The 72,089-nt window shown below is 42.6% G+C and overlaps 2 protein-coding genes across 2 annotated transcripts in view; both read left to right on the top strand.

Annotated features, from left to right (window-relative positions):
- The first annotated feature begins 26,646 nt into the window (after positions 1-26,646).
- On the top strand, positions 26,647-33,592 carry LOC131706703 (resistin-like). Its single transcript, XM_059008312.1, has 4 exons — positions 26,647-26,776; positions 32,235-32,362; positions 32,711-32,788; positions 33,122-33,592. The coding sequence occupies exons 2-4, from the start codon at positions 32,254-32,256 to the stop codon at positions 33,253-33,255; spliced, it is 321 nt and encodes a 106-aa protein (XP_058864295.1). The 5' UTR covers positions 26,647-26,776; positions 32,235-32,253; the 3' UTR covers positions 33,256-33,592.
- A 37,468-nt stretch (positions 33,593-71,060) lies between these two features.
- Positions 71,061-72,089, top strand: part of LOC131706707 (resistin-like) — a 6,956-nt gene continuing 5,927 nt past the window's right edge. Inside the window, exon 1 of the mRNA XM_059008315.1 lies at positions 71,061-71,190. The gene's annotated coding sequence lies outside the window, so the exon portion shown is untranslated. The remainder of the gene's footprint in view (positions 71,191-72,089) is intronic.

The raw sequence follows: 72,089 nt of genomic DNA, 5'->3' as shown, positions 1-72,089 counted from the left end.
CCACCTACCCCTTCTACCAAAATATGTTCGGAGGTAGTGGGCAAAGGGAGATCTGTGAGGGAGACGGTCGCTCCGGTATCTATCAACATGTTGCACAACCGGCCCCCTAATTGCGCTTGTAAAACCCATCGACCCTCCCTCAGCTGGGCCCATCCCAGCAGCTACGGGGGCTGAACACCTCTGTTCCGTTTTCATTTGCTTCATCATAGATATTACTTGTTCCATAGTAAATACTGGACCAGGATTCCCTGCCCCATCTGGAGGCAGCGGGTGTGCTGAGGAAACCGCACTATGTTGTACCTGAGCGGGCCATTGCCCCTCTTTGCCTCTGTCGCTATCCCTGTGTCCCGTCTTACCACAATTCAAACACTTGGGCTTGCTGGTACACTCAAACCTCCGATGCCCTGGTTTGCCACACTGATGACAGTTACCGGGGAATCTATTTACTGCACTTACACTCACTTTCCTCACATTCCCTTTCCCTTCTTTATTCTCCTTCCTTTGGTTCTCAACCATTCCTCCCCACGCCATTACTGCGTCATATGAATTCCCAGCATTAACTCCCAGCTCAATTGACTTCTGCAGATGTGGACTGAGGCCACTTATTAACACTTGCACAAACACCTGATCTCACTCCCATTATGAGGGCCCAGTCGATACGTGCACCCTCGGTGGCGTTCTCCACAGCCGCCTTTAGGTGTGCTAGTTTGTCAGGCACAGCATTATCAGCAAGATAACCACCATTCCTAGTGGCTGGGGGTATTTTAGCTAATACTCCAGCATCGCATGCTGCCATAGTCAAAGTCCATACATGAGTTTCAGTTAAACCATGGGAGAGGACACGCTGCAATTGTCCTTAACCTTTTAGATATCACATCACATATTTGCTGCCTCTTCAGTTGCATTGTGACGGGCTGGTTGAGTTCATTGCTCTTCCCTGCTGGCAGTTGCATTGTGACTTGCATTGTGACAGGCTGCTGCACAACCACCCTGGGGCGTGTATCTGGGGATCTTCGGTACTTCCGGAATTGTACCCTGTGCGTTTCCCCCGTGATGTTGAGCCGGCGTAGGATGGCTGGCTTTACCAGGTCGTAGTCGGTGGCTTCGGTGTCCGTCATGGCCTGATATGCTGCCTGAGCCTCCCCGATCAGGCAGGATCCCAGCTGGCTTGCCCAGTACATCCTGGGCCATGACGCAGTGGTAGCCAGCCGCTCGAAAGCGACCAGGTAAGCCTTGGTGTCGTCATCCGCCGTCATTTTCAGTGCCCTCGCCTTCGGGGCCATCATCACGGGTGCCGTTGGTACTGTGGTCTGGATTGCCAGACTGATTTTCTCCACCAACGCTGTGTACCGCTCCTCTCTCTGTCTCTCTGTAGCCTCGCATCTGCTGTCCAGTGCTTCCAGCAGTGCTGTAAGTGCTGCGTGATCCATAATCCCGTGTTCTGACACCACATGTGGCAAAGCGGTAAGTGGTACGTGCAGGTGCAGGGGTGATGCAGTGCAGTAATGAAACACAGAGAGTTATAATCCAGTTTGGAACAGTTTTTAATTGTATCCAGGTCTGGTGACCAAACAATAATCCCCCGGCAATACACACCAATGTGTAGAGCACGGTAGGAAACAATAATAACTGGTTTTGCAAACCAAATAATAGTACACGTTATCCGTTCCACAATACAATACAATACACCAGTCCAGGTGCGTGCAGTAGTGTTGGTTTAAACAGTGACTGTAGTGCCGTGTTGTTCCGGGTAGTGCTGGCCCAAGGCGACAGCTCCGGAGACGTGTTAGCCATCTAGTGAATTTACAAAACAAAAGACAATTACTAACAGTGACAAAAACAAACAAAACACTCACGAATACTGCTCACAAACATACACAGGGGATCTCTCCCAGTCCTTCCAGTTTTGTCTTTGTTCTGAAACCCAAGCGAAGGAAAAGATTTACAATTCTCCGGCCCCCTTTATGCGATCATGCACAACCCCTTGGTAAACGATTACAGCTGACTCTATTGCCTGCAGCTACTACCTCGTTTACCTTCCGGGCCAATACATTCCTGCAACGGAGTCTTGCCTTTTTCCAGGCTGACTGACTTTCCGACACAGGAAATGAACTGTCAGGCCAACCCGTCCAAAGCCTTTCCCTTTCGCTAATTAGCGCCCTCACAGGTCAGGAGAGAGATATGCAACCAGAACTCATTATATTTCCGTCATAGGGCTATATTCAATAATAATCGCAGCATTGAGACTGGCTTGTTCTTTTTGGGTGCCTCAGCTTCGTCCAGTAGGCCAGGCAGCGAGCCCTCAAACCCAGTGCTTAATTTGAGCCGGATCCTGCCGGAACAGGATCCGGCACCTCTCAGATTTTACTTTTTTTGTTCCGGCACCTATTTTGTCCGGATCCGGTACCTCTCGCGGCATGATTTATTATTTTTTCCACTGTTTGCACTGTAAACATTCTAATAAAAGCGATCAGAGTTAAAGTTGCCTCTGCCTCCTCGTTATTTCTCCCGTCCCCCAGTAAAAGCGCATCCTATCCTGCCACACCGATTCCAGACCTGCTCTCTTATTTGTACAGAGAGGTTATGGGGCGGGCCGGCGAGATAAGTAACTGATCTTGAAACAGTGTGGTGAGCTAGTGAGAGGTCCCTGCGTAATCACGTCACGTAGCCTAGGCTAGTCGTCGCTACTGAATTTGAAACGTGTCGTGGGAAAGGAAAGCCAAATCAAAAATGAGGGGGAAACTGCTCCTGATGGCGATGCCTTAGCTAGCCGCGCTGTCTGCGCTGCTAATCCCGCCAGTTCAGCATCACCACCGGCACGTCCTCCACTAGCTAGCAGGCCACTAGTGAGTCAGACTCGGCGGGAGAGGGGGACGGGGTCGGGGAGGACTAGTGATGGGCAGTTTGATTCTTTTTAGTGACTCGATTCATTTGATTCAGTTCAGGTTTGGTGAATCGATTCATTTCGTTCATTTGATTCACTGATTCAATGACACAAAACCAATCAATGTAGACCGCATTAAGATTGTTTACGTTAGTTTATTTGAACCGGAAAGAACGAGTCGTTCACAAACTGCACATCACAAAAGCTAGGGAGAATCTATATTTGGTTGACTGGTTTCATAAACATTAAATTAAATATAGTGTGACAAAGCACAACTCACTCGGGTTCGTGCCCCTTTAAAAATACGACCCAGAACAATGAAATGGAGTTTTAAGCGCTGGTGCGCTATTTTTAATAAACACAAAAATCAAACAAAATAAACACCTAACTCCTCTTGGAGCACTAACTCAACTCTCAGGAACACCCTGACTAACGCGGGACAGCTACGCTATTTTCCCGTCCTTCCCAAAACCACAAACTTCAACACACAGGTTTGACACCGCACTTACTTTTTCTCTCTGGCTACTCGGAGACAGAGCACCTCTTCTGCCTCCTTCTACTCAGCAGCGTAGAGCAGACTGACTGCTCTCCTTATAAACCCTGCACCTGGCTCTAATTTACAATCATAGCCAGGTGCAGGTGATAATTAACAATACAACAATTAACAGAAAACAATTAACCCAGACAAATGTGCATTCCGCACATGTTTTTACTGCAGAGAGGTTTTAACCCCCTCCCTGCTGTCTCACAATAGTTTAACAAAAAAATAATAATATATATTTAGAATACTGGAGATAACATAACAGTTTGAACCATTAGCATTGTTTAGCCATCAGTATCAATCTAATATAATCTAATTTAATTTAATCTTTAAAAAAAAATAGTCAATTGCATTTCTTATGTGTTTTTTTCTATACATTTGGAGTCACCCATTGTTTTTTACAACAACAAAAAATAGAGGCTCGAACGAGTGGTATTTGTGGAACTAATCTGTGGTATTTATTCAAAACATAGCAAAACGCTGTTTGCCCAATTCATCTTCTATCCAGTAAATCTTTGGGATTAGTCATGTGATCAATCACACGTTGAAGCACACCAATAACCGCAACACGTATATTTTATAAAAACAAAGTTTAAACGTGTATATATTTAGTATTTTTTTGTGTTTAACACAGTAAAATAACATTTAGAAAATGTATATTTAATGTGCGTGTAAAATATAATAGACGTTTAAGAACGTCATCCATTAGAATGTGCAATATCCTCCTAAAAGGTTGTTGTATCGGAGCTGATACGTATCACCTTGTGGACTAAGGTGAATCGCTGTCATTATTAAATTATAAAATATTTAACCGTAGTTTTAAATCGTCATGTATAAAATACATTCATTCCTCAAGGTCAAATATGTAATCACAAGTTATATAATTAAGCCTTTGGTACAATAACGTTACAATACCAGTAGATGTTTGTATATATTTATTTTGAAAATGAGGTGTATATCTCAATTATTATTATTATTATTATTATTATTAATAATATTATTTAGTAATTTGGCTGACTTTACTCAAGATGACTTAGAAGTATTAATCATAGGGAGGGATGAAACTAGCGAAAGAGTGGGTGGAATGTACAGTAACGTCCTCTGCCTCCGACGTGAAAAAACAACAAAGAGCCCTCAGAAAAAAGGTTTTTGAACATGCCCGAACCAAGGCCCATTTAGCGGCAGCAAGCATTGTAGCCAAGGCTAAAGATGACACCTTAACACAGGTTATAGTTACATTGTCTGGCTACATTGTGTTTGTCACTTTTTTCTCATGTGTTCCGGTACCTCAGAGCCCCCCGGAACACCCCCCCCCGCGCGCTCACTATGTGTTCCGGGACCTCCCGATTTACAAATTAAGCACTGCTCAAACCAAGTTAGGTTTGATGCCAAATTAATGTGTATATACAACATACTTCGCCATAAAATAGCATACTCCGCATTCTCCACAATAAATATTTGTACTAAAACATTTTGTGATTGGTGTTTGTCCCGAACTACTGAACGAAGATTTGTTCAAAACTTTGCCCTCAAAGCAGCACCTCTGCATTTACTTACCCAGAAGGGAGTTGTTTAAGTGGACGTCTGAATGTGAGGATGCTTTCTACTCTCTGAAGTTTGCTTTAACTGAACCCCCAGCAGTGGCCTATCCAAACTTTACTTTGCCATTCCTGCTTTACACAGATGCCTCTCAGAATGCTATTGGCTCTGTGCTTGCGCAGGTTCAAGAAAGAAAAGAAAGTGTAATTGCATATGCAAGCCACACACTCACTCCTTCAAAGAAAAAGTGGTCTACAGACGATCATGAACTCTGGGCAGTAGTCTAGTCGGTACGGCATTTTAAGCACTTTCTGTCTGGCAGCTCATTTAAAATTGTCACGGACCACAAACCTTTGCTGAGTCTTAAGAAATGTCCTGTTGATGGTGATCCCACAGGAAGAAGAGGATGTTGGATTTTAGAGCTGGACATGTATGATTGTGTCATGATACACAGAGAAGGAGCACAGCATGCCAACGCTGATGCTTTATCAAGGAGACCGGACAACTCTCAGAGTAGTAAGGGAGTGCAGTGTTTATTTGTCATCTGTCAGAATCAGAATCTGTCACCCAAAGCAATTTGTGCCCTGAATCACTGCCTAAACAATATGTTCCTTTAAGACAAACTTGTGAAGACCTAGCAATAGACATAGAACTGAATGTTAAAACTTTACAATGCATTGGTAAGACCTCATCTAGAATATTGTGTTCAGTTCTGGTCGCCTCGTTACAAAAAGGATATTGCTGCTCTAGAAAGAGTGCAAAGAAGAGCAACCATAATACCCCGGGTTTAAAAGGCATGTCGTATGCAGACAAAAAGAATTGAATCTGTTCAGACTTGAACAAAGAAGACTACACGGCGATCTGATTCAAGCAAACTGAACACAGTAGGGATTCAAGGAAATGCATGCACATGGATTAGGGAGTGGTTAACATGTAGAAAACAGAAAGTACTGATTAGAGGAGAAACCTCAAAATGGAGCGAGGTAACCAGTGGTGTACCACAGGGATCAGTATTAGGTCCTCTGCTCTTCCTAATCTACATTAATGATTTAGATTCTGGTATAGTAAGCAAACTTGTTAAATTTGTAGACGACACAAAAATAGGAGGAGTGGCAAACACTGTTGCAGCAGCAAAGGCCATTCAAAATGATCTAGACAGCATTCAGAACTGGGCAGACACATGGCAAATTACATTTAATATAGAAAAGTGTAAAGCATTGCACGCAAGCAATAAAAATGTGCATTATAAATATCATATGAGAGATACTGAAATTGAAGAAGGGATCTATGAAAAAGACCTAGGAGTTTATGTTGACTCAAAAATGTCTTCATCTAGACAATGTGGGGAAGCTATAAAAAAAGGCCAACAAGATGCTCGGATATATTGTGAAAAGTGTTGAATTTAAATCAAGGGAAGTAATGTTAAAACTTTATAATGCATTAGTAAGACCTCACCTAGAATATTGTGTTCAGTTCTGGTCACCTCGTTACAAAAAGGATATTGCTACTCTAGAAAGAGTTCAAAGAAGAGCAACCTTAATATCCTGGGTTTAAAAAGCATGTCATATACAGACAGGCTAAAAGAATTGAATCTGTTCAGTCTTGAACAAAGAAGACTACGCAGTGATCTGATTCAAGCATTCAAAATCCTAAAAGGTATTGACAATGTCGACCCAGGGGACTTTTTTGACCTGAAAAAAGAAAGAAGGACCAGGGGTCACAAATGGAGATTAGATAAAGGGGCATTCAGAACAGAAAATAGGAGGCAATTTTTCATACAGAGAATTGTGAGGGTCTGGAACCAACTCCCCAGTAATGTTGTTGAAGCTGACACTCTGGGATCCTTCAAGAAGCTGCTTGATGAGATTCTGGGATCAATAAGCTACTAACAACCAAACGAGCAAGATGGGCCGAATAGCCTCCTCTCGTTTGTAAACGTTATTATGTTCTTATGTTCTTGACTGAAGCAGAAACAACAAGCAGATGTCATCCTGAGAACTGTAATGAGATGGAAACAAGTTGACCATCGAAGACCTACTGCACGACAAATGAAAAACTCTCCTTCAGCTCTGAAAAAGCTCTGGCACTTCCTGAATCACTTATTCAAACAGCTCTCAAATACTTGCATGGAAATGTCTTCAGTGGACATTTAGGGACTGAATGAACTTGAAGGGCTAGAAAAGTTTGCTTATGGCCTTATATGTCATGTGACATTTATAAGTTCTGTACAGAGTGTTTACCATGTCAGACTTGCAGCTCTCCAATACCAAAAGCTAGAGCACCTCTACAGTCTATTGTGGTGGATTGTCCATTCCAGAAAATCTCTGCAGACCTCACAGAGCTGCCAGTTACTTCTGAAGGCAACAGGTATGTTCTTGTGGTAATAGATTATTTTACACGCTATGTGAATCTCTTCCCTCTAAAAGATCAGTGTGCAACAAGTGTAGCTCAATGTTTATTTCAAGACTACATTGGTCAGCATGGCATACCTGAGTCCATCCACACTGACCAGGGCAGAGTTTGAGTCTGATCTAGTGAAGCAGCTGTGTAGCCAGTTAGGATTTGAAAAGGCACACACGTCTCCATACCATGCACAGTCAGATGGCATGGTAGAAAGACTGAACAGAACACTGAAATATCAGTTGGCTAAATGCATATACCAGAATCGAGGAGAGTGGGATAAATACCTCCCACAAGTGGAGCTTGCGTACAATTCAAGTGTACTTTCAAGTACTGGCTATACTCAATTATTCCTTGTTCGCCTGTGGATGATTTGTTGCATTGCAGTCCATTCAATACTCAAGCAGCGCCTGGCACACCTGCAGCGTATGCTCAGAATGTCATTAACAGCCTACCACATGCTTTTAACAGCTCGGCAGTCTAAAGAATGTAAACTGCAACAAAAGGCTCACTACGATCAGAAGCTTGTGTTTCATCCGTATGCTGAAGTGCGCTTGTTTTCCTTGATGATCCTGCCAATCAGAGAAACAAACTTGCTCCTAAATGGAAAAGGCTGTATAAAGTTCTGAAGAGATTGGACAAAGAAGGTTATCCAGGCATGATCTATGAAATCACCGACCCAAGAGACCCACGATCAAAGTCATGGATTGTCCATTACAATTGGCTGAAGGCATACAAAGGTCCTTGGTCTGACTTACCTGCATGTTCAGAACTGTCTCCACAGCTGTCCTGATGATGTACCTGTCAGACAGCCAGCTACACTCACTGCTTTGTCTGGAGCCTTGCCTTACCAAGCTCCAACTCCAATAGGCTCCAGGCATCACTCGATGCTCTCTCTGTCTTCTTCTTTTGCATCTCCTGACCAGAGTGGTGTGCTACCTGTTCCAGTTGTTTCAGAACCTGTTCACTTACCTCAGCGACCTCCGACCCCTGTGGCGCGACCTGTTGGACATACTCATAGTGGCCGTCAAGTTAAGAAACCTGACAAGTTTAAAGATGCTTTTCTTTCATAGTACTTACTGTTTTCATGTTACAGCACAGTAACAGTTCTGAATTGTAGTTTAAAAAAATCCAATTGCACTGCCTTAATTATATATATATATATATATATATATATATATATATATATATATATATATATATATATATATATATATATATATATATATATATAGTGTGTGTAAATAAATCATATTATTTATATATATATATATATATATATATATATATATATATATATATATATATATATATATATAGTAACAAGATTGCATTCACTTGGGTTCGTGCCCCTTTAAAAATACGACCCAGCACACACAGAAATTGATTTTTCAGCGCGGTTGCGCTATATTTAATAAAGACAAAATAAAACAAAATACAAAATAAACACCTAGCTCCTCTTGGAGCGCTAACTATACAGGTTATTCCCTGACTAACTTGCAAGACGGCTAAGCCGTTTACCTGACACCACAAACACAAACAAACTTCACAGGTCTCCAGCACTTACTTATCAGGACTGCTCGGAAGCAGAGCACCTTCCTTCTGCCTCCTTCTACTCAGCAGCCTTGAGCAGACTGCCTGCTCATCTTTTAAACCCCGCACCTGGACCTAATTTTTAATAATGTCCAGGTGCGGATGATAATTAACAATAAAACAATTAAACTAAACAATAAGCAAATCAAATGAAACAATAAAGCAATCCATCAAAACAATTAACAAAAAGGTGCATTTCTCTCGCAGGGAGGTTTTAACCCCCTCCCTGCTGTCTCTCACAACCCGCTATCTTACACATCCCCCCCCTTGTCTTTACAAGACACAGGCCACGAGACGGCCACCTCCTCCCCTGAAACACAACCACCCACCCTCGAGTCCACAAATGTCAATTTTCGCCCTCTTCCACGGGCAAACTCGAGGGTGGATCGGTCCACATCCCGGCTCAGCCAGGTAGGGACCGCACACCGGCGACGAGGGACCCCACCGGTTTGTCAGGGGCGACCGGAACGACAACCGGAGCACTGGAGGCTGCAGCAGCGGGCAGAGGTCTGCAGCTGGGACCCAGTGCAGCGACATCCGGTCAGCAAGGGGGAGCGAAGCAGTGACCAGGGGTAGCGTAAGCGACGTCTGGGAGCAGCGCAGCGACGTCTTAGTGTCCGGGAGGAGCGGAGCAGGGGACCAGGTGGAGAACTGTGCCCGATTCTGCCGACTCCTGGGCTCCAGGTCAAGTGAAGGGAGGTCCAGGCTAACCGACAGGGTGTCCAGGAGCAAGGGGTGAGGGACTGGACGCAGCGACGCCGGACTGAACCGTAGGGGTGGTGGTCGGGGCTGTGGTGGAGGTACGCTTTTCACCTCCTCCCTAGGCTCCGGAAGCGGCAGCTCCTCCCCTCTGGGCTCTGGCAGCGACGGCTCCTCCCCTCTGGGCTCTGGCAGCGGCGGCTCCTCCCCTCTGGGCTCCGGCAGCGGCGGCTCCTCCCCTCTGGGCTCCGGCAGCGGCGGCTCCTCCCCTCTGGGCTCCGGAAGCGGCGGCTCCTCCCCTCTGGGCTCCGGCAGCGGCGGCTCCTCCCCTCTGGGCTCCGGCAGCGGCGGCTCCTCCCCTCTGGGCTCCGGCAGCGGCGGCTCCTCCCCTCTGGGCTCTGGCAGCGGCGGCTCCTCCCCTCTGGGCTCTGGCAGCGGCGGCTCCTCCCCTCTGGGCTCTGGCAGCGGCGGCTCCTCCCCTCTGGGCTCCGGCAGCGGCGGCTCCTCCCCTCTGGGCTCTGGCAGCGGCGGCTCCTCCCCTCTGGGCTCTGGCAGCGGCGGCTCCTCCCCTCTGGGCTCTGGCAGCGGCAGCTCCTCCCCTCTGGGCTCTCTGTTGGCTCCCTTTTCTTCAGTGGTGCCAACCCCCACTCGCTCATCTGTCTCTCCATTCTTTCAATCTGCTCTCTTTGAGCAGCAGTATTGCGATTGATTCGCGCAAATAACTCCTTGATGCTCTCCATTTCTCGGGTCGTAGGGGCGCCCACACACTCTGACACCATATGTAACAAGATTGCACTCACTCGGGTTCGTGCCCCTTTAAAAATACGACCCAGCACACACAGAAATGGATTTTTCAGCGCGGTTGCGCTATATTTTTAATAAAGACAAAATAAAACAAAATACAAAATAAACACCTAGCTCCTCTTGGAGTGCTAACTATACAGGTTATTCCCTGACTAACTTGCAGGACGGCTAAGCCGTTTACCTGACACCACAAACACAAACAAACTTCACAGGTCTCCAGCACTTACTTATCAGGACTGCTCGGAAGCAGAGCACCTTCCTTCTGCCTCCTTCTACTCAGCAGCCTTGAGCAGACTACCTGCTCATCTTTTAAACCCCGCACCTGGACCTAATTTTTAATAACGTCCAGGTGCGGATGATAATTAACAATAAAACAATTAAACTAAACAATAAGCAAATTAAATGAAACAATAAAGCAATCCATCAAAACAATTAACAAAAAGGTGCATTTCTCTCACAGGGAGGTTTTAACCCCCTCCCTGCTGTCTCTCACAACCCGCTATCTTACAATATATATATATATATATATATATATATATATATATATATATATATATATACAGTACTGTGCAAAAGTTTTAGGCAGGTGTGAAAAAATGCTGTAAAGTAAGAATGCTTTCAAAAATAGACATGTTAATAGATTATATTTATCAATTAACTAAATGCAAAGTGAGTGAACAGAAGAAAAATCTAAATCAAATCCATATTTGGTGTGACCACCCTTTGCCTTCAAAACAGCATCAATTCTTCTAGGTACACTTGCACAAAGTCAGGGATTTTGTAGGCATATAGTCAGGTGTATGATTAAACAATTATTCCAAACAGGTGCTAATGATCATCAATTCAATATGTAGGTTGAAACACAATCATTAACTGAAACAGAAACAGCTGTGTAGGAGGAATAAAACTGGATGAGGAACAGCCAAACTCAGCTAACAAGGTGAGGTTGCTGAAGACAGTTTACTGTCAAAAGTCATACACCATGGCAAGACTGAGCACAGCAACAAGACACAAGGTAGTTATACTGCTTCAGCAAGGTCTCTCCCAGGCAGAAATTTCAAGGCAGACAGGAGTTTCCAGATGTGCTGTCCAAGCTCTTTTGAAGAAGCACAAAGAAACGGGCAACGTTGAGGACCGTAGACGCAGTGGTCGGCCAAGGAAACTTACTGCAGCAGATGAAAGACACATCATGCTTAGTTCCCTTCGCAATCGGAAGATGTCCAGCAGTGCCATCAGCTCAGAATTGGCAGAAAACAGTGGGACCCTGGTACACCCATCTACTGTCCGGAGAAGTCTGGTCAGAAGTGGCCTTCATGGAAGACTTGCGGCCAAAAAGCCATACCTCCGACGTGGAAACAAGGCCAAGCGACTCAACTATGCACGAAAACACAGGAACTGGGGTGCAGAAAAATGGCAGCAGGTGCTCAGGACTGATGAGTCAAAATTTGAAATATTTGGCTGTAGCAGAAGGCAGTTTGTTCGCCGAAGGGCTGGAGAGCGGTACACGAATGAGTGTCTGCAGGCAACAGTGAAGCATGGTGGAGGTTCCTTGCAAGTTTGGGGCTGCATTTCTGCAAATGGAGTTGGGGATTTGGTCAGAATTAATGGTCTCCTCAATGCTGAGAAGTACAGGCAGATACTTATCCATCATGCAATACCATCAGGGAGGCATCTGATTGGCCCCAAATTTATTCTGCAGCATGACAACGACCCCAAACATACAGCAAAAGTCATTAAGAACTATCTTCAGCGTAAAGAAGAACAAGGAGTCCTGGAAGTGATGGTATGGCCCCCACAGAGCCCCGATCTCAACATCATTGAGTCTGCCTGGGATTACATTAAGAGAGAGAAGCAACTGAGGCTGCCTAAATCCACAGAACTGAGGTTAGTTCTCCAAGATGTTTGGGCCATCCTACCTGCCGAGTTCCTTCAAAAACTGTGTGCAAGTGTACCTAGAAGAATTGATGCTGTTTTGAAGGCAAAGGGTGGTCACACCAAATATTGATTTGATGTAGATTTTTCTTCTGTTCACTCACTTTGCATTTTGTTAATTGATAAATATAAACTATTAACATGTCTATTTTTGAAAGCATTCTTACTTTACAGCATTTTTTCACACCTGCCTAAAACTTTTGCACAGTACTGTATATATAAAGAAAGGAGGACGTTTCAAATAAAGCAGGGGAAGACTGTGACATTGATTATATTTAGGGCTTCTGTTTTTCGGGTTTTATTAATTGTATTTTTCGGTGCTTATTGTTAGCTATTTTTGAGTTTTATGTAAATCGTTTTTTTCGGGGCTTTCGTTTTTGATATACTGTATGAAATTAGTGTTTTTGGTTACTTTCCAAAATGCTTGAGTGTTTTCTTTTTTTTTCTGTCAAAATCTGTATAGTAGTAACTCGACAGTACTTGCACACTTGAGTTGTACCTTCTTTCCTTTGCTGTCTTTCACAACGAAATCCTTATGGTCACAGGCACATTCTTCTGAGGTTTTTGTGTGTAGACATTTTTTTACATTTTGCCACAATTTGCAATTCTATTTTAAATCCTCCGTATCTTAACTGTACTACAGCTTTAAATCCTGTGAACAAGCCTCCATCCTGATTGTAATCTTGTTTTAAATCTCGCAAGCGGTGTCTCCAATAGAAATGCAGGAATGTGCTGTCACTCAGTAGTTGGGGCGGGTTTAAAGCATTCAGAACGAATCAATGATAGATACAAGTCAGGAAGGAGGGACATTGCCCAGCTGCACTGGGAAAGGTAGTTGTTGTTTTAATGGGAAAGGGGTGGTCATCGTGAATTGAGTAACCATTTCCTCTGTTTTTTTGGTGTTTTTTGGTGTTTAATGGCTATACACAAATTTCATTTTTTTGTATTGTGGGTGTTTTATCATGTTTTATTGGTTTAAACTGAAAATCAGAAGCCCTAATTATAATAAGGTTTTGGTCTCAAAAGTATAGTTTCTGGACAAGAACTGACACTAAAGTTTAGATGGTATAGTCATCAGAACTAGAGTTAACAGAAGTGAAGTTATCTAACTAGAAGAAACTAAAGTTCACCGTCTTTAAAATATTCCTCTGGGTCAACATTCAAGCTGCCAGCCCTGAACATGCTGTGTGTTACCTGTGAGGACAGGTTTAGCTGGCTTTTGTATACAAAATACCTCTCAAACTAGAAGAACTATTGTTGTCCTTTCTTTCTTTCTTTCTTTCTTTCTTTCTTTCTTTCTTTCTTTCTTTCTTTCTGTTTGTTTAGCTATGTGTCCCTGCCATGAGGAGCCCTGCACATGAAAAGGGGGCGGGGCAAAGCCCGCCCATAAATGTGCTATTTATTTTTAGAACGGGGTACCCCTCCGCCCCGGTGCAATTTATTATTTTGTATTTGTTATGTTTTATTATTAATTTATGAATTTATGAATTTATAAATATGATGGCGTAGCTGTGTTTTGTTATTGTTTTATAAATGTGACAGCAAAGCCGTGTATTTTGTATGGTCTTATACTGTCGATGGGAAGCCCCATTCGCATTTAAAAAAAAAACAAAAAAACCTCATGCAGAAGGTGACCATCTCCCGAGTTAATTCATTGTTGCTAATCAGGAGATGGTCACCTGCATATAAGCCTGCAGTTCTCCCTGCTCTGGGTGGGTGTTCGAGAGGAGGAACAGAGCGGAGAAAGAAACAGTGATTAAAATAGCCATAGGATCAGTGAAAGCAATCTCCTCAGCCTGACCTGTGTTTTGTGTTGGTGATTTTTTTTTTTTTATCTTTTTAATTTGCTCTGTGAGCTCTGTTTTTGTTTAAATATTCAATTCATTTTTGTGTTTAATATAAAGGGCAGCGCCGCAGTGTATTTTTGCACCGCAGTATTTTGAGTGTGTTTTCTTTCCTGCTTCTAGGCTGACGTCACCACTCACTATCCTGTCACAGGCTGTTGGTTAGTTGGTGTGTGATGTGGGTATTATCACTGCCAGGGGTCTTGAAGGACTTCAGGCTTCTAAACTGCACAAAGACTGAAGACCATTGAAATACTATTCTGTTCTGTTGTGAGATTGCACTGCAGGTGATCACTCAGAAAGAGCTGATGTTATTTATATAGCACCTTTCATACATAAAGTATCTCAAAGCATCCTATCATTATTGACAGACAATATAGATAACAGATCACCAAATTTAGTCAAAAATAGTGAGTTTGACTTAGGTGGACAATAACTACAATAAGCACAGGGCAATTGGTTATTTAAAGTTGAAGTTAACAATTCAAAAGCTGAATAACCTTTAACAAGTTTGATTCTATGCTCAGTGTGGAAGAGTGCCAAGTCCTCCTCCCCTCCCAGTAGAGCGTGCTTTCTGGTAAAAAAGAAAATTGGAGGAGAAGCTTCAATCCTTACGTCACAAATGTACAAAAAAAACTGAAACTAAAATTATTTTTAAAACGTGGCAAACCATAGTAAACTATGGTAAATGGATAGTATATCCACGGGAAAATTATGGGTGGGGTTCTACATTTACTGCAGTAAGCGTTTATGAGGGTCCCAGCAGTGCTGCAATTGTATCCTGGTGGCGATGGCTGCTTTCAAGATGATACTGCAGAGAGGTGTGACACAGACTCAGGCATCTTCACTAGTAAAACGAGTAACTCCAGAGACACGGACAATGGGACTTGCAAGAATGCTAGTCTGCTAATGAGAGGTTGTAAACGGCGCCTCTGACCCTACACTGACCCCTCCAGTTACACCTCTGCTCCGCCTGGAGAGAACAGAGTTGATCAGGGCAGCAGCGCAGAACCACCAGCATTGCAGAGCTCTGGAAGCAGCTACTTGCTTCTTTGCTTTTTTTATTGTTAATTTTTTATCAATACATGAAACTCGTTCTTATTGTATCAGCACCTCGATCTCTCTCTTTTCACACATGAATCTTCTGTTGGCGAGTTGGCTTGTTGATCAGGTGTACCAGCCCTGAGGAGCTGAAAGCCTGAAGGAGGAATTTGAAAGCCATCCCAAGTGAATGAGCCTGTTTCTCTGCTCTGTGCCCCAGCCCCTGGGCATGTGGGAGGTTTGTGACTATGAAATCTGCAGAGGCCTCGGTGTACAGTACAGAGAATTCAAAAATAGGAAACAGCTCTGGGCGCAGTAACCATTAGGCAAAGTAAGCAGTTGGCTAGGGGCCCACAGCTCTCAGTTGGCACGTCCGATGTTCAAGCTGCCCTTGCTTTTTTCTCCATAGGTTGCTTAAACACACTAATACAATCCCTTTGCTTGTGTGGCAAAGATTTCTGTATGAGTGATATTGGTTAATATGGAACTAATGGAACTAAAAATCAATTTTCAGAAATAAATATACTATTTGTATGTGTTACGCTTGCAATTTATTTGAGTATGACTGGTTTGTGTGTATGTATATATATAAAAAGTATGTTTTTGAACACTGAATCATCACAAATCATGTGGAAATCCAAATGACATGAATGGATATTCCACAACTGCATAAGTATTGTCCTTTCTCGTACTATCTATATCTATATATACAGTCACCTCCAAAATTATTGGCACTCTTGATAAAGATGAGCAAAAAAGACGGCCGTTTATGATTAGTACAGTTTTTATTTGTATGTTGGAACTACTGCACTAAAGTAAAGGACCCCAGAGTCACAGTTCAAACATCTCTTTACAATGTAATGTAAAGTTGTCTGGTTATGTGAATTTGAATACTTTACGTTATTTAGTAATACTTGACCATATACAATTAACAGCACATGAAGGAAAACATTATATAAATTACTTAATATATTACTTAATTGTGTGTTAATTTGGCATTTAAAATAGGACTTGTGGCAGTGTTTGGGAGGTTTATGTACACTAGTGCAGTATGTAGAGGAGAGTGGCGTTTGATTCGAGTACTCGGAAATGTAATGCTCAAGTACTCGTCTCGAGCAACAGTAGATCTCAAAAATCCCACCGCTACTATCAAAGACCGGAAACTTTTATATCTCTGAGGCAGACTTTTTAATATCAGTCACAGTGCTCTTTACAATTCCAAAATATCGTGCTATTTTATCCCTGGTAATTACCTTTTCCAGAAGCGGAAGTATTTCCAACTTTTTTTCAATTGTAAGCACAACTCGCTTTCGCGCTGTACAGTGAGTGATATTCATCTCTTTAATTTTTTTTTAAAACCATATAATTTGGGGCAAAGTTACTTACAAAAAAACCTAATGGGTTCCTGTTTTTTGTTGTTAAATGAACCTTTAAGAAACACACTATTCTATGAACATTATATTATCCGAAATTGTGTTCAATTTAAGCACTAGAGCCCGTCGATGCAGGCTCTACTGTGTGGTAGATCAAGGGTTCCCAAAGTGGGATCCGCAGCAAATATGTAAAATTACTGAACAAAAGAAAATTATGTGTGAGATATTTAAAAGCAAATCATAAAAGTTAAATAAACAATTCTTAAAACTTATACCCTCGCGCCCCCTGCCCTGCATATGTACTTTGAATGTCCCTGGTTGCTTGTTTCACATTTAGAGTATGTACCATTATCATAAAAGCGGGGTGAATTACAATTACAATTTAAATTACAACTATAGACGCAACTCTCACCAGGAGAAGCGGATCCATAATGGATGGATGGATGGATAAACAGCTATATTAATGCAATTTACATGAGACTACAATGAAATATAAATTTCAAGCAATATGATTTAAAAAAAAAACAACAATTTTATATTTTTTCGTTCAACTTCTAGATATATTTTGTCCCCGCGTTGTTAATAAAATAAAACATTCCACTTCTGCACATGTACAGTGGGAACTCGACAGAGTATAACAGTCAAAATGGAGCTGTTTCTGAAACGCCAACGAAAGGAGCCTGAAGAAGAAAATTAATGTAGTGATGCTTCCACGAGTACCAGTGCCACAAGAACCACCTGAACAAACGAGCAGCCATCCTCAGTGAAGACATCCACAAGAACCACCTGAACAAACGAGCAGCCATCCTCAGTGAAGACATCCACAAGAACCACCTGAACAAACGAGCAGCCATCCTCAGTGAAGACATCCACAAGAACCACCTGAACAAATGAGCAGCCATCCTCAGTGAAGACATCCACAAGAACCACCTGAACAAACGAGCAGCCATCCTCAGTGAAGACATCCACAAGAACCACCTGAACAAACGAGCAGCCATCCTCAGTGAAGACATCCACAAGAACCACCTGAACAAACGAGCAGCCATCCTCAGTGAAGACATCCACAAGAACCACCTGAACAAACGAGCAGCCATCCTCAGTGAAGACATCCACAAGAACCACCTGAACAAACGAGCAGCCATCCTCAGTGAAGACATCCACAAGAACCACCTGAACAAACGAGCAGCCATCCTCAGTGAAGACATCCACAAGAACCACCTGAACAAACGAGCAGCCATCCTCAGTGAAGACATCCACAAGAACCACCTGAACAAACGAGCAGCCATCCTCGGTGAAGACATCCACAAGAACCACCTGAACAAATGAGCAGCCATCCTCAGTGAAGACATCCACAAGAACCACCTGAACAAACGAGCAGCCATCCTCAGTGAAGACATCCACAAGAACCACCTGAACAAACGAGCAGCCATCCTCGGTGAAGACATCCACAAGAACCACCTGTACAAACGAGCAGCCATCCTCGGTGAAGACATCCACAAGAACCACCTGAACAAACGAGCAGCCATCCTCAGTGAAGACATCCACAAGAACCACCTGAACAAACGAGCAGCCATCCTCAGTGAAGACATCCACAAGAACCACCTGAACAAACGAGCAGCCATCCTCAGTGAAGACATCCTCAAGAACCACCTGAACAAACGAGCAGCCATCCTCAGTGAAGACATCCACAAGAACCACCTGAACAAACGAGCAGCCATCCTCAGTGAAGACATCCACAAGAACCACCTGTGCAAACGAGCAGCCATCCTCAATAAAGGCATCAAAATCAAAACCTCGAAAATATGATGCTGAGTACATTCAGTTCAGGTTTTCTTGCATTATGAAGAAAGACGGCCTTGATTACCCAAAATGTGTGATGTGCTTCGAAATCCTATCTAATGAATGCCTCAAGACATCAAACGGCATTTACAACAAAAACACCCAAATGAAGCTGGGAAATCTATAGATTTTTTTAAAAGAAAGGAATCCCAAATTTTAAAACTTTTAAGCAGCACGTTACTGTTCCAGAGAGAGCCTTAAAGGCGTCTTTTCCAGCCTCATACCACATTGCTCGCACAAAAAAATGCATATAATTGGGAAGAGTCAATGTTGCCAGCAACTGTAGATATTGTTCATGAAATACTGGGTGAGGAAGCAGCCAAAAAAATTGAAGTGGTGCCTTTGTCAAACAACACTGTGTCCTGAAGGATATGTGACATGGCAGAAGATGTTTTTGTTTAGCTTTTGGATAGGTTGCGTGCTAGCCTGTACTTTGCCTTGAAGTTAGATGAAAGTACAGACGTTGCAAATGCTGCACAGCTACTCATATATGTTAGGTTTATAGAAGGGGGGGGGGGGGGGGGGGATTTGAAGAATAATTTTCTGTAAAGAATTACCAAGGAGAACAACTGGTGAGGAAATATCCAGAGTGCTAGATGGATATATTCAAGAAAATTCAATAGACTGGTCTCGATGTGTGGGAGTGTGCACTGACGATGCGGCTGCTATGACCGGAAAACGTAATGGTGTTGTAGCTTTTATAAAGACAAACTCTCCAAATGCCATTGCAAGTCATTGCATGCTTCACCGTGAAGCACTTGTTGCCAAACGTATGGATGATGATTTTAACCAGCTGCTGCAATATGATAAAAGTTAGGCCCCTGAAACACAGAATGTTTGCTGTGCTTTGTAGTGAAATGGGTGCAAGCCACAAGCACTTACTGCTCCACTATGAAGTACTCTGGCTGTCAAGGGGGGTAGTCATGCAACAAGTGTTTGAACTTCGACATGAGCTGAAGCAGTTCTTATCTCCAGAGAATAGCCAACTCGCAAGTTGTTTTGAAAATCCTACATGGATTCTGAAACTAGCGTACGTGTTGTATATATTTGGATAGTTAAATGCTTTGAATCAAAGCATCCAAGACCGTGACGTAACCGTATTAAATATGCAAGACAAAGTTATAGCAGTCACTAAACAAATTGCTCTCTAGGAAAATAAACTTAATAAAGGAGTGACAGAAATGTTTCCACTTTTACATGAAGAACTTAAATCTTCCAGCATGAGTACTAGCAGCATTCTGCCACTCATCGTGCCTCATTTGATTCATCTGCAACATTAGATTCTGAAATCGATACAAACCTGGACCTGAAATCCCAAGAGGAGTTGATTGAACTGTCAAACGATGGGACTTTAAAGATGAAATTCTCTGCTGTTCCGGTACCACAGTTCTGGATACACATTATGGATGAGTACCCTGTTGTTAGCGAAAAAGCTCTAAGAACTATAGTACACTTTGCTACAACATAGACTGGGTGAGACTGGGTTTTCCGCACTGACAGCACTGAAGACAAAGCACAGAGCACGTCTGCATGTGGAGATTGACATGCCGATATCATTGCCTGGAATGAAACAGCGATTTTATGACCTGTGCAGGAATTACCAAGCACACCCATCCCATTAGGCATGCTGAACCCAGAGTACTTTGTAAGTCGTATTATTTACTTACATTTATTGGTATCCTTGTACCTTTTTGTTTTATCATTTAATTTGTTGTTTGCAATAAGAGTAAGGTGATCTGCTCAGTATCTACAAGAAAAAACGTTCGCACTACCACTGGTCTGCCTTTATGCTCTTTTTCTAGAGGTATGCGTCGTGAGCCGTAGGCGAGGGCACTAACGAAAGTCAAGGTCATCTACCACACGGTAGCGTCTGCATCGAGAGGGCTCTGTCGCTATTAGAAAACTATGCATTTCTTCATTATTTTTTCAAAAAAAAAAAATTTAAAACCTATATTTACCTTGAACTTCTGATATTTTGCTGTGTAACCTTCCTCTGAGGAATAGTCCCTAACATAAATAGCAGTGAAGATGAAGATCTGGATGCAACGGAAAGGAAGGCAGCAGAGGTGTTAGATCTCCTGCGTTGCTTGTAAGAAATCCATTTTGCTGACTGTACATCCCGTTTCTGAGCCCATGGTTCCTCCTGTGACTGTTGGTGGCATTCTGAACAATCTTTACACTCGCACTGTGCTTTCCTCAGACGTGGCTGTGCTGTATGAGCTCAAGTCCCTTGACCTCCTGCAGGATATTGAAATGCTAAAGAGCGTGCTGGAAGAATTCCAAGACAATTCAATGATGCCTCCCGAGGAGGCCACTGCAATGTGTTCCTTATTTAGATACTGGATTACACACATCTTGCCTATGCGCAAACAGGAACTAAAGTAATCTCAAGGGTACAGCAGCAGTGTCCCCCACCTGGGATTGAACCCACGACCCTCTGATCAAGAGTCCAGAGCCCTAACCACTACTCCACACTGCTGCACTGCTGCCACTGTATCTGAGGTCAGCTGAATGTATTGAATTCGGGGATGCCATGTTATGTGATCATGCCGGTAGCACAAACCTGTCAGCACAGGTGATGGATGCCACTGTACACCCGAAGCTGGGGTACGAGCACGGTGCCCAGATGCAGAATGGAACCTGGTGTATCACAACCTCAATGGCAAGTATGACAGTGGGTGGTGGCGACCAGGTATGCCCAATGCCCCCTACCGTGTGTTTTGACCCACGTGGGGTGGTGACTGTGGGCCACCTGAGCCTGCACCCGACCCCTCCAATAAATATCAATTCAATTCAATTCAAAGTGCTTTATTGGCATGACTTATTTTCCACAGTGTTGCCAAAGCAATTACATACATATTACGAACAGATGCATATATATATATATATATATATATATATATATATATATATATATATATATATATTGTAAGACAGCAGGGAGGGGGTTAAAGCCTCCCTGAAGAAAAAACATGTGCAGAATGCACATTTGTGTAATTTAATTGTTTAATTGTTTTGCTTTATTGTTTTATTTAATTTATTAATTGTTTTATTATTAATTATCCCCTGCACCTGGTAATTATTGTTAAATTAGAACCAGGTGCAGGGTATTTAAAGAAGGCAGTCAGTTTGCTCAGGGCTGCTAAGGAGAAGGAGGCAGAAAGGAGTGCTCTGCTTCCTGGCAGTCATGAGGTAAAAAAGTATGTGGTATTAAACCTGTGTGTTTTTTGTTTAAGGTGTTTGGCAGGTAAACGGTTTAGCCGTCCTGCGAGTGAGTCAGGGACCTGCCTGTCTAGTTACTGCTCGTAAAGAGCTAGGTGTTTATTTTGTGTGTTTTGTTTTGTTTGGTGTTCATTAAAAAAAATAGCGCCAACGCGCTTGAAAAATCAATTTCTGGTGTCTGGGTCAAGTTTTTAAAGGGGCAACGAACCCGTGTGAGGTGCAATCTTATTACAATATATATATATATATATATATATATATATATATATATATATATATATATATATATATATATTGTATGTACAAACAAGGAACCATGGTAACAAAATAATAATAAATAAAATAGAAGATAAATAATAATAATACAGAAATTAAAATAAATATTGAAATAATAATATTGAAACTATTAAATTGTTAAATTGTGCCGTGTCACTGCGTGCCCTTCAGGTTGTGGCAGGTGGCTACATATTTGGCAGCCAGTGGAGCTGTGTGTCCCTCCCCTAGGAGGACAGCAAGTTTCTCTGCGTCTGCCATTTGTCTGAAAACAGGATATTTTTGTTGAATTTTATTGAAGAATGACTCTCTGATTTGGCTGTATTTTATACAGTGTAGGAGAAAGTGCATCTCAGTTTCCACCTCTCCTGTCTCGCAATGACCACAGAGCCGATCTTCTTTAGGCAGCCGGGTCTGCCTGTGTCTGCCTGTCTCTATGGCCAGGCTGTGGTCACTGAGTCTGTACTTGGTCAGGATCTGTTTCTGCTTCGTATCTCTGACAGTGGAGAGATACTCTGCTAGGCTGTAGTTTCTTTTTAGGGCCCGATAGCAATCAAGTTTATTTTGGGATTTTCTTTCTGTGTCCCAGTGTTCCAGATAGGAGTTTTTGGTTTGTTTTATAATTTGGTTTACTCTGATTTGGTGCTGGTAAGCAGTGCTGACCTGAAGCTGGTTGGAGTTAGTATTGAAGGGGGTCAGTGTGATGAGCTTCAGAGCCAGCTGGCATAGTGGACTCTTTTCAGGGCTGAGCTCTTGGGTCTGGAGGACCTTGTCAGGTTCACTTTTTTCAAGGTGCAACCAGAATTTGAGTGCTCTTTTCTTTATATTAATAAGAGCTGGGTATCGGCCTAATTCTGTCCTGCATGTGTGGTTTGGTGTATTTCTTTGCACCTGCAGTGTATTCTTGTATAGTTCAGCATGCAGGGTTTCGATTGGGTGTTTGTCCCATTTAGTGTAGTCTTGTTGACTGAGTGGACCCCATACCTCACTACCATACAGCGCAATGGGCTGGATAACACTGTCAATTAATTTTAGCCAGATTTTGACAGGTATATTGATTTTATTGAATCTTCTTTTGATGGCATAAAAAGCTCTGAGTGCTTTTTCTTTTAGTGCATTCACTGCCAGGTTAAAACTGCCTGACGCACTGATGGTCAGACCCAGGTAAGTGTAGCTGGTGGTGTGCTCTAGGGTGGTGTTGCCAAGTGTAAAGTGATATCTGTTTCCCTGAGATCTGGCCTTTTTTTGAAAAATCATTATATTGGTCTTTTTGAGTTTTACTGCCAGGGTCCCGGACTGACAGTACTGCTCCAGCAATGACAGGCTCTGCTGCAGCCCCTGTTCTGTGGGCGTTGGGCCTGGCAGGTGCGGGGGGCTGGGGGGGGTGCTGAATGGAGGGTGTGCGGCACGGGGGGGTGTGCTGTGGCACCTGGGGGTTTCTTGCTCCACTGAGCTCTGCTGGGGGTGTTCAGACAGGGGCTGGTTGGACCACAGCCGAGGGCTGCATCCTTCAGGGTCCTGGTGAATACCCCTACCCCCTTCTTGTTGAGGTGCACCTTGTCGTACAGGTGCCAGGGGCCCACAGCAGGATGGTGTGCCAGGTGCACATTGGGCAGGGTGGCACAGCCCCTGGCTAGCTCTGTGTTGATGGCATTGATGATGTGTGGGGGGATGTCGGCTCGTGGTAGCAGTGTGGAGATCACCACTCTGGAGTCGGGTAACTCCAACGAGGCTCTCTTTGCCACCCTCTTCATGGCTCTGCCAGTGTGCTGGTGTAGGGAGCCCAGGTTGTTGGTGCCGGTGTGGATGATGATGCAGGCTGGGCTCCCCAGTGTGTGGCGGTCCAGCAGCTGCAGGGCTCGCTCTGTGTTCACACAACGGATCTTGTTCACCTGACGGCCGGGGAACAGCCTTTGTTGCAGGTTGTTTAGTAGCTCACAGCATTATTTGACTTCAGCAGGGTTTAGAGCATGGCGTGACATCATATAAGGGGGATGGAGGATCGTAAGCGGTTCCTTTGCTTTGGTTTGAATATTAAACCTGTAAGGACCCGTGAGAGACCCAGTGATAAAAGTACCGTGAGTGTTTTGTTTTGTTTGTCTATAATTGTTCTTGTTTGTAATTATTAGACGGCTAACACGTTCCGGAGCTGTCGCCAAGGGCCAGCACCAAACCCTGAACAGCACTTCACTACTGTCACTGATAAACCTGTATCACCCACCACGAGCACTACAGCACTGCACTACTGTCACTTATAAACCTGTATCACCCACCACGAGCACTACAGCACTGCACTACTGTCACTGTTATAAACCTGTATCACCCACCACGAGCACTACAGCACTGCACTACTGTCACTGTTATAAACCTGTATCACCCACCACGAGCACTACAGCACTGCACTACTGTCACTGATGAACCTGTATCACCCACCACGAGCACTACAGCACTGCACTACTGTCACTTATAAACCTGTATCACCCACCACGAGCACTACAGCACTGCACTACTGTCACTGTTATAAACCTGTATCACCCACCACGAGCACTACAGCACTGCACTACTGTCACTGTTATAAACCTGTATCACCCACCACGAGCACTACAGCACTGCACTACTGTCACTTATAAACCTGTATCACCCACCACGAGCACTACAGCACTGCACTACTGTCACTTATAAACCTGTATCACCCACCACGAGCACTACAGCACGCACCCAGGACTGGTGACCGTGTTTGTATATTGTAGGAGGGATATCTGTGTTTATTGTTTGGGACTGCAACCCTTTATTATTTAACCCTGTGCATTACACATTGCTATGTATTGCCAGAGATCATTGTTTTGGTCACCAGACCTGGATTATAAAAAAATAAACATACCCTTTTCCATACCATATCTCTCTCTGTCTGTGTTATTCCTGCACTGCATCACCTCTGCACCTGTTCACAATCACCCACTTTGCCACAGGGCCCCAAAATTGCTAGAACCGGTCCTGTCCAGAGGTTTTCCCTTTTACCTAACGTTAGGTTTTATATCTTCGAATCTTCATATCAGCAAGGCTATGGTTTTGAGAGCCGAAGTGCTTTCCAACAGGTTGATCCAGCTTTTTGGTACTTGTGGCAGACTTAATGATATACACATTAAGTTGCAACAGGTTGATCCAGTTTTTGGTACTTGTGGCAGACTTAATGATATACATATTAAGTTGCAACAGGTTGATCTAGCTTTTTGGTACTTGTGGCAGACTAATTCATTGTGTTTAATGTGGGGATACAATAACAGGACTATTATTTCGGGACCAGCTTGGAGATTATAAATGTAAGTAATACACGCCGCTGTATTACTTACCATCATTATTATTTACAGTTTGTTTTGCCGTCACACACTGGACAAAACAACTAATAAAAACAAACCTTTTCACCTGGATTACAATTGCCTGTCTGTTCTTTAATCACCTGCACCTGCACACTATCAACCACTTTGCCCCACGTGGTGTCAGAACACAGACACTGTGAATATACTGTTATCAGTTCACGTGAATCCAGGCACTCTAAGTGTGAGTAATTCATTTAGGTTGATATGACATTTCTGAAACTATCCATCTGCTTTAACCGTCCCCCAACAAAAGTTTTATTTACATACATTAATTGTATAGAATGTTTTTATAATGTAACACTTTTTTTTTTAAAGAAAAGGAGAAAAAAAACGAGAACATGCGTTCAGAATCCTTAAGTGAAGCTTGTGGTTTATTTCACACAGGGTTTGTAACATTGCCAGTTGTATTATAGTAAATAATACTTTGGTAAACTTTGGTAAATTGTGCACAAGAAGAAAGAAATGGGTAATCTGGAGCCTGTGGGATGGTACAGGTCGCGGTACTTTTCCCACTCGCTAGGTTGCCTGCCACTAGTTAGTAAATATAGCAGGTGTACAAAGCATGCAGTAAAGGGGCTTCCTGCCTGCAAAACACATTACCACTGTGTAGTGAATGAGGCCCTAATGCAGTCCATTTTTGTTTATTCAATATAATCAAACTAGCTTACTCACACCTTGAAGTCTTTGAAGCTAAGACCACAGCGGGGGTCTTTTGGTTTAGGAGGAGATGACAGTCTAAGAACAGACAAGCAGAATTCTCCAGTACAATGGTTACATTTAGATTTGGTCAAATTCTTGTAACCTATACAATACATTTAACCCTTAATGAATTGTATCTGAATTAAATCATTTATCTGTCAAATTAAAGATTGTATTTAGTGAAAATGACTTGCGGTGATTGGGAACGAGGTCACCTCGGTTTAGGCAATAAAAACGCTCTGGGAACTACTGCTAGATACGGGCAGTCAATAGCACTGTCAACACTTGTATTTGTTTAATTGAGACACAGTATTTTCAAATGAACAGAGATTGCCTTTCAGAGCAAGACTGGTCTGCGTAGCACAGGGCAGTGATTAAGTGGTTGCATGATTATGCTGTGATCTGTGTAAGTTGTGTAAACCAGTGTTGTTTGGTGAGTTGTCATCATGGCTGTTGAGTTTCAATTTCTCAGGTTGCTGGTAAACCCAAAACAGAACTCTCATGGCTCATGTTTTATGACTCCAATTAGAAATAACAACTAGTTCAGCAGGTTTGGCCAGAATAAGTATTAGGTGTGGTGTACACGGGGGGACATCTCCACCCAGGATAAGCTGTATTTGACAAACTGTATACAGGCAGTCAATAGGACTGTCAACGCTATATAAGCTGACCTTTACCACTGTGCTGAAAGAAGAAAGCCACCCGCCCCTGCACCGGTAAGTGTGATCTGTTCAGCTATACTAGTGTAGAACAGTGTGACAGTTTTAGGACTCTACTGCAAAGTGCAATTTGATATTTTCTGTTGTTGCTGTTCATGTTACAAAACTGTGATTATTATTATTATTAATACAAAAAATATGTATTATACATTATATGGACACAGTGGATAACTGCATACTCCATTTAAATGCATAGCAATTTCTGGGTAGCCAACCATAAATTCTCTATTTGTTTACGCCGCTCAAATGTATATCTGATAATTGCATAATTTGCTTAATTGCGTGAACGATCGTGCTTGTATAATTAGGTCTGATAATTGCATTGGTTGAGGAGTTAACCACGTGACCACAAACAACTTGACTTGCAGTTATGGAGGAGGCATACCACACTTCCTTGAGCTCAACGAGCTTAAGTTTTTGTTGTTATGTTGTTGATTGTCATGGAAAAGGTGGTTAAAAAGTCCAAACCAGGGGATTATTATCAGATTTATACATGAGGAACGCATGCTCCCTTCAGTCTCTGTCCTGTCTAGTGCTAACTAAACCATACTGGATAATAAAGGGACATAGAAAGCATTTGTACAGTATGCCATGATCAGATTGATGGGTGTATCAACCAGCCAATAAACTGTGCAGACTATAGGGAAGGACAAGGAGAGATTGTATTGCAATACAGGGTGAAGCACAGGAGAACTCCAAATACTTGTGATGCTGGGAATTGGATCCAGGAGGAATCCCACTTGATTCTGAAGTAGCTGGCATCCTACTTGATGCAGAAAAAATAAAAGCATAATGTGTTCTCTGCTTCTCTGTGTCTGCAGCTTCAAGGCAGGATGTGTCAGCAAGCTTCTGTCTGTGTAAAAAGGATAAAGATAAATTGTTGTTAAAAAGTACCCTTACAGTTTTAAATAAACTCACTGACCTAGATTACTTTCTTAAGAATGCTGAGCTAATAGACTAACAGGTGCATGAGAATATTCTAGACTGTGAACGTTACCAAGATGGAGCCTCGTATTTCTAAAATAGATTCGCAAACCAGTAGAACCAATGTGCCGCTAGAACCCAATCAATCAGCAGAGAAAGATATCGGGCAAACGATAGGCCACTTGAAAAAGGACAGGAACTGTGTGTGGTGACTGAAAAGTTAATAAATACTTGATGAAAGATCAAAGATCGGTGTGCATTCACCCTGGCAGCTTATCCCAAGCTGTCATACTGAGCTTCAAAAAAGCTTGTTGATTGTCACCCGGCACTCAGCCGAATACCTAAAGAAAAACACAGTTTCTGTTTCTTTACCTGTGACGACATCATGTTCCTGTACTAGGGTAAGCTCATGAGTATTAGTACAAGTGTGACAGGATGGCCGGATGGACAGAGACTCAAACACAATAAAATTGCAGTTTAAGCACTGCTGCGCATTTTTAATGAACACAAAATAAAAAGGTTTAACAAAACAAGTCACTAACACATGAAACAGAAACAAAATAACCAGCTCAAGGCCAAAACAAAAGGAGAATGACCTTTGCTGCTGCAACAGTGTTTGCCACTCCTCCTATTTTTGTGTCATCTGCAAATTTAACAAGTTTGCTTACTATACCAGAATCTACATCATTAATGTAGATTAGGAATAGCAAAGGACCTAATACTGATCCCTGTGGTACACCACTGGTTACCTCGCTCCACAGTACTTTAAATAAACCATGTTGTATGCTTTGCAATTATCCATTGTCAATGTTGCATCCTCAAAAAAACCAAGCAGGTTAGTTAGACATGATCTAGCTTTCCTAAAACCATGCTGACTGTCTCCCAGGATATTGTTACCATATAGGTAATTTTCCATTTTGGATCTTATTATAGTTTCCATAAGTTTACATATTATAGAAGTCAGGCTTATTGGTCTGTAGTTACCTAGTTCGGTTTTGTCTCCCTTTTTGTGGATCGGTATTACGTTCGCTATTTTCCAGTCTGTCGGTACAACCCCTGTGTCAAGAGACTGTTGCATGATCTTGGTTAGCGGTTTGTAAATAACTTCTTTCATTTCTTTGACTACTATTGGGAGGATCTCATCCAGCACAGGGGATTTGTTTATTTTAAGACCTCCTAGTCCCCTTAACACTTCTGCCTCTGTTATGCTAAAGTTATTTAAAATTGGATAGGAACAGGTCGACATGTGGGGCATGTTGTCCGTGTCCTCCTTTGTAAAAACCTGTGAAAGTAATCATTTAATATATTTGCTATTTTTTTTTTCTTCGTCTATGATTTTGCCATTTGTGTCTCTTAGACATTTAACCTCCTCTTTGAATGTTCTCTTGCTGTTATAATATTGGAAAAACATTTTGGAATTGGTTTTAACCCCCTTAGATATTGATATTGATATTTCTATCTCTCTCTTGGCCTTTCTAACTTCCTTTTTGACTTGTGTTTGCAGTTCCAAGTACTCTTTCTGTGTACTTTGTTTTTTGGTCCCTTTTAAACGCTCTGTAAAGTGCCTTTTTTCGTTGAATATTTGTTTTAATTGATCTATTAAACCATTTTGGCCATTTTGTTTTAGATTTAGATTTGTCTACTTTTGGGATGTAATTGTTTTGCGCCTCTAGTACTACATTTTTAAAAAACAGCCATCCTTTTTCTGTAGATGTTTTCTCTATTTTACTCCAATCTACTTCTGTTAGTCTCTGTTTCATACCTTCATAGTTTGCTTTTCTAAAATTGTAAACCTTAGCTTTAGTCATTACTTTTGAGGTTTTAAAAATCACTTCAAATGAGACCATGTTGTGGTCTGAGTTTGCCAATGGCTCTCTGTTTTAGTTATTCTGTCTTTGTTATTTGAAAAGACTAAATCAAGGCATGCCTCCCCTCATGTCGAATCCTTGACAAATTGCGTAGGAAGCAGTCATTTGTCATTTCCACCACTTCAATTTCTTCCGACGCGCTCCCCACCGGGTTCTCATATTTTATACGGGGGAAGTTGAAATCCCCCATTGTATGGCTTCTCCTTTTCTACACACATTTCTAATGTCATTGTATAACAGATTATTTTGCTCAGTGTCTGAATTTGGCAGTCTATAGCATGCTCCTATTATTATGCCCTTTGAATTTTTGTCCATTATTCTGACCCATATTGATTCGGCATGGTTTTCTTTGTCCAGATTTAACACCTGGGCTTCAAGACTATTTCTTATGCATAGCGCTACCCCTCCACCTCTTTCCTATACAGTGTGTACCCACTAATATTATATTCATCTCCATCACTCTCAGACAACCAAGTTTCTGTAACACCTATCACATCGTAGTTACTTGTTAGTGCAGTAGCTTCAAGTTCTAACATTTTGTTTCTGAGACTTCTAGCATTAAGATAAATACATTTAATAGATCATTAAAAGGTTTAAACAATATACAGAAACCATAGGCTGGGCATTCACCTTCACTATCTTAAGAAAATAAATCATAAAAGTCAACAAACAGACCTTCCATGTGGTCTCCCCTCTCTCAGGCAGTTTCCTCTCATGGAGCTGTGTAGCTCCCTTATATACCATGTGGCCAGGGTTGATTGACAGTGAATCATTTAACCAATGCCTGGCCACATTTTCACATGTATCTGGCAGGGACAGGAATTAACCCTATCCCTGCCAACCACCACCACAAACACACCCAAAACAACCAGGGCTGGAATGTTAACTTCCAGCCCTGCCATATCTAACAAACACTTTTTCATATAATATTTACACATATACATTTATTTACCCGTGCGGGGCTTCTGCCCTGCCACAACAAGGATGATCATATTTAGTGTGTAAGTCATTGTAATAATCCATGCATAAACATGTGCTAAGAGTATATATTGTATTGACTTGAACACCAGAAAATAAGGATAAACCCAACTGGTTCTTTTATTGCAAAATATATAAGAATGTTGTGTGTTTTGTTTGATTAAATATAAAACCTGACTGGTTCACTTTAACTGCAAATATTTGTGTTCCTTTTCCTTATTTCCTCATATACCTGACATGGATGAAAGTAAAACTAAGAGACGTGCACAAATACAGGGAATAATATAAACTGATATTAATCGACCCGAGTGCTGCCCTATTAAAGCACTGAACGTGACATGATGATGAAATTTAGATTTCCAGAAAGCTTTTGACAAAGTCCCGCATAAAAGATTAATTCTCAAACTGAACGCAGTAGGGATTGAAGGAAATGCTTGCACATGGATTAGGGAGTGGTTAACATGTAGAAAACAGAAAGTACTGATTAGAGGAGAAACCTCAAAATGGAGCGAGGTAACCAGTGGAGTACCACAGGGACCAGTATTAGGTCCTCTGCTATTCCTAATCTACATTCATGATTTAGATTCTGGTATAGTAAGCAAACTTGTTAAATTTGCAGATGACACAAAAATAGGAGGAGTGGCAAACACTGTTGCAGCAGCAAAGGTCATTCAAAATTATCTAGACAGCATTCAGAACTGGGCAGACACATGGTAGATGACATTTAATAGAGAAAAGTGTAAAGTACTGCATGCAAGCAATAAAAATGTGCATTATAAATATTATATGGGAGATAGTGAAATTGAAGAAGGGAACTATGAAAAAGACCTAGGAGTTTATGTTGACTCAAAAATGTCTTCATCTAGACAATGTAGGGAAGCTATAAAAAAGGCCAACAAGATGCTCGGATATATTGTGAGAAGTGTTGAATTTAAATCAAGCGAAGTAATGTCAAAACTTTACAATGCATTAGTAAGACCTCACCTAGAATATTGTGTTCAGTTCTGGTCACCTCGTTACAAAAAGGATATTGCTGCTCTAGAAAGAGTGCAAAGAAGAGCAACCAGAATTATCCCGGGTTTAAAAGGCATGTCGTATGCAGACAGGCTAAAATAATTGAATCTATTCCTTCTTGAACAAAGAAGACTACACGGTGATCTGATTCAAGCATTCAAAATCCTAAAAGATATAGACAATGTCGACCCAGGGGACTTTTTTGACCTGAAAAAAGAAACAAGGACCAGGGGTCACAAATGGAGATTAGATAAAGGGGCATTCAGAACAGAAAATAGGAGGCACTTTTTTACACAGAGAATTGTGAGGGTCTGGAACCAACTCCCCAGTAATGTTGTTGAAGCTGACACCCTGGGATCCTTCAAGAAGCTGCTTGATGAGATTCTGGGATCAATAAGCAACTAACAACCAAACGAGCAAGATGGGCTGAATGGCCTCGTCTCGTTTGTAAACTTTCTTATGTTCTTATGTTCTTATGAATCATTGGGATCCTTTAAGACCCGACTTCAAAAAGTTTTCAACCAGCTACTAGGAACCGGACGAGCGCTGATGGGCTGAATCATGACCTCCTCTCGTTCGTTCGGTTTCTCATATTGTGTAAGGCCTTGGTAAGCCGGGTCCACTGTGTAACAACGTGGTAAAGAGTAACGTTGCTGTGCTTGTTTCTCCAGAGAGTGAAGTCCTGAGACCATGAAGATGAGAGTTGCTGTGTTGCTGGCTGTGATCGCTATGTTCTGTGCTGCCGACGCTCAGAAATGCGCTCTGGATGATCTGATGAGCAGCCTGACAGAATCTGTGGGTAAGAAACCAGCTTCCATCCGCACCTATCCAAACACTCAAGTGAGAACTGGATAAAGTTAACCCAAGACACTACTTTAAATTGAGCACAGAGAGCAGAACAAGAGGGCATGAATAGAAGCTGAGTAAAAAGAAGTTTAGAAGGGAAGGTAGGAAGCACTTTTTTACACAGAGATTATAAATGCATGGACCAGCCTACCAGGGGAAGCAGTAGGATCTGAAACACTGGGAATGGACTAGATTCTGTGCTTTTAAATGAGATCCCCCTGGTAGAGGGTGCAAGGAAGGGATGAGCCTTGATGGGCAGAACAGCCTCTTCCTAAATTCTTATGCTTTGTGTTGTTTTCAGCCTCTGCAGTGCTGCAGAAAGTGACTCTGTCCTGCATTTCTGCCTCAGCTAGAGGGAGCCTGGTGGATTGTCCTGCAGGTCAGTGTGCCATCTTCAGTTCTTCAGCTTTTATGTTTCTCTTTTACTCCAAATAATACAAACGTAGCGTTATTGTTTGAACTTGAACTTTATTTATATGTTTTCATGTAGCTCACATGTCTAGACTGATAACCCCATTTCTCTGTCTCCTCTTTCTGTTTTCATATCTGTTCCTCAAATACACCCATTTCCTGTGCATTTCATTCTACTTCTTAAAGGGCTATGTAAATGATTGAACATTACAGACGATATTATTACCTCATCAGCCACTCGGAGGGCATCGTTAAAATCTGAGGTGGCAGAATTGTAAATGGTTCTTGCTCTCTCTTGCAGGTTACAAGCCGACGGGCTGCTCCTGCGGTAATGCCTGCGGCTCCTGGGATATCCGCAATGACCAGACCTGCCACTGCCAGTGTGCAAACCAGGATTGGACCGCTGCACGCTGCTGCAAGATAGCCCTGAAATAGAAGCCAGAAAATGACAGAATCCACGTCTGGATCTTGAAGCATTCTAGAACACAAATGTGGTTTAAAGATTGGTGTGAGGGCTTTCAGTTTTCAAGCTCCTTCACTTTGGAACTCACTTCCAGCTTTTACCCAGAATGCTGAGTCTGTCAATATTTTTTAATCTAGGCTCAAAACGTATCTCTTTGATTTGGCCTTTAGCTGGCGAGCAGATTGGAGCTCTTTTTGTAAAGCGCCCTGGGATGCTTGCACATAAAGGGCGCTGTATAAATGATACTGGTATGGTAATTGCTATGATATGAAAAAGGTCTAAAAAATAAATAATTTTCTTGCACATGTATCAATCGTGTTATTTAGTTTCCAATTCTTATATTGCTTCTCTTTTTTTTTACATTCTTGTGGCAAAGTGGCTGCCGATTGGAAACAGGTGCAGAGGTGATGCAGTGCAGAAATAATTACACACCAGGAAACTGTAATCCGTTTGGAAAAGGAGGTCTTTTATTTATAACTCCCAGGCTGGCGACCAAACAATAAACCTCCAGTAATACACACCAATGTGTAAAGCACGGAAGAAACAATAATAAATGGATTGCAGTCCAAATAATAAAGACACGTTATCCGCCCCACAATAACACAAAACACGGTCACCAGTCTGGGTGCGTGCAGTAGTGCTCGTGGTGGGTGATAACAATTATACAGTGACTGGTGCTCAAAGAATAATGAAAACGAAAAGGCAAAATAGAATAAGTGAAAATAAAACATAGTAATGAAAACTACAAAATAAAGGTGCTGCTCTCTGCAGCGGTTTTTTCCCCAGTCATCGCTACCCCTATGACCCGGGTCTCCGTCCTACACTCTGCTGTTCCCTCAGCTATGTCTGGACACTATAAGGGTCTGCCCAAGGATTCCCCGCTCTCTCTCTATTTCTTTAGTTTCTTCTCTTTGAGTTTCTTTTGTTTTCTGTTCCGTCCGTCCACGGTCTCGATGAGCAGCGCTTCCGCTAGCTCGTTGTTCGGTCTAGAGGGGCAGATCTGAGGAAACAACAAATTATTCATTTATAGGCCCAGCAATCCCCCCAAGGCCCGCCTCCCAGCCACTCAGAGAAAGGGAAAGCCCACACACCCTCTTCCCCACCTCTCTGTGTCACTGCCATGACTGACAGGCAGATCCCACGGGGCTGCTGCCCTCTTTCTGCAGCACCACACATACGTCAGATGGCCAGTCCAGGTCTCCCTAACGTCCTCAATAACTATAGGCCAATCTCCAAACTACCATTCTTAGATAAGGTTCTAGAGAGAGTTGTTGCAATTCAATTACAAAAAATTCTGACTCTTAATGGTATATTCGAAAAGTTTCAGTCTGGTTTTCATGCTGCACATAGCACCGAGACGGCCCTTGTCAGAGTTGTGAATGATCTGCTGATAAACTCTGACTTATGCTTTCCATCAGTATTAATTCTAAGTGCTGCCTTTGATACTGTAGACCATTCCATCTCACTGAATCATCTTGAAACCACAGTGGGACTGTCTGGCCTTGTCCTATCCTGGTTCAAATCTTATCTTTCTGATAGGTTTCAGTTTGTCTGTATTGGAAAGGTAAAATCGGCATTATCGGAAGTTGTCTGTGGTGTTCCACAGGGCTCCATTCCAGGTCCCTTGCTGTTTTCATTATATATGCTACCGTTAGGTGACATTATCCGCAGACACGGAGTGAACTTCCATTGCTATGCTGGTGATACCCAGCTATATTTGTCCCTAAAGCCAGGAATTTCTTCTGCCTGGGTGTTATTAGCTATTTGCCTTACAGACACCAAGCATTGGATGTCACAGAATTTTTTAATGTTGAATTCAGGTAAAACAGAGGTTATGCTAGTGGGCTCACAGAACCAACTAAAAGAAAATGTGGGATTACATGAGCTTGACCCCTGCAGTCTCTCATCAAAACTTAAACTAGAAATTAAAAGTTTGGGGGGTCATCTTTGATCCTGATCTATCATTGAGACTCATATTAGGGAAGTTACTGAATTATCTTTTTAATATTGGAGAAATATAGCCAAACTTAGATCAATTAATTCTGTATCTGATGCCGAGAGACTAATGCATGCCTTGGTTTCATCTAGAATTGATTATTGTAATGCAATTTTTTCTGGTATCCCAAAACACGTAGTATCCCGCTTACCACTTACTGCCGCTAGAATTCTGACTAAAACCAGGAAAAGTGAACATATTACCCCTGTTTTGGCCTCTTTATATTGGCTCACTGTGCACTATAGAATTGATTTTAAGATTTTGATGTTAACTTACAAGGCCCTGAATGGATTAGCACCTAGTTATTTGCAGGAGTTACTGACCCCGTATCTTCCAAACCGCACTCTGAGATCACAGGATGCGGGGCTGCTGGTCATTCCTAGGGTCAACAAAAGCAACATGGGAGTTAGGGCTTTTTCTTGTAGAGGTCCTAAATAATGGAATGCTCTGCCATCGTTTGTCACGTAAACTGGGACTGTTACGATTTTCAAGCTAAGACTAAAAACACACTTTTATAAAATGGCTTTCTTATCTTAGTGGGTTTTAATGTAACTTTAAAATTGTTACTTTTGTATTATGTATATGCTGTTACGGGTTGCATTGTGACGGGCTGGTTGAGTTCCTTGCTCTTCCCTGCTGGCAGTTGCACTGTGACGGGCTGGTTGAGTTCCTTGCTCTTCCCTGCTGGCAGTTGCGTTGTGACGGGCTGGTTGAGTTCCTTGCTCTTCCCTGCTGGCAGTTGCGTTGTGACGGGCTGGTTGAGTTCCTTGCTCTTCCCTGCTGGCAGTTGCGTTGTGACGGGCTGGTTGAGTTCCTTGCTCTTCCCTGCTGGCAGTTGTGTTGTGACGGGCTGGTTGAGTTCCCTGCTCTTCCCTGCTGGCAGTTGCATTGTGACGGGCTGGTTGAGTTCCTTGCTCTTCCCTGCTGGCAGTTGTGTTGTGACGGGCTGGTTGAGTTCCTTGCTCTTCCCTGCTGGCAGTTGCGTTGTGACGGGCTGGTTGAGTTCCTTGCTCTTCTCTGCTGGCAGTTGCGTTGTGACGGGCTGGTTGAGTTCCCTGCTCTGCCCTGCTGGCAGTTGCATTGTGACGGGCTGGTTGAGTTCCTTGCTCTTCCCTGCTGGCAGTTGCGTTGTGATGGGCTGGTTGAGTTCCTTGCTCTTCCCTGCTGGCAGTTGCATTGTGACGGGCTGGTTGAGTTCCCTGCTCTTCCCTGCTGGCAGTTGCATTGTGACGGGCTGGTTGAGTTCCTTGCTCTTCCCTGCTGGCAGTTGCATTGTGATGGGCTGGTTGAGTTCCCTGCTCTTCCCTGCTGGCAGTTGCATTGTGACGGGCTGGTTGAGTTCCTTGCTCTTCCCTGCTGGCAGTTGCATTGTGACGGGCTGGTTGAGTTCCCTGCTCTGCCCTGCTGGCAGTTGTGTTGTGACGGGCTGGTTGAGTTCCTTGCTCTTCCCTGCTGGCAGTTGTGTAATAGGTAAAACCCCGTAGTATGAAATGACTGATGTCTCCACTCGGCAGCAGTTTAAGAAGCTTTATTACAATGCGCAAGGGAAGAGCAGCAGCTGTCACATGAACACACTCTCTGTTGGTTATTGACAAGGTAGCACAATATTTATACAGGATTAGCATAGCAACAATAAGCAAATTAACACGTCAGCATGATTATGGAACTTTCTAGAACTTTCCCAAAGATGAAGATTCCCTTACAAGGAGTTATTTTTTAGTTAGGCAGTTTCGCCTCAAAGTAGACATAACAGCACCCTAACTACATCCCTTTTATCTCTTGAGAAACACATTTCAAGCAGTTCTCACTAGAACGTACTGTGCTCAGAACACCACACGATAACATACTGTGCTTAGAACAAAACACAATTGTCATTAACCCTTTAGATATCACATCACATATTTGCTGCCTCTTCAGTCCCTCCTTTGGACCTTTGAACAATCCCGGGCCCAGATGGTCCAAGTGCCTAGACAGAGGTTACTAACACATGTCTTTACAAAGTCACATCGTCCTGGGGAAGTGATTCGTAGCGGGTTGTCAGTCCCATTAACCGGACAAGAGAACAAATGGATTCAGTTACCAGTCCCTGGAGGAGGCGTCTTTGCTGCTTCTTCACACATTTCAAATAACACAATAGCAGTACAGAAATCAATAATGCAAGCACAGATAATACTGAGGACGCATGTCCTGCCATATGCCATGTGCTGTGGTGGTTCTGACTGGCGGTGTATGGAACAATTAAAACAAAGCATATATAATTATTACAACGTTCTGTCCGAATAACCATATTATCTCGGAATTGGCGTTCGTGCCAATTTCTGTATAGCCTCCCGTTTCCGCTCCCCCTAACATTCCGTTGTGCAAATCTCTAATGGCTATTATAATATCTCTGGTTAGTGCTGCTTGCATTCTATAACATCGCGCCTCCCTTGTTGTTAGATTCAAATCTTCAGATATAGTGTGCAATATAACACGTAACACATTAACAGTAATATCAACAGTTTCCCATGTCATCTGTTCCGCCATGGCCAACTTTTGAATGGCATCTCCCGTCTTCAAAAACTGCCCATGGTTCTCCCGTTGCTGTTCAATGCTATTTACAGAGTTCAAACCTGAATTCACAGCTCCGAACCACCCCACTATGTCATCAAAGAACTCCCTCTTCTGTCTACTACCGGCATTGTGCTGATAATATTTTATCTCCTTTGTTATGGTTTTATTCAAGATTTCAACTAATGGGTTAAATCCCCCACATCTATCAGCATATTGTTTTACTACACCCTTTTGCTTGTAATATTTACACATTTTCACCCACTGGTGTTCCCCAAATTACAGCCCCAGCGCCCCACAGTTAAGTTATACACAGATTGTACTAACTGGTCCATTAGTTTGTCCCAGTTCTCATGATACTAATTGGTACACGTGACCCCATCACTGCCATCGTGATACATTTTTGTTTTGTCAGCCGATCCACCCCTTCCTCAGTATTAACCGCTTGGGCTTCTTTCACATCAATGTCTGGTATTACCTCATTAGCAGCCACTTTACTAGTGCCACTGACAGGGACTAACGCAGCTTCTTTAGCCAACCTGTCTGCTTCCTCATTACCCATAGATTGCAAATCCGTCCCCCCTGCATGTGCCTTTACTTTCACCACCACTAGGGGGCATCCACAATCCACTACCAACTCCCAAATGGTCTTAATCTGCTGTACATGCTTTACATTCTCTCCAGTAGATGTCAGAAATCCTCTACGGGCCCATGACCCCATGTAGTCATGCACTATCCCGAAAGCATACCGGCTATCTGTATACACAGTCAATGGCTGCTCTGGTTCCCACATTAAGGCCTCTTTTAAGGCCACTAATTCGGCTACCTGAGCCGAGTCTCCCCCTGGCAAGCTTCCCTGCCTTGATAGTTGTTGCTGCATGTTATATACAGCCCATCCTGTATTGGCCCGTCCCTCAACATAGAACCTTGACCTACAAATAAATAAGAACATGAGAAGAACATAAGAAAGCTTACAAACGAGAGGCCATTTGGCCCATCTTGCTCGTTTGGTTGTTAGTAGCTTATTGATCCCAGAATCTCATCAAGCAGCTTCTTGAAGGATCCCAGGGTGTCAGCTTCAACAACATTACTGGGGAGTTTGTTCCAGACCCTCACAATTCTCTGTGTAAAAAAGTGCCTCCCATTTTCTGTTCTGAATGCCCCTTTATCTAATCTCCATTTGTGACCCCTGGTCCTTGTTTCTTTTTTCAGGTCAAAAAAGTCCCCAAGGTCGATATGGTCTATACCTTTTAGGATTTTGAATGTTTGAATCAGATCGCCGCCTAGTCTTCTTTGTTCAAGACTGAATAGATTCAATTCTTTTAGCCTGTCTGTATACGACATGCCTTTTAAACCCGGGATAATTCTGGTTGCTCTTCTTTGCACTCTTTCTAGAGCAGCAATATCCTTTTTGTAACAAGGTGACCAGAACTGAACACAATATTCTAGGTGAGGTCTTACTAATGCATTGTAAAGTTTTAACATTACTTCCCTTGATTTAAATTCAACACTTCTCACAATATATCCGAGCATCTTGTTGGCCTTTTTTATAGCTTCCCCACATTGTATAGATGAAGATATTTCTGAGTCAACATAAACTCCTAGGTCTTTTTCATAGTTCCCTTCAATTTCAGTATCTCCCATATGATATTTATAATGCACATTTTTATTGCCTGCATGCAATACTTTACACTTTTCTCTATTAAATGTCATTTGCCATTGTGGCAATGTGCTCCGCCCCTGTGTGCATTTCTGGGTTGTATGTTGCGTGTGTAAATGTTGGTGTATAGAGATTGGTACACGGGATATAAACGGGTCTGTGTTTCACGTGTATTTAAAAATGTAGATTTGTATTTAGGCACGAGGATGGCACAAATAACTTCACGTGCTGGTTAAAATGTAATGTGTGGTCATGGGAGTACACTATATTAATTCACGTGCAGTTGTACCGAGACTCCAATTGATTGATTAGCAATCGAGTCTCAGTACAGCTGCATAAAAGCAGCACATTTTCACTCACTCGGGGTTGTGTGTGTTCGGTGAGTGGAGAACGGGATTGGAGATGGAGGTAATTGTGATAATTGTAAGAAAAATAGAAGCTCACCGTGTTTGTCTGTGTAGTCCGTTTTGTTTGTCTGTTTATTTTGGCTACCAGTGCCGTGCCCTGTGTTTTTGTATGTTACAACCTTTTTATTTTGCTGTTCTGTTTATTTATTAAATGTTGAGCGAGACCATTCGCTCAGCTCCACCAAACTCCACCTCTCTCTTGTTGTTTTATTTCCTGGCTCTGGTCTGACGCCACCCACTCCGGCCGTCTTTGTGACAGCCATGTGTCTGCCTAGTTCTGAATGCTGTCTAGATCATTTTGAATGACCTTTGCTGCTGCAACAGTGTTTGCCACTCCTCCTATTTTTGTGTTGTCTGCAAATTTAACGAGTTTGCTTACTATACCAGAATCTAAATCATTAATGTAGATTAGGAATAGCAGAGGACCTAATACTGATCCCTGTGGTACACCACTGGTTACCTCGCTCCATTTTGAGGTTTCTCCTCTAATCAGTACTTTCTGTTTTCTACATGTTAACCACTCCCTAATCCATGTGCATGCATTTCCTTGAATCCCTTCAATGGGTTCAATTTGAGAATTAATCTTTTATATGGGACTTTGTCAAAAGCTTTCTGGAAATCTAAATAAACCATGTCGTATGCTTTGCAATTATCCATTGTCAATGTTGCATCCTCAAAAAAATCAAGCAGGTTAGTTAGACACGATCTCCCTTTCCTAAAACCATGCTGACTGTCTCCCAGGATACTGTTACCATATAGGTAATTTTCCATTTTGGATCTTAATATAGTTTCCATAAATTTACATATAATAGAAGTCAGGCTTACTGGTCTGTAGTTACCTGGTTCGGTTTTGTCTCCCTTTTTGTGGATCGGTATTACGTTTGCAATTTTCCAGTCTGTCGGTATAACCCCTGTGTCAAGAGACTGTTGCATGATCTTGGTTAGCGGTTTGTAAATAACTTTCATTTCTTTGAGTACTATTGGGAGGATCTCATCCGGCCCAGGGGATTTGTTTATTTTAAGAGCTCCTAGTCCCTTTAACACTTCTGCCTCTGTTATGCTAAAGTTATTTAAAATTGGATAGGAACAGGTCGACATGTGGGGCATGTTGTCCGTGTCCTCCTTTGTAAAAACCTGTGAAAAGTAATCATTTAATATATTTGCTATTTTTTTTTCTTCATCTATGATTTTGCCATTTGTGTCTCTTAGACATTTAACCTCCTCTTTGAATGTTCTCTTGCTGTTATAATATTGGGAAAACATTTTGGAATTGGTTTTAGCCCCCTTAGCAATATTGATTTCTATCTCTCTCTTGGCCTTTCTAACTTCCTTTTTGACTTGTGTTTGCAGTTCCAAGTACTCTTTCTGTGTACTTTGTTTTTGGTCTCTTTTAAATGAGCTCCCCCCCTCAACGGACTCCTCCTTTATTATTCCAGGTATTTCCTCTTCATTACACTCACACACATGTGGTTCTCCAGTATGAGTTCCTGCCATGTAATCGGCAGGGTTAATGACCGAGTCCCTAACCACGGTTATGTTGTCTTGGGCTGTTAGCCGAATTTTCCATTTTGCCAAGCGATGGCTTGACATACCCTTTACTCTTCCCACTAGCTAGTAGCCCTACTAGTGAGTCAGACTCGACGGGAGAGGGGGACGGGGTCGGGGAGGACTAGTGATGGGCAGTTTGATTCTTTTTAGTGACTCGATTCATTTGATTCAATTCAGTTTGGTGAATCGATTCATTTTGTTCATTTGATTTACTGATTCGATGACACAAAACCAATCAATGTAGACCGCATTAAGATTGTTTATGTAGGTTTATTTGAACCGGAAAGAACGAGTAGTTCACAAACTGCACATCACAAAAGCTAGGGAGAATCTATATTTGGTTGACTGGTTTCATAAACATTAAATTAAATATAGTTTGACAAAAAAATAATAATATATATTTAGAATCCTAACAGTTTGAACCATTAACATTGTTTAGCCATCAGTATCAATCTAATTTAATTTAATCTTTAAAAACAAAAACAAAAAGTCAATTGCATTTCTTACGTGTTTTTTTTCTATACATTTGGAGTCACCCATTGTTTTTTACAACAACAAAAAAGAGAGGCTCGAACGAGTGGTATATGTGGAACTAATCTGTGGTATTTATTCAACACATAGCAAAACGCTGTTTGCCCAATTCATCTTCTATCCAGTAAACCTTTGGGATTAGTCATGTGATCAATCACACGTTGAAGCACACCCATAACCGCAACATGTACATTTTATATAAACAAAGTTTAAACGTGTATATATATTAAGTATTTTTTAGTGTTTAACACAGTAAAATAACATTTAGAAAATGTATATTTAAATTTGCGTGTAAAATAATAGATGTTTAAGAACGTCATCCGTTAGAATGTGCAATATCATCCTAAAAGGTCGTTTCGTAGCTGATACTACGTGTCACCTTGTGGACTAAGGTGAATCGCCGTCATTATTAAATTATAAAATATTTAACCGTAGTTGTAAATTGTCATGTATAAAATACATTCATTCCTCAAGGTCAAATATGTAATCACAAGTTATATCATTAAGCCTTGGGTACAATAACGTTACAATACCAGTAGACGTTTGTATTTATTTATTTTGGAAATGAGGTGTATATCTCAATTATTATTATTATTATTAATATTATTTAGTAATTTGGCTGACTTTACTCAAGATGGATTAGAAGTATTAATCATAATTTGTGCAAAGTAGTTAACTATAGATATGATTAATTTTCTATGTGTATAAAAAATAACAAACACACATAGGCTACAACTAGTAGCCTATGTGGCAAACTTAAACAAAGTTACGTACATAGTAAACTAAGAAGAACTGTAAGAAAAATAATAATTCTGGTGCACAAACTTGTAATCTGATTTTCTGACAGCGTGAAGCAGCTCTCTAGAAAGTACACACCGTCTGGATCATTGATACATAGCTATGGTCTGGAGGATGTAACTGACGCCATTTTGGCTCACACAGAGTTCTTATCATGCACTAAGTAAGCGAGGATTTGGATCCAACATGGCACATACGGTCTTCAGTTTCATAACACTCAACGATCTGAGAGACAACCCGGTTTCCTTGTTACAACGAACAAATCAGCCAGACTCGAGAGGTAAGGAATCACTTCATGACTTTTGATAGACTGGTAACTCGACTCCTGTGCGCCACGCAGCTTGTTCATAGGGTGAATCAAAAGAACCGATTCAATGGGGACTCTGATCCGATTCCCATCGTTCACCTTAGTGAGTCATTCAAAAAGAACGATTCGTTCGCGAACTGCACATCACTAGGGAGGACAGTGCATCCACCGACGAAGTGCCCAGAGCAGGTGCAGTTTCGACGGAGGCTCAGTTCAAGAAAAAGCAAACGTATAACCCCTGGCTTGTCATGCAAAATTCAAAGCTGGGCTGTACAACATGCAAAAAGGTAGGGCGCTTGGGTCCAGAAAAGACTGGAGGGATGAAACTAGCAAAAGAGTGGGTGGAATGTACAGTAACGTCCTCTGCCTCCGACGTAAAAAAAAAACAAAGAGCCCTCAGAAAAAAGGTTTTTGAACATGCCCAAACCAAGGCCCATTTAGCGACAGCAAGCATTGTAGCCAAGGCTAAAGATGACACCTTAACACAGGTTATAGTTACATTGTCTTTGTCACTTTTTTTCTCATGCGTTCCGGTACCTCAGAGCCCCCCGGAACACCCCCCCTCTCGCGCTCACTATGTGTTCCAGGACCTCCCGATTTACAAATTAAGCTCTGCTTATAGGGATACTCTAGAATCCATTACTTACATACTAACACTGAGAACACTTTATGCTTCGGACGCAGCCCGTTTAATACTGTGCTTGGGTTCGCTGCTATCTGAGTCATCCGCGGTAATCGACCATTAATACGTTGTGTAAGACAGCAGGGAGGGGGTTAAATCCTCCCTGCAGGAAACATGTGCGTAGGCACATTTGTTTGCTTAATTGTTTTGTTTAATTGCTTTATTGTTAATTATCCCCTGCACCTGGGTAGTAATTGTAAATTAGGACCAGGTGCAGGGTATATAAAGAGAGCAGTCAGTCTGCTCAGGGCTGCAGTGTGAAGAGCCCGCTTGTAAGTGTGTGTGTGTGTGTGTGTGTGTGTGTGTGTGTGTGTGTGTGTGTGTGTGTGTGTGTGTGTGTGTGTGTGTGTGTGTGTGTGTGAGAGAGTAAGCGTGTGTAAGCGTGTGTAAGCGTGTGTAAGCGTAAAGAGGAAGGTATCGAGAAACCAGTGAAAGTTGTGAAAACCGTCTTCATTTTGTTTTGTTTTAAGACAGGGAAACAGCCTAGCTGTCCTGTTTTTAGTTAGGTTCCAGTCACTGTGTTAGTGAGTGCTCGACCAAGAGCTAGGTGTTTATTTTGTGTTTTATTTTTGTTTTGTGAATTAAAAATAGTTCGTCAGCGCAGTTAAAAATCCATTGTCTGAGTCCTGGGTCTGATTTTAAAGGGGCAACGAACCGTGGTGAGGTGCGATTTTATTACAGTTGATAATCAATGATCAGCTGCCATGAACCAACGGGCTTCCTATCGGGCCAAATGGGGGAATTTGCTGGCGATGTAGTCTCATACACTATGCCCTGCTGCTCCAATTCGGATACTATCTCTGCCACAGCCTTTACAGATTCTGGCTTAATAGGGTATTGCTTCTGCCCCTCACCTGGGTCCCCAGGTATTTCCATAGGGGCTTGCTGTAGTAAGCCACAATCTAGTTTGTGCTTTACCCACGCCCCAGGATTAGCCGCGCAAATAGCACCCCACTGGGTCGCTGGCCACTGCCAATTATATGGCTATATGGCATTCACCCGGGCCGTTTGCTTGACCCCTTGATGCAGCACCTTACGCACCCCACTATTACCGCATTTAAACTCACCCCTTCAGCAATCGATAATAGCCCCTATTTCCTGCAACACATCATTGCCCAATATTGTCCCTTCAGCGGTTTTACATACATAAAATTGCGCTATGATATACATGCAACCTAAATCTACTTCAACAGCTTGTGATTTATATGCTTTAATTACACCACCACCTACCCCTTCTACCAAAATATGTTTGGAGGTAGTGGGCAAAGGGAGATCTGTGAGGGAGACGGTCGCTCCGGTATCTATCAACATGTTGAACAACCGGCCCCCTGATTGCGCTTGTAAAACCCATCGACCCTCCCTCAGCTGGGCCCATCCCAGCAGCTACGGGGGCCGAACACCTCTGTTCTGTTTTCATTTGCTTCATCTTAGATATTACTTGTTCCATAGTAAATACTGGACCAGGATTCCCTGCCCCATCTGGAGGCAGCGGGTGTGCTGAGGAAACCGCACTATGTTGTCCCTGAGCGGGCCATTGCCCCTCTTTGCCTCTGCCTTTAGCAAAACAGTCGCTATCCCTGTGTCCCGTCTTACCACAATTCAAACACTTGGGCTTGCTGGTACACTCAAACCTCCGATGCCCTGGTTTGCCACACTGATGACAGTTACCGGGGAATCTATTTACTGCACTTACACTCACTTTCCTCACATTCCCTTTCCCTTCTTTATTCTCCTTCCTTTGGTTCTCAACCATTCCTCCCCACGCCATTACTGCGTCATATGAATTCCCAGCATTAACTCCCAGCTCAATTGACTTCTGCAGATGTGGACTGAGGCCACTTATTAACACTTGCACAAACACCTGATCTCACTCCCATTATGAGGGCCCAGTCGATACGTGCACCCTCGGTGGCGTTCTCCACAGCCGCCTTTAGGTGTGCTAGTTTGTCAGGCACAGCATTATCAGCAAGATAACCACCATTCCTAGTGGCTGGGGGTACTTTAGCTAATACTCCAGCATCGCATGCTGCCATAGTCAAAGTCCATACATGAGTTTCAGTTAAACCATGGGAGAGGACGCGCTGCAATTGTCCTTAACCCTTTAGATATCACATCACATATTTGCTGCCTCTTCAGTTGCATTGTGACGGGCTGGTTGAGTTAATTGCTCTTCCCTGCTGGCAGTTGCATTGTGACTTGCATTGTGACAGGCTGCTGCACAACCACCCTGGGGCGTGTATCTGGGGATCTTCGGTACTTCCGGAATTGTACCCTGTGCGTTTCCCCTGTGATGTTGAGCCGGCGTAGGATGGCTGGCTTTACCAGGTCGTAGTCGGTGGCTTCGGTGTCCGTCATGGCCTGATATGCTGCCTGAGCCTCCCCGATCAGGCAGGATCCCAGCTGGCTTGCCCAGTACATCCTGGGCCATGATGCAGTGGTAGCCAGCCGCTCGAAAGCGACCAGGTAAGCCTTGGTGTCGTCCTCCGCCGTCATTTTCAGTGCCCTCGCCTTCGGGGCCATCATCACGGGTGCCGTTGGTACTGTGGTCTGGATTGCCAGACTGATTTTCTCCACCAACGCTGTGTACCGCTCCTCTCTCTGTCTCTCTGTAGCCTCGCATCTGCTGTCCAGTGCTTCCAGCAGTGCTGTAAGTGCTGCGTGATCCATAATCCCGTGTTCTGACACCACATGTGGCAAAGCGGTAAGTGGTACGTGCAGGTGCAGGGGTGATGCAGTGCAGTAATGAAACACAGAGAGTTATAATCCAGTTTGGAACAGTTTTTAATTGTATCCAGGTCTGGTGACCAAACAATAATCCCCCGGCAATACACACCAATGTGTAGAGCACGGTAGGAAACAATAATAACTGGTTTTGCAAACCAAATAATAGTACACGTTATCCGTTCCACAATACAATACAATACACCAGTCCAGGTGCGTGCAGTAGTGTTGATGGTGGGTGATAACAATTTAAACAGTGACTGTAGTGCAGTGTTGTTCCGGGTAGTGCTGGCCCAAGGCGACAGCTCCGGAGACGTGAATTTACAAAACAAAAGACAATTACTAACAGTGAAAAAACAAACAAAACACTCACGAATACTGCTCACAAACATACACAGGGGATCATTCCCAGTCCTTCCAGTTTTGTCTTTGCTCTGAAACCCAAGCGAAGGAAAAGATTTACAATTCTCCGGCCCCCTTTATGCGATCATGCACAACCCCTTGGTAAACGATTACAGCTGACTCTATTGCCTGCAGCTACTACCTCGTTTACCTTCCGGGCCAATACATTCCTGCAACGGAGTCTTGCCTTTTTCCAGGCTGACTGACTTTCCGACACAGGAAATGAACTGTCAGGCCAACCCGTCCAAAGCCTTTCCCTTTCGCTAATTAGCGCCCTCACAGGTCAGGAGAGAGATATGCAACCAGAACTCATTATATTTCCGTCATAGGGCTATATTCAATAATAATCGCAGCATTGAGACTGGCTTGTTCTTTTTGGGTGCCTCAGCTTCGTCCAGTAGGCCAGGCAGCGAGCCCTCAAACCCAGTGCTTAATTTGAGCCGGATCCTGCCGGAACAGGATCCGGCACCTCTCGTGGCATAATTTATTATTTTTTCCACTGTTTGCACTGTAAACATTCTAATAAAAGCGATCAGAGTTAAAGTTGCCTCTGCCTCCTCGTTATTTCTCCCGTCCCCCGTAAAAGCGCATCCTATCCTGCCACACCGATTCCAGACCTGCTCTCTCATTTGTACAGAGAGGTTATGGGGCGGGCCGGCGAGATAAGTAACTGATCTTGAAACAGTGCGGTGAGCTAGTGAGAGGTCCCTACGTGATCACGTCACGTAGCCTAGGCTAGTCGTCGCTACTGAATTTGAAACGTGTCGTGGGAAAGGAAAGCCAAATCAAAAATGAGGGGGAAACTGCTCCTGATGGCGATGCCTTAGCTAGCCGCGCTGTCTGCGCTGCTAATCCCGCCAGTTCAGCATCACCACCGGCACGTCCTCCACTAGCTAGCAGGCCACTAGTGAGTCAGACTCGGCGGGAGAGGGGGACGGGGTCGGGGAGGACTAGTGATGGGCAGTTCGATTATTTTTAGTGTCTCGATTCATTTGATCCAGTTCAGTTTGGTGAATCGATTCATTTCGTTCATTTGATTCACTGATTCAATGACACAAAACCAATCAATGTAGATCGCATTAAGATTGTTTACGTAGGTTTATTTGAACCGGAAAGAACGAGTCGTTCACGAACTGCACATCACAAAAGCGAGGGAGAATCTATATTTGGTTGACTTGGTTCATAAACATTAAATTAAATATAGTTTAATAAAAAAATAATGATATATATTTAGAATACTGGAGATAACATAACAGGTTGAACCATTAGCATTGTTTAGCCATCAGTATCAATCTAATCTAATTTAATTTAATCTTTAAAAAAAAATAGTCAATTGCATTTCTTACGTGTTTTTTTTTCTATACATTTGGAGTCACCCATTGTTTTTTACAACAACAAAAAAGAGAGGCTCGAACGAGTGGTATTTGTGGAAGTAATCCGTGGCATTTATTCAAAACATAGCAAAACGCTGTTTGCCCAATTCATCTTCTATCCAGTAAATCTTTGGGATTAGTCATGTAATCAATCACATGTTGAAGCACACCCATAACCGCAACATGTATATTTTATAAAAACAAAGTTTAAACGTGTATATATTTAGTATTTTTTAGTGTTTAACACAGTAAAATAACATTTAGAAAATGTATATTTAATGTGCGTGTAAAATATAATAGACGTTTAAGAAAGTCATCCATTAGAATGTGCAATATCCTCCTAAAAGGTTGTTGTTTCGTAGCTGATACTACGTGTCACCTTGTGGACTAAGGTGAATCGCTGTCATTATTAAATTATAAAATATTTAACCGTAGTTGTAAATCGTCATGTATAAAATACATTAATTCCTCAAGGTCAAATATGTAATCACAAGTTATATCATTATGCCTTGGGTACAATAACGTTACAATACTAGTAGATGTTTGTATTTATTTATTTTGGAAATGAGGTGTATATCTCAATTATTATTATTATTATTATTATTATTATTATTATTATTATTATTATTAATATTAATAATATTATTTAGTAATTTGGCTGACTTTACTCAAGATGACTTAGAAGTATTAATCATAGGGAGGGATGAAACTAGCGAAAGAGTGGGTGGAATGTACAGTAACGTCCTCTGCCTCCGACGTAAAAAAACAACAAAAAGCCCTCAGAAAAAAGGTTTTGAACATGCCCGAACCAAGGCCCATTTAGCGGCAGCAAGCATTGTAGCCAAGGCTAAAGATGACACCTTAACACAGGTTATAGTTACACTGTCTGGCTACATTGTGTTTGTCACTTTTTTCTCATGTGTTCCGGTACCTCAGAGCCCCCCGGAACACCCCCCCCCGCGCGCTCACTATGTGTTCCGGGACCTCCCGATTTACAAATTAAGCACTGCTCAAACCAAGTTAGGTTTGATGCCAAATTAATGTGTATATACAACATACTTCTCCATAAAATAGCATACTCCGCATTCTCCACAATAAATATTTGTACTAAAACATTTTGTGATTGGTGTTTGTCCCGAACTACTGAACGAAGATTTGTTCAAAACTTTGCCCTCAAAGCAGCACCTCTGCATTTACTTACCCAGAAGGGAGTTGTTTAAGTGGACGTCTGAATGTGAGGATGCTTTCTACTCTCTGAAGTTTGCTTTAACTGAACCCCCAGCAGTGGCCTATCCAAACTTTACTTTGCCATTCCTGCTTTACACAGATGCCTCTCAGAATGCTATTGGCTCTGTGCTTGCGCAGGTTCAAGAAAGAAAAGAAAGTGTAATTGCATATGCAAGCCACACACTCACTCCTTCAAAGAAAAAGTGGTCTACAGACGATCATGAACTCTGGGCAGTAGTCTAGTCGGTACGGCATTTTAAGCACTTTCTGTCTGGCAGCTCATTTAAAATTGTCACGGACCACAAACCTTTGCTGAGTCTTAAGAAATGTCCTGTTGATGGTGATCCCACAGGAAGAAGAGGATGTTGGATTTTAGAGCTGGACATGTATGATTGTGTCATGATACACAGAGAAGGAGCACAGCATGCCAACGCTGATGCTTTATCAAGGAGACCGGACAACTCTCAGAGTAGTAAGGGAGTGCAGTGTTTATTTGTCATCTGTCAGAATCAGAATCTGTCACCCAAAGCAATTTGTGCCCTGAATCACTGCCTAAACAATATGTTCCTTTAAGACAAACTTGTGAAGACCTAGCAATAGACATAGAACTGAATGTTAAAACTTTACAATGCATTGGTAAGACCTCATCTAGAATATTGTGTTCAGTTCTGGTCGCCTCGTTACAAAAAGGATATTGCTGCTCTAGAAAGAGTGCAAAGAAGAGCAACCATAATACCCCGGGTTTAAAAGGCATGTCGTATGCAGACAAAAAGAATTGAATCTGTTCAGACTTGAACAAAGAAGACTACACGGCGATCTGATTCAAGCAAACTGAACACAGTAGGGATTCAAGGAAATGCATGCACATGGATTAGGGAGTGGTTAACATGTAGAAAACAGAAAGTACTGATTAGAGGAGAAACCTCAAAATGGAGCGAGGTAACCAGTGGTGTACCACAGGGATCAGTATTAGGTCCTCTGCTCTTCCTAATCTACATTAATGATTTAGATTCTGGTATAGTAAGCAAACTTGTTAAATTTGTAGACGACACAAAAATAGGAGGAGTGGCAAACACTGTTGCAGCAGCAAAGGCCATTCAAAATGATCTAGACAGCATTCAGAACTGGGCAGACACATGGCAAATTACATTTAATATAGAAAAGTGTAAAGCATTGCACGCAAGCAATAAAAATGTGCATTATAAATATCATATGAGAGATACTGAAATTGAAGAAGGGATCTATGAAAAAGACCTAGGAGTTTATGTTGACTCAAAAATGTCTTCATCTAGACAATGTGGGGAAGCTATAAAAAAAGGCCAACAAGATGCTCGGATATATTGTGAAAAGTGTTGAATTTAAATCAAGGGAAGTAATGTTAAAACTTTATAATGCATTAGTAAGACCTCACCTAGAATATTGTGTTCAGTTCTGGTCACCTCATTACAAAAAGGATATTGCTACTCTAGAAAGAGTTCAAAGAAGAGCAACCTTAATATCCTGGGTTTAAAAAGCATGTCATATACAGACAGGCTAAAAGAATTGAATCTGTTCAGTCTTGAACAAAGAAGACTACGCAGTGATCTGATTCAAGCATTCAAAATCCTAAAAGGTATTGACAATGTCGACCCAGGGGACTTTTTTGACCTGAAAAAAGAAAGAAGGACCAGGGGTCACAAATGGAGATTAGATAAAGGGGCATTCAGAACAGAAAATAGGAGGCAATTTTTCATACAGAGAATTGTGAGGGTCTGGAACCAACTCCCCAGTAATGTTGTTGAAGCTGACACTCTGGGATCCTTCAAGAAGCTGCTTGATGAGATTCTGGGATCAATAAGCTACTAACAACCAAACGAGCAAGATGGGCCGAATAGCCTCCTCTCGTTTGTAAACGTTATTATGTTCTTATGTTCTTGACTGAAGCAGAAACAACAAGCAGATGTCATCCTGAGAACTGTAATGAGATGGAAACAAGTTGACCATCGAAGACCTACTGCACGACAAATGAAAAACTCTCCTTCAGCTCTGAAAAAGCTCTGGCACTTCCTGAATCACTTATTCAAACAGCTCTCAAATACTTGCATGGAAATGTCTTCAGTGGACATTTAGGGACTGAATGAACTTGAAGGGCTAGAAAAGTTTGCTTATGGCCTTATATGTCATGTGACATTTATAAGTTCTGTACAGAGTGTTTACCATGTCAGACTTGCAGCTCTCCAATACCAAAAGCTAGAGCACCTCTACAGTCTATTGTGGTGGATTGTCCATTCCAGAAAATCTCTGCAGACCTCACAGAGCTGCCAGTTACTTCTGAAGGCAACAGGTATGTTCTTGTGGTAATAGATTATTTTACACGCTATGTGAATCTCTTCCCTCTAAAAGATCAGTGTGCAACAAGTGTAGCTCAATGTTTATTTCAAGACTACATTGGTCAGCATGGCATACCTGAGTCCATCCACACTGACCAGGGCAGAGTTTGAGTCTGATCTAGTGAAGCAGCTGTGTAGCCAGTTAGGATTTGAAAAGGCACACACGTCTCCATACCATGCACAGTCAGATGGCATGGTAGAAAGACTGAACAGAACACTGAAATATCAGTTGGCTAAATGCATATACCAGAATCGAGGAGAGTGGGATAAATACCTCCCACAAGTGGAGCTTGCGTACAATTCAAGTGTACTTTCAAGTACTGGCTATACTCAATTATTCCTTGTTCGCCTGTGGATGATTTGTTGCATTGCAGTCCATTCAATACTCAAGCAGCGCCTGGCACACCTGCAGCGTATGATCAGAATGTCATTAACAGCCTACCACATGCTTTTAACAGCTCGGCAGTCTAAAGAATGTAAACTGCAACAAAAGGCTCACTACGATCAGAAGCTTGTGTTTCATCCGTATGCTGAAGTGCGCTTGTTTTCCTTGATGATCCTGCCAATCAGAGAAACAAACTTGCTCCTAAATGGAAAAGGCTGTATAAAGTTCTGAAGAGATTGGACAAAGAAGGTTATCCAGGCATGATCTATGAAATCACCGACCCAAGAGACCCACGATCAAAGTCATGGATTGTCCATTACAATTGGCTGAAGGCATACAAAGGTCCTTGGTCTGACTTACCTGCATGTTCAGAACTGTCTCCACAGCTGTCCTGATGATGTACCTGTCAGACAGCCAGCTACACTCACTGCTTTGTCTGGAGCCTTGCCTTACCAAGCTCCAACTCCAACAGGCTCCAGGCATCACTCGATGCTCTCTCTGTCTTCTTCTTTTGCATCTCCTGACCAGAGTGGTGTGCTACCTGTTCCAGTTGTTTCAGGACCTGTTCCAGAATTTGAGCCTCCCCCAAGTGCCATCCGTCCTTCCAGCCTTAGAGAGGTCCAAGTCACCGTGCGACCAGAGACTGTGCCTGTTCACTTACCTCAGCGACCTCCGACCCCTGTGGCGCGACCTGTTGGACATACACGTAGTGGCCGTCAAGTTAAGAAACCTGACAAGTTTAAAGATGCTTTTCTTTCGTAGTACTTACTGTTTTCATGTTACAGCACAGTAACAGTTCTGAATTGTAGTTTAAAAAAATCCAATTGCACTGCCTTAATTATATATATATATATATATATATATATATATATATATATATATATATATAGTGTGTGTAAATAAATCATATTATATATATATATATATATATATATATATATATATATATATATATAGTAACAAGATTGCATTCACTTGGGTTCGTGCCCCTTTAAAAATACGACCCAGCACACACAGAAATTGATTTTTCAGCGCGGTTGCGCTATATTTTTAATAAAGACAAAATAAAACAAAATACAAAATAAACACCTAGCTCCTCTTGGAGCGCTAACTATACAGGTTATTCCCTGACTAACTTGCAGGACGGCTAAGCCGTTTACCTGACACCACAAACACAAACAAACTTCACAGGTCTCCAGCACTTACTTATCAGGACTGCTCGGAAGCAGAGCACCTTCCTTCTGCCTCCTTCTACTCAGCAGCCTTGAGCAGACTGCCTGCTCATCTTTTAAACCCCGCACCTGGACCTAATTTTTAATAACGTCCAGGTGCGGATGATAATTAACAATAAAACAATTAAACTAAACAATAAGCAAATTAAATGAAACAATAAAGCAATCCATCAAAACAATTAACAAAAAGGTGCATTTCTCTCGCAGGGAGGTTTTAACCCCCTCCCTGCTGTCTCTCACAACCCGCTATCTTACACATCCCCCCCCTTGTCTTTACAACACACAGGCCACGAGACGGCCACCTCCTCCCCTGAAACACAACCACCCACCCTCGAGTCCACAAATGTCAATTTTCGCCCTCTTCCACGGGCAAACTCGAGGGTGGATCGGTCCACATCCCGGCTCAGCCAGGTAGGGACCGCACACCGGCGACGAGGGACCCCACCGGTTTGTCAGGGGCGACCGGAACGACAACCGGAGCACTGGAGGCTGCAGCAGCGGGCAGAGGTCTGCAGCTGGGACCCAGTGCAGCGACATCCGGTCAGCACGGGGGAGCGAAGCAGTGACCAGGGGGAGCGTAAGCGACGTCTGGGAGCAGCGCAGCGACGTCTTAGTGTCCGGGAGGAGCGGAGCAGGGGACCAGGTGGAGAACTGTGCCCGATTCTGCCGACTCCTGGGCTCCAGGTCAAGTGAAGGGAGGTCCAGGCTAACCGACAGGGTGTCCAGGAGCAAGGGGTGAGGGACTGGACGCAGCGACGCCGGACTGGACCGTAGGGGTGGTGGTCGGGGCTGTGGTGGAGGTACGCTTTTCACCTCCTCCCTAGGCTCCGGAAGCGGCAGCTCCTCCCCTCTGGGCTCTGGCAGCGGCGGCTCCTCCCCTCTGGGCTCCGGCAGCGGCGGCTCCTCCCCTCTGGGCTCTGGCAGCGGCGGCTCCTCCCCTCTGGGCTCCGGCAGCGGCGGCTCCTCCCCTCTGGGCTCCGGCAGCGGCGGCTCCTCCCCTCTGGGCTCCGGCAGCGGCGGCTCCTCCCCTCTGGGCTCCGGCAGCGGCGGCTCCTCCCCTCTGGGCTCTGGCAGCGGCGGCTCCTCCCCTCTGGGCTCTGGCAGCGGCGGCTCCTCCCCTCTGGGCTCTGGCAGCGGCGGCTCCTCCCCTCTGGGCTCTGGCAGCGGCGGCTCCTCCCCTCTGGGCTCCGGAAGCGGCGGCTCCTCCCCTCTGGGCTCTGGCAGCGGCAGCTCCTCCCCTCTGGGCTCTGGCAGCGGCAGCTCCTCCCCATGGGCTCCGGCAGCGGCGGCTCCTCCCCCTCTGGCTCGGGAGATTGCGGAGCTGCGCTAGCCTGCTCCCATCTCTGGAGCAACAGCTCCAACTCTGTTGGCTCCCTTTTCTTCAGTGGTGCCAACCCCCACTCGCTCATCTGTCTCTCCATTCTTTCAATCTGCTCTCTTTGAGCAGCAGTATTGCGATTGATTCGCGCAAATAACTCCTCGATGCTCTCCATTTCTCGGGTCGTAGGGGCGCCCACACACTCTGACACCATATGTAACAAGATTGCACTCACTCGGGTTCGTGCCCCTTTAAAAATACGACCCTGCACACACAGAAATGGATTTTTCAGCGCGGTTGCGCTATATTTTTAATAAAGACAAAATAAAACAAAATACAAAATAAACACCTCCCTGCTGTCTCTCACAACCCGCTATCTTACAATATATATATATATATATATATATATATATATATATATATATATATATATATATATATACAGTACTGTGCAAAAGTTTTAGGCAGGTGTGAAAAAATGCTGTAAAGTAAGAATGCTTTCAAAAATAGACATGTTAATAGATTATATTTATCAATTAACTAAATGCAAAGTGAGTGAACAGAAGAAAAATCTAAATCAAATCCATATTTGGTGTGACCACCCTTTGCCTTCAAAACAGCATCAATTCTTCTAGGTACACTTGCACAAAGTCAGGGATTTTGTAGGCATATAGTCAGGTGTATGATTAAACAATTATTCCAAACAGGTGCTAATGATCATCAATTCAATATGTAGGTTGAAACACAATCATTAACTGAAACAGAAACAGCTGTGTAGGAGGAATAAAACTGGATGAGGAACAGCCAAACTCAGCTAACAAGGTGAGGTTGCTGAAGACAGTTTACTGTCAAAAGTTATACACCATGGCAAGACTGAGCACAGCAACAAGACACAAGGTAGTTAATACTGCTTCAGCAAGGTCTCTCCCAGGCAGAAATTTCAAGGCAGACAGGAGTTTCCAGATGTGCTGTCCAAGCTCTTTGAAAGACACATCATGCTTACTTCCTTTCGCAATCGGAAGATGTCCAGCAGTGCCATCAGCTCAGAATTGGCAGAAAACAGTGGGACCCTGGTACACCCATCTACTGTCCGGAGAAGTCTGGTCAGAAGTGGCCTTCATGGAAGACTTGCGGCCAAAAAGCCATACCTCCGACGTGGAAACAAGGCCAAGCGACTCAACTATGCACGAAAACACAGGAACTGGGGTGCAGAAAAATGGCAGCAGGTGCTCAGGACTGATGAGTCAAAATTTGAAATATTTGGCTGTAGCAGAAGGCAGTTTGTTCGCCGAAGGGCTGGAGAGTGGTACACGAATGAGTGTCTGCAGGCAACAGTGAAGCATGGTGGAGGTTCCTTGCAAGTTTGGGGCTGCATTTCTGCAAATGGAGTTGGGGATTTGGTCAGAATTAATGGTCTCCTCAATGCTGAGAAGTACAGGCAGATACTTATCCATCATGCAATACCATCAGGGAGGCATCTGATTGGCCCCAAATTTATTCTGCAGCATGACAACGACCCCAAACATACAGCAAAAGTCATTAAGAACTATCTTCAGCGTAAAGAAGAACAAGGAGTCCTGGAAGTGATGGTATGGCCCCCACAGAGCCCCGATCTCAACATCATTGAGTCTGTCTGGGATTACATTAAGAGAGAGAAGCAACTGAGGCTGCCTAAATCCACAGAACTGAGGTTAGTTCTCCAAGATGTTTGGGCCATCCTACCTGCCGAGTTCCTTCAAAAACTGTGTGCAAGTGTACCTAGAAGAATTGATGCTGTTTTGAAGGCAAAGGGTGGTCACACCAAATATTGATTTGATGTAGATTTTTCTTCTGTTCACTCACTTTGCATTTTGTTAATTGATAAATATAAACTATTAACATGTCTATTTTTGAAAGCATTCTTACTTTACAGCATTTTTTCACACCTGCCTAAAACTTTTGCACAGTACTGTATATATAAAGAAAGGAGGACGTTTCAAATAAAGCAGGGGAAGACTGTGACATTGATTATATTTAGGGCTTCTGTTTTTCCGGGTTTTATTAATTGTATTTTTCGGTGCTTATTGTTAGCTATTTTTGAGTTTTATGTAAATCGTTTTTTTCGGGGCTTTCGTTTTTGATATACGTATTTTTTTTCTGTCAAAATCTGTATAGTAGTAACTCGACAGTACTTGCACACTTGAGTTGTACCTTCTTTCCTTTGCTGTCTTTCACAACGAAATCCTTATGGACACAGGCACATTCTTCTGAGGTTTTTGTGTGTAGACATTTTTTTACATTTTGCCACAATTTGCAATTCTATTTTAAATCCTCTGTATCTTAACTGTACTACAGCTTTAAATCCTGTGAACAAGCCTCCATCCTGATTGTAATCTTGTTTTAAATCTCGCAAGTGGTGTCTCCAATAGAAATGCAGGAATGTGCTGTCACTCAGTAGTTGGGGCGGGTTTAAAGTATTCAGAACGAATCAATGATAGATACAAGTCAGGAAGGAGGGACATTGCCCAGCTGCACTGGGAAAGGTAGTTGTTGTTTTAATGGGAAAGGGGTGGTCATCGTGAATTGAGTAACCATTTCCTCTGTTTTTTTGGTGTTTTTTGGTGTTTAATGGCTATACACAAATTTCATTTTTTTGTATTGTGGGTGTGTGGCGGAGTGTCCCGCCCCTATTTATTATTATTTGTATTTTTGTTTGCGGCGCGGGTAAAAGCGCCGCGTCTTTTATTATTATTTAAAAACCCCGTGAGGATGCATGGCTGATCAGCTACTGATTACTTAAATAGCTGACAGTCATGCATCCTTACCAAACGCGTGCAGACTCTGGCCGGGGGATAATAAGATAATTACCAACTAGTTAAATCCCTCGGCCAGAGTATATAAACCTGCAGCTCTCTGCATTTGGGGTTGAGAGTGTAGAGGAGAGTACGGGAGAGCGGAGAGAGGAGAGAAAGCCACATTTGGAAAACAATTGCTAAAACGTGCTGGATTACCCAGCACGTCACTTACTTGTTTGTTTGTTCATTCGTTTGGCCCTCGTGCCCTTTTGTTTTGTGTTTTGTTGGTTTGTTTAATATTTTGTTTGTTAATAAATACGCTGAGTGCTACTGCACTCAGCTTCACCCGCCCATCCACTGTTTGTGATTCAGTTACTTCCTGGTCCGTGACGTCATCACCCTCACCACTGCGAGCCAGACTGCCACAGGGTGTTTTATCATGTTTTATTGGTTTAAACTGAAAATCAGAAGCCCTAATTATAATAAGGTTTTGATCTCAAAAGTATAGTTTCTGGACAAGAACTGACACTAAAGTTTAGATGGTATAGTCATCAGAACTAGAGTTAACAGAAGTGAAGTTATCTAACTAGAAGAAACTAAAGTTCACCGTCTTTAAAATATTCCTCTGGGTCAACATTCAAGCTGCCAGCCCTGAACATGCTGTGTGTTACCTGTGAGGACAGGTTTAGCTGGCTTTTGTATACAAAATACCTCTCAAACTAGAAGAACTATTGTTGTCCTTTCTTTCTTTTTTTCTTTCTTTCTTTCTTTCTTTCTTTCTTTCTTTCTTTCTGTTTGTTTAGCTATGTGTCCCTGCCATGAGGAGCCCTGCACATGAAAAGGGGGCGGGGCAAAGCCCGGCCATAAATGTGTTATTTATTTTTAGAACGGGGTACCCCTCCGCCCCGGTGCAATTTATTATTTTGTATTTGTTATGTTTTATTATGAATTTATGAATTTATGAATTTATGAATTTATGAATTTATAAATATGATGGCGTAGCTGTGTTTTGTTATTGTTTTATAAATGTGACAGCAAAGCCGTGTATTTTGTATGGTCTTATACTGTGGATGGGAAGTCCCATTCGCATTTAAAAAAAAAAAAAAAAAACCTCATGCAGAAGGTGACCATCTCCCGAGTTAATTCATTGTTGCTAATCAGGAGATGGTCACGTGCATATAAGCCTGCAGTTCTCCCTGCTCTGGGTGGGTGTTCGAGAGGAGGAACAGAGCGGAGAAGGAAACAGTGATTAAAATAGCCATAGGATCAGTGAAAGCAATCTCCTCAGCCTGACCTGTGTTTTATGTTGGTGATTTTTTTTTTTTTTTTTAATCTTTTTATTTTGCTCTGTGAGCTCTGTTTTTGTTTAAATATTCAATTCATTTTTGTGTTTAATATAAAGGGCAGCGCCGCAGTGTATTTTTGCACCGCAGTATTTTGAGTGTGTTTTCTTTCCTGCTTCTAGGCTGACGTCACCACTCACTATCCTGTCACAGGCTGTTGGTTAGTTGGTGTGTGATGTGGGTATTATCACTGCCAGGGGTCTTGAAGGACTTCAGGCTTCTAAACTACACAAAGACTGAAGACCATTGAAATACTATTCTGTTCTGTTGTGAGATTGCTATGCAGGTGATCACTCAGAAAGAGCTGATGTTATTTATATAGCACCTTTCATACATAAAGTATCTCAAAGCATCCTATCATTATTGACAGACAATATAGATAACAGATCACCAAATTTAGTCAAAAATAGTGAGTTTCACTTAGGTGGACAATAACTACAATAAGCACAGGGCAATTGGTTATTTAAAGTTGAAGTTAACAATTCAAAAGCTGAATAACCTTTAACAAGTTTGATTCTATGTTCAGTGTGGAAGAGTGCCAAGTCCTCCTCCCCTCCCAGTAGAGCGTGCTTTCTGGTAAAAAAGAAAATTGGAGGAGAAGCTTCAATCCTTTAAGTCACAAACGTACAAAAAAAACTGAAACTAAAATTATTTTTAAAACGTGGCAAACCATAGTAAACTATGGTAAATGCATAGTATATCCACGGGAAAATTATGGGTGGGGTTTTACATTTCTGCAGTAAGCGTTTATGAGGGACCCAGCAGTGCTGCAATTGTATCCTGGTGACGATGGCTGCTTTCAAGATGATACTGCAGAGAGGCGTGACACAGACTCAGGCATCTTCACTAGTAAAACGAGTAGCTCCAGAGACACGGACAATGGGACTTGCAAAAATGCTAGTCTGCTAATGAGAGGTTGTAAACGGCGCCTCTGACCCTACACTGACCCCTCCAGTTACACCTCTGCTCTGCCTGGAGAGAACAGAGTTGATCAGGGCAGCAGCGCAGAACCACCAGCATTGCAGAGCTCTGGAAGCAGCTACTTGCTGCTTTGCTTTTTTTATTGTTAATTTTTTATCAATACATGAAACTCGTTCTTATTGTATCAGCACCTCGATCTCTCTTTTCACACATGAATCTTCTGTTGGCGAGCTGGCTTGTTGATCAGGTGTACCAGCCCTGAGGAGCTGAAAGCCTGAAGGAGGAATTTGAAAGCCATCCCAAGTGAATGAGCCTGTTTCTCTGCTCTGTGCCCCAGCCCCTGGGGATGTTGGAGGTTTGTGGCTATGAAATCTGCAGAGGCCTCGGTGTACAGTACAGAGAATTCAAAAGTAGGAAACAGCTCTGGGCGCAGTAACCATTAGGCAAAGTAAGCAGTTAGCTAGGGGCCCACAGCTGTCAGTTGGCACGTCCGATGTTCAAGCTGCCCTTGCTTTTTTCTCCATAGGTTGCTTAAACGCACAAATACAATCCCTTTGCTTGTGTGGCAAAGATTTCTGTATGAGTGATATTGGTTAATATGGAACTAATGGAACTAAAAAGCAATTTTCAGAAATAAATATACTATTTGTATGTGTTACGCTTGCAATTTATTTGAGTATGACTGGTTTGTGTGTATGTGTATATATATATATAAAAAGTATGTTTTTGAACACTGAATCATCACAAATCATGTGGAAATCCAAATGACATGAATGGATATTCCACAACTGCATAAGTATTGTCCTTTCTCGTACTATCTATATATATATATACAGTCACCTCCAAAATTATTGGCACCCTTGATAAAGATGAGCAAAAAAGACGGCCGTTTATGATTAGTACAGTTTTTATTTGTATGTTGGAACTACTGCACCAAAGTAAAGGACCCCAGAGACACAGTTCAAACACTTAGGCCAGGCATCTCTTTACAATGTAATGTAAAGTTGTCTGGTTATGTGAATTTGAATACTTTACGTTATTTAGTAATACTTGACAATATACAATTAACAGCACAAGAAGGAAAACATTATATTAATTATTTAATATATTACTTGATTGTGTGTTAATTTGGCATTTAAAATAGGACTTGTGGCAGTGTTTGGGAGGTTTATGTACACTAGTGCAGTATGTAGAGGAGAGTGGCGTTTGATTCGAGTACTCGGAAATGTAATGCTCAAGTACTCGTCTCGAGCAACAGTAGATCTCAAAAATCCCACCGCTACTATCAAAGACCGGAAACTTTTAAATCTCTGAGGCAGACTTTTTAATATCAGTCACAGTGCTCTTTACAATTCCAAAATATCGTGCTATTTTATCCCTGGTAAATTACCTTTTCCAGAAGTGAAAGTATTTCCAACTTTTTTTCAATTGTAAGCACAACTTGCTTTCGCGCTGTACAGAGGGTGATATTCGTCTCTTTTTAATTTTTTTTTTAAACCATATCATTTGGGGCAAAGTTACTTACAAAAAAACCTAATGGGTTCCTGTTTATTGTTGTTAAATTAACTTTTAAGAAACACACTATTCTAAAAACATTATATTATCCGGAATTGTGTTCAATTTAAGCACTAGAGCCCGTCGATGCAGGCTCTACTGTGTGGTAGATCAGGGGTTCCCAAAGTGGGATCCGCAGCAAATATGTAAAATTACTGAACAAAAGAAAATTATGTGTGAGATATTTAAAAGCAAATCATAAAAGTTAAATAAACAATTCTTAAAACTTATACCCTCGCGCCCCCTGCCCTGCATATGTACTTTGAATGTCCCTGGTTGCTTGTTTCACACTTAGAGTATGTACCATTATCATAAAAGCGGGGTGAATTACAATTACAATTTAAATTACAACTATAGACGCAACTCTCACCAGGAGAAGCGGATCCATAATGGATGGATGGATGGATAAACAGCTATATTAATGCAATTTACATGAGACTACAATGAAATATAAATTTCAAGCAATATGATTTTAAAAAAAAACAACAATTTTATATTTTTTCGTTCAACTTCTAGATATATTTTCTCCCCGCGCTGTTAATAAAATAAAACATTCCACTTCTGCACATGTACAGTGGGAACTCGACAGAGTATAACAGTCAAAATGGAGCTGTTTCTGAAACGCCAACGAAAGGAGCCTGAGGAAGAAAACGAATGCAGTGATGCTTCCACGAGTACCAGTGCCACAAGAACCACCTGTACAAACGAGCAGCCATCCTCAGTGAAGACATCCACAAGAACCACCTGAACAAACGAGCAGCTATCCTCAGTGAAGGCATCCACAAGAACCACCTGAACAAACGAGCAGCCATCCTCAGTGAAGACATCCACAAGAACCACCTGAACAAACGAGCAGCCATCCTCAGTGAAGACATCCACAAGAACCACCTGTACAAACGAGCAGCCATCCTAAGTGAAGACATCCACAAGAACCACCTGAACAAACGAGCAGCCATCCTCAGTGAAGACATCCACAAGAACCACCTGAACAAACGAGCAGCCATCCTCAGTGAAGACATCCACAAGAACCACCTGAACAAATGAGCAGCTATCCTCAGTGAAGACATCCTCAAGAACCACCTGAACAAACGAGCAGCCATCCTCAGTGAAGACATCCACAAGAACCACCTGTACAAACGAGCAGCCATCCTCAGTGAAGACATCCACAAGAACCACCTGTACAAACGAGCAGCCATCCTCAGTGAAGACATCCTCAAGAACCACCTGAACAAACGAGCAGCCATCCTAAGTGAAGACATCCACAAGAACCACCTGAACAAACGAGCAGCCATCCTCAGTGAAGACATCCACAAGAACCACCTGAACAAACGAGCAGCCATCCTCAGTGAAGACATCCACAAGAACCACCTGAACAAACGAGCAGCCATCCTCAGTGAAGACATCCACAAGAACCACCTGAACAAACGAGCAGCTATCCTCAGTGAAGACATCCTCAAGAACCACCTGAACAAACGAGCAGCCATCCTCAGTGAAGACATCCACAAGAACCACCTGAACAAACGAGCAGCCATCCTCAGTGAAGACATCCACAAGAACCACCTGTACAAACGAGCAGCCATCCTCAGTGAAGACATCCTCAAGAACCACCTGAACAAACGAGCAGCCATCCTCAGTGAAGACATCCACAAGAACCACCTGAACAAACGAGCAGCCATCCTCAGTGAAGACATCCACAAGAACCACCTGTACAAACGAGCAGCCATCCTCAGTGAAGACATCCACAAGAACCACCTGAACAAACGAGCAGCCATCCTCAGTGAAGACATCCACAAGAACCACCTGAACAAACGAGCAGCCATCCTCAGTGAAGACATCCACAAGAACCACCTGAACAAACGAGCAGCCATCCTCAATAAAGGCATCAAAATCAAAACCTCGAAAATATGATGCTGAGTACATTCAGTTCAGGTTTTCTTGCATTACGAAGAAAGACGGCCTTGATTACCCAAAATGTAGATATTGTTCGTGAAATACTGGGTGAGGAAGCAGCCAAAAAAATTGAAGTGGTGCCTTTGTCAAACAACACTGTGTCCTGAAGGATATGTGACATGGCAGAAGATATTTCTGTTCAGCTTTTGGATAGGTTGCGTGCTAGCCTGTACTTTGCCTTGAAGTTAGATGAAGTACAGACGTTGCAAACGCTGCACAGCTATTCGTATATGTTAGGTTTATAGAAGGGGGGGGGATTTGAAGAATAATTTTCTGTAAAGAATTACCAAGGAGAGCAACTGGTGAGGAAATATCCAGAGTGCTAGATGGATATATTCAAGAAAATTCAATAGACTGGTCTCGATGTGTGGGAGTGTGCACTGACGGTGCGGCTGCTATGACCGGAAAACGTAATGGTGTTGTAGCTTTTATAAAGACAAACTCTCCAAATGCTGTTGCAAGTCATTGCATGCTTCACCGTGAAGCACTTGTTGCCAAACGTATGGATGATGATTTTAACCAGCTGCTGCAAGAAGTGATACAAATTGTCAATATGATAAAAGTTAGGCCCCTGAAACACAGAATGTTTGCTGTGCTTTGTAGTGAAATGGGTGCAAGCCACAAACACTTACTGCTCCACTATGAAGTACGCTGGCTGTCAAGGGGGGTAGTCATGCAACGAGTGTTTGAACTTCGACATGAGCTGAAGCAGTTCTTACCACCAGAGAATAGCCAACTCGCAAGTTGTTTTGAAAATCCTAAATGGATTCTGAAACTAGTGTACGTGTTGTATATATTTGGATAGTTAAATGCTTTGAATCAAAGCATCCAAGACCAAGACGTAACCGTATTAAATATGCAAGACAAAGTTAGAGCAGTCACTAAAAAAATTGCTCTCTAGGTAAATAAACTTAATAAAGGAGTGACAGAAATGTTTCCACTTTTACATGAAGAACTTAAATCTTCCAGCATGAGTACTAGCAGCATTTTGCCACTCATCGTGCCTCATTTGATTCATCTGCAACATTACTTCAGTGAATACTTTCCAAAGCTCGAAAACAAACATTTGAATTGGATCCGAAATCCGTTTGATTCTGAAATCGATACAAACCTGGACCTGAAATCCCAAGAGGAGTTGATTGAACTGTCAAACGATGGGACTTTAAAGATGAAATTCTCTGCTGTTCCGGTACCACAGTTCTGGATACACATTATGGATGAGTACCCTGTTGTTAGCGAAAAAGCTCTAAGAACTATAGTACACTTTGCTACAACATATATGTGTGAGACTGGGTTTTCCGCACTGACAGCACTGAAGACAAAGCACAGAGCACGTCTGCATGTGGAGAGTGACATGCCGATATCATTGCCTGGAATGAAACAGCGATTCAATGACCTGTGCCGGAATTACCAAGCACACCCATCCCATTAGGCATGCTGAACCCAGAGTACTTTGTAAGTCGTATTATTTACTTACATTTATTGGTATCCTTGTACCTTTTTGTTTTATCATTTAATTTGTTGTTTGCAATAAGAGTAAGGTGATCTGCTCAGTATCTACAAGAAAAAACGCTGGCACTACCACTGGTCTGCCTTTATGCTCTTTTTCTAGAGGTATGCGTCGTGAGCCGTAGGCGAGGGCACTAACGAAAGTCAAGGTCATCTACCACACGGTAGCGTCTGCATCGAGAGGGCTCTGTCGCTATTAGAAAACTATGCATTTCTTCATTATTTTTTCAAAAAAAAAAATTTAAAACCTATATTTACCTTGAACTTCTGATATTTCGCTGTGTAACCTTCCTCTGAGGAATAGTCCCTAACATAAATAGCAGTGAAGATGAAGATCTGGATGCAACGGAAAGGAAGGCAGCAGAGGTGTTAGATCTCCTGCGTTGCTTGTAAGAAATCCATTTTGCTGACTGTACATCCCGTTTCTGAGCCCATGGTTCCTCCTGCGACTGTTGGTGGCATTCTGAACAATCTTTACACTAGCACTGTGCTTTCCTCAGACGTGGCTGTGCTGTATGAGCTCAAGTCCCTTGACCTCCTGCAGGATATTGAAATGCTAAAGAGCGCGCTGGAAGAATTCCAAGACAATTCAATGATGCCTCCCGAGGAGGCCACTGCAATGTGTTCCTTATTTAGATACTGGATTACACACATCTTGCCTATGCGCAAACAGGAACTAAAGTAATCTCAAGGGTACAGCAGCAGTGTCCCCCACCTGGGATTGAACCCACGACCCTCTGATCAAGAGTCCAGAGCCCTAACCACTACTCCACACTGCTGCACTGCTGCCACTGTATCTGAGGTCAGCTGAATGTATTGAATTCGGGGATGCCATGTTATGTGATCATGCCGGTAGCACAAACCTGTCAGCACAGGTGATGGATGCCACTGTACACCCGAAGCTGGGGTACGAGCACGGTGCCCAGATGCAGAATGGAACCTGGTGTATCACAACCTCAATGGCAAGTATGACAGTGGGTGGTGGCGACCAGGTATGCCCAATGCCCCCTACCGTGTGTTTTGACCCACGTGGGGTGGTGACTGTGGGCCACCTGAGCCTGCACCCGACCCCTCCAATAAATATCAATTCAATTCAATTCAAAGTGCTTTATTGGCATGACTTATTTTCCACAGTGTTGCCAAAGCAATTACATACATATTACGAACAGATGCATATATATATATATATATATATATATATATATATATATATATATATATATATATATATATTGTAAGACAGCAGGGAGGGGGTTAAAGCCTCCCTGAAGAAAAAACATGTGCAGAATGCACATTTGTGTAATTTAATTGTTTAATTGTTTTGCTTTATTGTTTTATTTAATTTATTAATTGTTTTATTATTAATTATCCCCTGCACCTGGTAATTATTGTTAAATTAGAACCAGGTGCAGGGTATTTAAAGAAGGCAGTCAGTTTGCTCAGGGCTGCTAAGGAGAAGGAGGCAGAAAGGAGTGCTCTGCTTCCTGGCAGTCATGAGGTAAAAAAGTATGTGGTATTAAACCTGTGTGTTTTTTGTTTAAGGTGTTTGGCAGGTAAACGGTTTAGCCGTCCTGCGAGTGAGTCAGGGACCTGCCTGTCTAGTTACTGCTCGTAAAGAGCTAGGTGTTTATTTTGTGTGTTTTGTTTTGTTTGGTGTTCATTAAAAAAAATAGCGCCAACGCGCTTGAAAAATCAATTTCTGGTGTCTGGGTCAAGTTTTTAAAGGGGCAACGAACCCGTGTGAGGTGCAATCTTATTACAATATATATATATATATATATATATATATATATATATATATATATATATATATATATATATATATATATATATATATATATTGTATGTACAAACAAGGAACCATGGTAACAAAATAATAATAAATAAAATAGAAGATAAATAATAATAATACAGAAATTAAAATAAATATTGAAATAATAATATTGAAACTATTAAATTGTGCCGTGTCACTGCGTGCCCTTCAGGTTGTGGCAGGTGGCTACATATTTGGCAGCCAGTGGAGCTGTGTGTCCCTCCCCTAGGAGGACAGCAAGTTTCTCTGCGTCTGCCATTTGTCTGAAAACAGGATATTTTTGTTGAATTTTATTGAAGAATGACTCTCTGATTTGGCTGTATTTTATACAGTGTAGGAGAAAGTGCATCTCAGTTTCCACCTCTCCTGTCTCGCAATGACCACAGAGCCGATCTTCTTTAGGCAGCCGGGTCTGCCTGTGTCTGCCTGTCTCTATGGCCAGGCTGTGGTCACTGAGTCTGTACTTGGTCAGGATCTGTTTCTGCTTCGTATCTCTGACAGTGGAGAGATACTCTGCTAGGCTGTAGTTTCTTTTTAGGGCCCGATAGCAATCAAGTTTATTTTGGGATTTTCTTTCTGTGTCCCAGTGTTCCAGATAGGAGTTTTTGGTTTGTTTTATAATTTGGTTTACTCTGATTTGGTGCTGGTAAGCAGTGCTGACCTGAAGCTGGTTGGAGTTAGTATTGAAGGGGGTCAGTGTGATGAGCTTCAGAGCCAGCTGGCATAGTGGACTCTTTTCAGGGCTGAGCTCTTGGGTCTGGAGGACCTTGTACTGGAGTGAGTCAGGTTCACTTTTTTCAAGGTGCAACCAGAATTTGAGTGCTCTTTTCTTTATATTAATAAGAGCTGGGTATCGGCCTAATTCTGTCCTGCATGTGTGGTTTGGTGTATTTCTTTGCACCTGCAGTGTATTCTTGTATAGTTCAGCATGCAGGGTTTCGATTGGGTGTTTGTCCCATTTAGTGTAGTCTTGTTGACTGAGTGGACCCCATACCTCACTACCATACAGCGCAATGGGCTGGATAACACTGTCAATTAATTTTAGCCAGATTTTGACAGGTATATTGATTTTATTGAATCTTCTTTTGATGGCATAAAAAGCTCTGAGTGCTTTTTCTTTTAGTGCATTCACTGCCAGGTTAAAACTGCCTGACGCACTGATGGTCAGACCCAGGTAAGTGTAGCTGGTGGTGTGCTCTAGGGTGGTGTTGCCAAGTGTAAAGTGATATCTGTTTCCCTGAGATCTGGCCTTTTTTTGAAAAATCATTATTGGTCTTTTTGAGTTTTACTGCCAGGGTCCCGGACTGACAGTACTGCTCCAGCAATGACAGGCTCTGCTGCAGCCCCTGTTCTGTGGGCGTTGGGCCTGGCAGGTGCGGGGGGCTGGGGGGGGTGCTGAATGGAGGGTGTGCGGCACGGGGGGGTGTGCTGTGGCACCTGGGGGTTTCTTGCTCCACTGAGCTCTGCTGGGGGTGTTCAGACAGGGGCTGGTTGGACCACAGCCGAGGGCTGCATCCTTCAGGGTCCTGGTGAATACCCCTACCCCCTTCTTGTTGAGGTGCACCTTGTCGTACAGGTGCCAGGGGCCCACAGCAGGATGGTGTGCCAGGTGCACATTGGGCAGGGTGGCACAGCCCCTGGCTAGCTCTGTGTTGATGGCATTGATGATGTGTGGGGGGATGTCGGCTCGTGGTAGCAGTGTGGAGATCACCACTCTGGAGTCGGGTAACTCCAACGAGGCTCTCTTTGCCACCCTCTTCATGGCTCTGCCAGTGTGCTGGTGTAGGGAGCCCAGGTTGTTGGTGCCGGTGTGGATGATGATGCAGGCTGGGCTCCCCAGTGTGTGGCGGTCCAGCAGCTGCAGGGCTCGCTCTGTGTTCACACAACGGATCTTGTTCACCTGACGGCCGGGGAACAGCCTTTGTTGCAGGTTGTTTAGTAGCTCACAGCATTATTTGACTTCAGCAGGGTTTAGAGCATGGCGTGACATCATATAAGGGGGATGGAGGATCGTAAGCGGTTCCTTTGCTTTGGTTTGAATATTAAACCTGTAAGGACCCGTGAGAGACCCAGTGATAAAAGTACCGTGAGTGTTTTGTTTTGTTTGTCTATAATTGTTCTTGTTTGTAATTATTAGACGGCTAACACGTTCCGGAGCTGTCGCCAAGGGCCAGGACCAAACCCTGAACAGCACTGCACTACTGTCACTGATAAACCTGTATCACCCACCACGAGCACTACAGCACTGCACTACTGTCACTTATAAACCTGTATCACCCACCACGAGCACTACAGCACTGCACTACTGTCACTGTTATAAACCTGTATCACCCACCACGAGCACTACAGCACTGCACTACTGTCACTGTTATAAACCTGTATCACCCACCACGAGCACTACAGCACTGCACTACTGTCACTGATAAACCTGTATCACCCACCACGAGCACTACAGCACGCACCCAGGACTGGTGACCGTGTTTGTATATTGTAGGAGGGATATCTGTGTTTATTGTTTGGGACTGCAACCCTTTATTATTTAACCCTGTGCATTACACATTGCTATGTATTGCCAGAGATCATTGTTTTGGTCACCAGACCTGGATTATAAAAAAATAAACATACCCTTTTCCATACCATATCTCTCTCTGTCTGTGTTATTCCTGCACTGCATCACCTCTGCACCTGTTCACAATCACCCACTTTGCCACAGGGCCCCAAAATTGCTAGAACCGGTCCTGTCCAGAGGTTTTCCCTTTTACCTAACATGTTAGGTTTTATATCTTCGAATCTTCATATCAGCAAGGCTATGGTTTTGAGAGCCGAAGTGCTTTCCAACAGGTTGATCCAGCTTTTTGGTACTTGTGGCAGACTTAATGATATACACATTAAGTTGCAACAGGTTGATCCAGTTTTTGGTACTTGTGGCAGACTTAATGATATACATATTAAGTTGCAACAGGTTGATCTAGCTTTTTGGTACTTGTGGCAGACTAATTCATTGTGTTTAATGTGGGGATACAATAACAGGACTATTATTTCGGGACCAGCTTGGAGATTATAAATGTAAGTAATACACGCCGCTGTATTACTTACCATCATTATTATTTACAGTTTGTTTTGCCGTCACACACTGGACAAAACAACTAATAAAAACAAACCTTTTCACCTGGATTACAATTGCCTGTCTGTTCTTTAATCACCTGCACCTGCACACTATCAACCACTTTGCCCCACGTGGTGTCAGAACACAGACACTGTGAATATACTGTTATCAGTTCACGTGAATCCAGGCACTCTAAGTGTGAGTAATTCATTTAGGTTGATATGACATTTCTGAAACTATCCATCTGCTTTAACCGTCCCCCAACAAAAGTTTTATTTACATACATTAATTGTATAGAATGTTTTTATAATGTAACACTTTTTTTTTAAAGAAAAGGAGAAAAAAAACGAGAACATGCGTTCAGAATCCTTAAGTGAAGCTTGTGGTTTATTTCACACAGGGTTTGTAACATTGCCAGTTGTATTATAGTAAATAATACTTTGGTAAACTTTGGTAAATTGTGCACAAGAAGAAAGAAATGGGTAATCTGGAGCCTGTGGGATGGTACAGGTCGCGGTACTTTTCCCACTCGCTAGGTTGCCTGCCACTAGTTAGTAAATATAGCAGGTGTACAAAGCATGCAGTAAAGGGGCTTCCTGCCTGCAAAACACATTACCACTGTGTAGTGAATGAGGCCCTAATGCAGTCCATTTTTGTTTATTCAATATAATCAAACTAGCTTACTCACACCTTGAAGTCTTTGAAGCTAAGACCACAGCGGGGGTCTTTTGGTTTAGGAGGAGATGACAGTCTAAGAACAGACAAGCAGAATTCTCCAGTACAATGGTTACATTTAGATTTGGTCAAATTCTTGTAACCTATACAATACATTTAACCCTTAATGAATTGTATCTGAATTAAATCATTTATCTGTCAAATTAAAGATTGTATTTAGTGAAAATGACTTGCGGTGATTGGGAACGAGGTCACCTCGGTTTAGGCAATAAAAACGCTCTGGGAACTACTGCTAGATACGGGCAGTCAATAGCACTGTCAACACTTGTATTTGTTTAATTGAGACACAGTATTTTCAAATGAACAGAGATTGCCTTTCAGAGCAAGACTGGTCTGCGTAGCACAGGGCAGTGATTAAGTGGTTGCATGATTATGCTGTGATCTGTGTAAGTTGTGTAAACCAGTGTTGTTTGGTGAGTTGTCATCATGGCTGTTGAGTTTCAATTTCTCAGGTTGCTGGTAAACCCAAAACAGAACTCTCATGGCTCATGTTTTATGACTCCAATTAGAAATAACAACTAGTTCAGCAGGTTTGGCCAGAATAAGTATTAGGTGTGGTGTACACGGGGGGACATCTCCACCCAGGATAAGCTGTATTTGACAAACTGTATACAGGCAGTCAATAGGACTGTCAACGCTATATAAGCTGACCTTTACCACTGTGCTGAAAGAAGAAAGCCACCCGCCCCTGCACCGGTAAGTGTGATCTGTTCAGCTATACTAGTGTAGAACAGTGTGACAGTTTTAGGACTCTACTGCAAAGTGCAATTTGATATTTTCTGTTGTTGCTGTTCATGTTACAAAACTGTGATTATTATTATTATTAATACAAAAAATATGTATTATACATTATATGGACACAGTGGATAACTGCATACTCCATTTAAATGCATAGCAATTTCTGGGTAGCCAACCATAAATTCTCTATTTGTTTACGCCGCTCAAATGTATATCTGATAATTGCATAATTTGCTTAATTGCGTGAACGATCGTGCTTGTATAATTAGGTCTGATAATTGCATTGGTTGAGGAGTTAACCACGTGACCACAAACAACTTGACTTGCAGTTATGGAGGAGGCATACCACACTTCCTTGAGCTCAACGAGCTTAAGTTTTTGTTGTTATGTTGTTGATTGTCATGGAAAAGGTGGTTAAAAAGTCCAAACCAGGGGATTATTATCAGATTTATACATGAGGAACGCATGCTCCCTTCAGTCTCTGTCCTGTCTAGTGCTAACTAAACCATACTGGATAATAAAGGGACATAGAAAGCATTTGTACAGTATGCCATGATCAGATTGATGGGTGTATCAACCAGCCAATAAACTGTGCAGACTATAGGGAAGGACAAGGAGAGATTGTATTGCAATACAGGGTGAAGCACAGGAGAACTCCAAATACTTGTGATGCTGGGAATTGGATCCAGGAGGAATCCCACTTGATTCTGAAGTAGCTGGCATCCTACTTGATGCAGAAAAAATAAAAGCATAATGTGTTCTCTGCTTCTCTGTGTCTGCAGCTTCAAGGCAGGATGTGTCAGCAAGCTTCTGTCTGTGTAAAAAGGATAAAGATAAATTGTTGTTAAAAAGTACCC

This window comes from Acipenser ruthenus, chromosome 36 (assembly GCF_902713425.1).
Source record: "Acipenser ruthenus chromosome 36, fAciRut3.2 maternal haplotype, whole genome shotgun sequence".
In the NCBI taxonomy this organism is placed as follows: Eukaryota; Metazoa; Chordata; class Actinopteri; order Acipenseriformes; family Acipenseridae; genus Acipenser; species Acipenser ruthenus.
The sequence above is the reverse complement of the archived record's forward strand: the minus strand, read 5'-3'. Positions and strand labels throughout refer to the sequence as shown.

Coding starts and splice junctions, on each gene's coding strand:
- LOC131706703 (XM_059008312.1), top strand. CDS start 32,254: ATGAAGATGAGAGTTGCTGTGTTGCTGGCTGTGATCGCTATGTTCTGT. Junction 32,363..32,710: donor CAGCCTGACAGAATCTGTGG/GTAAGAAACCAG, acceptor TGTTGTTTTCAG/CCTCTGCAGTGCTGCAGAAA. Junction 32,789..33,121: donor CCTGGTGGATTGTCCTGCAG/GTCAGTGTGCCA, acceptor TCTCTCTTGCAG/GTTACAAGCCGACGGGCTGC.